Source organism: Lepisosteus platostomus, chromosome 3, assembly GCF_059453375.1.
Source record: "Lepisosteus platostomus isolate fLepPlt1 chromosome 3, fLepPlt1.hap1, whole genome shotgun sequence".
NCBI lineage: Eukaryota > Metazoa > Chordata > Actinopteri > Semionotiformes > Lepisosteidae > Lepisosteus > Lepisosteus platostomus.
Genome location: NC_142613.1, coordinates 63,023,869 through 63,087,604, shown reverse-complemented (window position 1 = coordinate 63,087,604; position 63,736 = coordinate 63,023,869). Strand labels below are relative to the sequence as shown.

At 39.5% G+C, this 63,736-nt stretch overlaps 4 protein-coding genes and 1 long non-coding RNA gene across 7 annotated transcripts in view; 2 read left to right on the top strand and 3 right to left on the bottom strand.

The window, feature by feature from the left end:
* Positions 1-1,712, bottom strand: part of tdh (L-threonine dehydrogenase) — a 10,004-nt gene extending 8,292 nt beyond the window's left edge. The window contains exon 1 of the mRNA XM_088626367.1: positions 1,554-1,712. The gene's annotated coding sequence lies outside the window, so the exon portion shown is untranslated. The remainder of the gene's footprint in view (positions 1-1,553) is intronic.
* Positions 1,713-5,231: 3,519 nt separating this feature from the next.
* On the top strand, positions 5,232-12,950 carry LOC148675242 (uncharacterized). Its single transcript, XR_015935479.1, has 3 exons — positions 5,232-5,451; positions 11,947-12,010; positions 12,832-12,950. It is a non-coding gene; the product is annotated as an uncharacterized LOC148675242 (long non-coding RNA).
* Positions 5,584-31,070, bottom strand: mtmr9 (myotubularin related protein 9). The gene is made up of 11 exons (XM_088626366.1): positions 30,915-31,070; positions 27,188-27,438; positions 24,875-24,983; positions 23,433-23,558; positions 23,010-23,183; positions 21,543-21,760; positions 20,768-20,929; positions 19,644-19,785; positions 19,061-19,281; positions 16,155-16,306; positions 5,584-9,967 (listed from the first exon to the last, which is right to left on the bottom strand). Exons 2-11 carry the CDS (start codon positions 27,367-27,369, stop codon positions 9,804-9,806), a joined length of 1,650 nt encoding a protein of 549 aa, XP_088482492.1. The 5' UTR covers positions 27,370-27,438; positions 30,915-31,070; the 3' UTR covers positions 5,584-9,803.
* Positions 31,071-34,041: 2,971 nt separating this feature from the next.
* clu (clusterin) lies at positions 34,042-47,869 on the bottom strand. 2 transcript variants are annotated; one of them, XM_088626363.1, is made up of 9 exons: positions 47,713-47,868; positions 42,451-42,580; positions 40,835-40,983; positions 39,706-39,876; positions 38,697-39,111; positions 38,228-38,368; positions 37,236-37,459; positions 35,774-35,949; positions 34,042-34,571 (listed from the first exon to the last, which is right to left on the bottom strand). In XM_088626363.1, the coding sequence occupies exons 2-9, from the start codon at positions 42,536-42,538 to the stop codon at positions 34,559-34,561; spliced, it is 1,377 nt and encodes a 458-aa protein (XP_088482489.1). In that variant the 5' UTR covers positions 42,539-42,580; positions 47,713-47,868; the 3' UTR covers positions 34,042-34,558. The 2 variants fall into 2 exon arrangements, with proteins under 2 accessions (XP_088482489.1, XP_088482491.1); XM_088626365.1 differs by lacking the exon at positions 34,042-34,571 and having other exon boundaries at positions 35,770-35,949; positions 47,713-47,869.
* A 7,526-nt stretch (positions 47,870-55,395) lies between these two features.
* scara3 (scavenger receptor class A, member 3) overlaps positions 55,396-63,736 on the top strand; it is a 21,676-nt gene continuing 13,335 nt past the window's right edge. The window contains exon 1 of one of the 2 annotated variants that reach the window (XM_088626361.1): positions 55,396-55,874. In XM_088626361.1, coding sequence (XP_088482487.1) covers positions 55,868-55,874 — 7 coding nt within the window. In that variant the 5' untranslated portion in view covers positions 55,396-55,867. Of the gene's footprint in view, positions 55,875-56,022; positions 56,364-63,736 lie in introns of those variants that run through there. The other variant, XM_088626362.1, reaches the window with a different exon arrangement.

The window sequence follows — 63,736 nt, the reverse complement described above, 5'->3', positions numbered from 1 at the left end:
CTTTAGATGAAGGATTTGCATCATCCATTCATGGTCACTGTTGTGGCGAAAGTACAAACTGGTCTTTTTTTTATCAATTCCCCTTTTGCGTAAGGCTAGAAAAAGAACACGTCCTAATTTAGCGGCAATTTTTTGGGCTAAAAGAAAACCTTGCAGTCATTTGAAATTCTCTACAAGACCGTAAACAGGTACTAACAGGATTTAAAGACTTAGTCTTCAATTTTAATTAAATCGATAACCAATTTTAATTAAAAACTTGATTTTGGAAGAATCGTAGCTTTCTGAAACATCACAATTCAAGATTTTCTTGAACATTTCTTAATACAACAACATCATGTACTTTTCATGCGACACGGAGACAGGGCTCTAGAAACGGGAGCTGTTCAGTCTCCCTGTATAGTGACGGACTGTTTACCCGAATCCGGTTTTTTTCCCTCCTGTCGGATCGGCAGATCCAACAAATGACGAGACAGTTTGTCTCCACAAAGACCAGCGCGTCATATCGCACTTGCGGGTTTTAAGCAGTGAATTTGAGTGCTCCATTATCCTCGAGCAAGGCGCTCGTATTTCTCATTTCCTGAATGCTTGAGAGAAGGATTGAGCTAGCAGGTGCGGTAATCGGGATCTCTAGGCACAGAGGGATCCAACATTGTGTGATACCGTCTTTACCAGTCCTAAGTTTCTGGAATTGATAGCAACTCAACTAATGCAAACCTACAGTACATCAGCCTGCGGAAGAATAAGCTATTTCACAATTTACAGCCCCAAAACTACATAACTGCACATATCCAGTCACACGTTAAATGCGTTTATAACGCCCCTTTCCTTTCCGACTTCCACCTCTTAAACTGCTAACGTTTCACCAAATGCGCCGACTGTGTGCACGTTGATAAAACTTCAGTTTTAAGTTTTGTTTTTAAGACAGAGCGCAACATTTATTGATAGTGATATTTGCTACGGATTTGCTCAGATTTTAAAAATAGTACCGTCAGAAGGGATGAGCCAATATTCTCTGAACCTCTTATCTGACAGATTATTCTGTTTCGGCAGAAGGTATATGTGAAAGCGGAAAGCATTCGTTTTCTCTAACCGGAGGCCCAATCAGAGGCAGTTAAAATGTTGCCATGTACAATTTACGAGAATGTACTGCAGCCGATTTCCTCGAAAAGCTTCATTTAATTTTTTAAGGCGCATACCCACATACTGTAGATCCTTCGTTTCGTTAGCCGAATGGCACATATCAGAAAAGAATAAGGACGACTACTGTATATCAAAGAGTATAATGATAATCCACAATGGTGGAGAGCCCTACCCAAACCCCACATATATACTGTATATATTCTGTATGAAGTTCGGAATTTCACTGCACCACTCTCGTTTTCTTACGTTATGGATAGATCACAAATTTTACATTTTAAATCTTTCAAAAAGCCTTGATCTAGTATAAGAATCCCGATTCTTATACTAGAATTCAATTAACGAGAAACCACAATTAAACCCATTACCAAAACTGCCATTGAGACAAAACTGACAGACTGTGAAATGAAACCTACCAGAATAATGAAGTATTTCGACTGAAATTGAGGTGAATTAATTAAATCCTGTTCCCTTCCGACTGCAAGCGGTCCCGATGCGGCTTTCTCCGTTGAACCACACACGTGCTAATCTCAGCCTGCTCTTGCATCAGTCTCTCTCCGGTTGTCTTAATATATCTAAAACCAGCTGATTTCAACAGGTCTGCGTCCTGATTGGGCGGCACGCCGGAGGTGTGGCCCCCCGCCTTTTCCTTTCCCCCCTGTGATATGAGAAGACAACACGTGGCCGCTCTGTTGCTTTTGCGTAGTCTTTTCTGTCGGGGGTTTGGAAGGGCAGGCTGTAATTTTAGGTTATGTCCTACCATAATTATGTTACTATGTTTAGCATTATATCTAGGGTTGTTTTACTTAAATAATATAATGGAAACAGAATGCACTGCGATTATTACCGCCTTTAAAACCAATCAATTTATGTTTTTACTGTAAAAAGCGCCTTTCATTTCCAGAGCATCCTCAAGGCGCTTTAACTGAGCGCTGTAATTCAGCAATTTGTAATAATGGCGATGGAATCAAAGGAATACGGGAATATGACATACGATTTAATTTAAACGACTTATTTTAAGTCGGTAAAATTGAACGGTAACAGCGTTGCTACCTCACTTTTCCTTGGTTCAGTTCGAGACCTGGGTACCTTCCGTGTGCAGTTTCCATGGTTCCCCGGTTCAAGTTCACGCTGGTTATCTTAACTCAAGTCTACATTCTTCCTGCGCGCCCACAGATGGACTGACCGCCTGTCCGTAGTGTGGTCTCTCCTTGTACTTCGGGTTTGGGCTTCCCGTCAGCCGTGGTCTTGGCCGGAAATGGCAGGCTTTTTGAAAACCGATGCAGTCCAGTTTTTAGTCCCCATAGGATTCCGATGCAGCAGACAGTAGCATAAATTTCAGTCCTTTGTTCTCTAGATACTGTAGAAACCCTGACCTTAAACACTAGACAAGTGTGGGACTGTACTTTTCTAATGCTTTAACTGCATTCGGTATCACAGGGTTTAGAAATGTCGGTTAAAGACACAGCAGACAACGTATTCTGTAATGTACCAGAGATTCAAATGGAAAAAACTCTGAAAAATAAGACAACACGTTGAGTGTTTATACAAAATTTTGATAAGACTGCGAAAGACAAAAGGTCACACTAAAACAAACATTTTGAAAAAGTCACCAAAAAGAGATCAGTCCAGTCATTTTTTCGTTAGTCTTTTTTTTTGTTTGTTTGCATACTTGCTACACTGTTATGACGCATTACTGTTGCTTTTTTTCCCCCCCAAAATCAACGTTTCTTGAAATACAACTGACGTTCTTTTTCGGCAAACAAAGCATTTACCTCATTTACCCCATCAGCTTCATAAAGCCAGTCCTGTAACCTTATCTGTAGATGGTTCTGTACTTGAGCTTCAGTCTAAATTGAAGACCTTGGGTAGATACTCGATTCTGGCTTAACATTCGACCCACATGTACAGCTTATTGTCAAAACATCTTTTCACCTCAGAAGTATCACTAGACTACACCCTATGTCATCACTAACTGTGGCTGAAAAGCTTTTGTGTTCTCTCGAATTGACTACTGTAATGCTCTACTTGCTGGGGTATCTAAATCTACTCTGAACAAACTGCAGTATGTCCAAAATTCAGCAGCTAGAATCCTGACCAGGTCTAGTGCAAGTGATCACATTACTTCTATCCTGGAGTCCTTGCACTGGCTTCCTGTCAAATTCCGTGTGGACTTTAAAATCCTCATGCTCACCTATAAGGCTCTGCATGGCTTGGCACCTCAGTACCTGTCTGAACTATAATCACCCTACTCCCCACCTCGCAACCTTCGCTCTTGTAATTCTGGTCTCCTAACTGTCCCCCAAACCCGTCTACATTGTATGGGTGACAGGGCCTTCTCCTGTTATGCCCCCAAGCTCTGAAACTCGCTGCCCAAGGATATCAGAGAGCCACCTTCCCTTAACTCCTTCAAATCCAGACTCTAAACCTTCTTCTTTAGAAGAGCCTTTACTTAACTGGTTCCATTCTTTACCCCTCTGCTTCTACTTTTCTTAGCACCACCATCATCGGGTCTCCTCTGTATATTGTAATTGTGTTTTATCTTGTGTATTCTTTTTATTTGCTATCATTCTGTAAAGCGCTTTGAGAAGCCACCTTTAAATATCACCCTGCAACTCACAACTGGCAACCCACTGAAGCTAAGCAGGTGTGAGCCTGGTCAGTACCTGGATGGGAGACCTCCTGGGAAAAACTAAGGTTGCTGCTGGAAGAGGTGTTAGTGGGGCCAGCAGGGGGCGCTCACCCTGCAGTCCATGTGGGTCCTAATGCCCCAGTATAGTGATGGGGACACTATACTGTAAACAGGCGCCGTCCTTCGGATGAGACGTAAAACCGAGGTCCTGACTCTCTGTGGTCATTAAAAATCCCAGGGCGCTTCTCGAAAAGAGTAGGGGTGTAACCCCGGTGTCCTGGCCAAATTTCCAATTGGCCCTTACTAATCATGGCCTCCTAATAATCCCCCTCTATGAATTGGCTACATTACTCTGCTCTCCTCCCCACTGATAGCTGATGTGTGGTGAGTGTTCTGGCGCACTATGGCTGCCGTCGCATCATCCAGGTGGATGCTGCACATTGGTGGTGGTGGTGGAGGGGAGTCCCCATTACCTGTAAAGCGCTTTGAGTGGAGTGTCCAGAAAAGCGCTATATAAGTGTAAGCAATTATTATTATTATAAAATTTATTTTATATTACTATTTAATGTTCTCTGCTGATATTATCAGCATGTTCATCTTTTAACTTAAAAGATGAACATGAACTTAAAAAAACCTAAAAGATTTATAATTTAAAATATTTTTTCTTCTGTAATTAACATTTCAACTCCATATCTCAATGGTATAATTCTTGAGATGATGGAAAGTGTAATGCAGTAGTTTTCCAACTTTTTATTTTTAACAATTGTGACAAGTCAATGTTTCAAATATGTTAAAGAATTGGCAACAAGTTTCCAAGACAAATCCTCAGTGCTTTTGTACACACATACATATACTAATGATCACTTCATCTCAGATGCCTTAAATGCAATTTGTACAGTTGTGAAATGTGAAGACAAGCCTCCACAGAACTGAGTGCTCATTGGTTGTTTTTACACATCCCACATCAGTTCAGCAAAGCAGAAAACAATCTTATCTCCCACTGCCAACAAGAGACCAATGATCTAAATTTACACTTCAGCCACACCAAGCACAAGGATCAAGAATAACTTGTGCATTTTCTCCTTAAATCAACACATGAGACTGTTAATCTTAATAACAGTTAATAACTGTTAACTAATCTGTTTCTGCAAACAATTTATGCTAATCATTATGCATTTAATAGAACTGCCTTAACCATTTCATTTTAATCTACTGGTACCGATTCAGTTCTTACTTTGAGTCTGATAAATGCATGTAATGGATACTGCCCAAGTCTTTTATTTAAATTGCCATTTAAATCAATTCAGAACATACTTTCACTCTTGACAAGCCAGAGAACAGCCACTTAAACAGCAGGGCATTTACCTGAGTGATTATGAAGTAAGGTACAGCATCCTTCCCACGATTTATACCCGTGACTCTCCAGTTCACAGTTCCATCAACTGCTCAACCACATGGATGTAGATGTAACAGGGAATGTTATAGTTCAGAAAATACAAAACCTCAAGCAACTGCATCAAGGAGTTGTGCCTTTAACCCACATGGTCAGATGGACAGCTGCCTAGTCATTTGGATGCTGAATCCATCTATGATTAACAAAAGGCTTGCTGCAGTGGCACTGGCACTGAAGATGGGGAGTCTGGAAAGGAATGGTCTCAAGGCATTTACACCACAGAATGAAGGTAATTGTTCGCAGGAACTGAAGTTTGTCCTCCTTTTTCAACTATCATTTTTGTGCTCAACAAAGAAGTAAGGTTCTGTTAAAGACATACGGGGGGCAAAAAGTAGGTCTTTGGGGGAAAAAAATGCAACTGTTATGCTTTATACATGTTCCTTTATTGTACAGTACATTCCACACATTTTAGACATCACAAAACACAATGCATTAAATGTAATTACACCAACATTCAAATAATGTAAAGAAAACTTTACTTCCTAACAATATTCAGTAAGACTTAATTCTGTACATGAATGAATCCGAAAATGTGATCAAAATGAGCACCACTGGCTTGCCTGCTTTTATCCTGATTCAACCAAACCGGTGATAATCTAGTGCTAATTTTCCTTTGACACACATGGAGAACGGAATGACATGCTGCAAACATTCAGAGACTTAATGCCTACCTCTTACTTCGGACTCAATTGACAACAAAGGTTTCATTTTGTGTGCAATTCTGAATTTAGATCTTTCCAGTTTGTAGTGTTCTGATGTGCCTTTAAACAAAACTGTCTATAATGCATTGAAAAGCCACAGTTACAAAATTTCCTGTATTTGCATAAAGTCCCAGAATAACTATACCAAAAACAGACTGGAAAAGTAAATACCTCTGCAGCTCAGCTCTTAGAGACCACGGATAACTCAGCGTGACAGTTTTTCTTACAAGTATGAATATTAAGTTCTTAATATTCAACGGGCCTGTTCTCAGGATGGATAATTCTTAAGGTCTGAAGATATGCGGTCTTTCTCTGGACTGCAAACCACTGTTACTGAAACATAGTTCTAAAAGTGCAGGAGGAGGAACATACAGTGGTTGACTGACAATTTTCTATGAGAAAAAGTTTTTAAAAAGTGAGCAATTTTTAACATCAAGTTTTTTTTAAAAAAATGGTTAGACAAACATACATGGTTGACCTTTGCAGCCATAAGCGGACAAGTGACTTTTTTCAAATCTTGCAATTTCAAAACCCGAACCCGCTACTACATCATTAGGCTAAACGGTTGATGAACAAATGTCCCTTAAAAGAAACGTAGAAACCATGAGTGTGGATGGTGTCAAACACCAATTAAAGCAAACTATTACTTAAAGCAATTTAATCCTCATCTAAATTTTACTAAAAATAAATTCCACTATAAGTAAATTTAAAAAAATCCAATGACACATTTTCAGATTTTTTTTGAAAGCATAAACAATTTACAGGTAAATCAAAATTCAATACAGTAGTTTTCTTTAATCCCAATGATGTTACAAAATGGTTGGTCCAGGTTTCTACACCATTAAGCTCATGAATGGACCAGATATGCCTCGAATGGGAGTTTCCCACATCTAGCAGGTTCCATGGGTGGATAACCAAGAAATCACCAGTTTCTAAAGACCTGGATCAACCTATGAACTACTGACATTTTGTGAAGCCATTCATTTATTTTGTAACCACTGCATCCAATTCAGGATCACAGGGAACCAGAGCACAGGGCAGGGTATATCCTAAACAAGACACCAGTCCATCGCGGGGCAGACAAAAAAAAAAAAAAAAAAAAAAGACAAGCACACACTCACACCCGGGCAATATTTCCAGAAGCCAATGAACCGACCAGTATGTCCCTGGACTCAGGGAGGAAACCGGATCACCCAGGCAAACCCAGGGAGAACGCAAACTCCACACAGAAAGCACACCAGGTCCAGAATTGAACCCAGAGCTCCTGCACTGCGAGGCAGCAACTCTAACTATTGTGCCACAATTCCACCCCCGTTTTGTGTAGTTATTTAGAAATCTAAATCAGTCAGTCCTCAAGAACCACACTTCTCTTAATTGAGCACGTGACCCGCTTAATGGATCAGTAACTTAGTTCCCTTAGTTTACATAAATCAGTGGAGTGTCCATTACTATATACATAACAGGTTGTGAGACAAGACTGCACCCTGGACAGGATTCCAATCCAGCTCAGGGCACACATACACACAAGAATATAGGGGCAAATTTTGAGACCTAAATTAACAACCAGCATACCTTTGGGCTGTGGGAAGAAACTGGGGCATCTGGAGAACACCCATGTGCAAACGGTAAGAACATGCAAATTCTAAACAGAAGGCTAACCAGCCTGGCACTGAACTCAGGACCACACAGCTGTGAGGCAGTAGTGTTAAGAACCACACCACCTTTTGACCATTTACTTCAAAACATTAACCTTAAATCTGTCAGTGGAAAATTCCACAAAGCAACAACGGAATTCCTGAAATTCACACTGCTGGTCAAACATCTTAGGCATAAGTAAGAGTTACAAAATACAGTTTGTATGTTATGAACATCAACAATTTACTCAAAACATTCACTGCAGCTCTTATTTTACTACAATAATGACTTTGGCGGCTATAATACAGCCTAGTGCCAAGCAATGTCATTTTGCAATACTTAATTCACCCTGGTCAGAATCTTTAGGAACTTCTTGTAGTTCATTAACTACATTTTCTCTTTTCTATACATTAAGCTTAAAGTAATCTTTTCGTACTGTGAAACACTGAGGGATCCATCTGAACTAAGTAACTAACAAAATGTCTAAATGTTCAGCAGAAGATCACAATAACATTGTGCATCTGCAAAAAAGACAGAAAATTACAAAATGCCTAAGACTCTTGCACAACAGTGCAATTCTGGTAAACGTACAGTAACGTCTCGAAAATTAAGAAAAAGGAGACTACCTCATGAAATAAAAATAACATTTATCTATAAGAATTTCAGCTATTGTGGTCACTTAAAATGTAAACAATTCACTTAATGAAAAAAATAATTGAGTTGTTGGTGATATTAAAATGCAATGATCTTTTAAAATTCATGATCTCCATCCAGAATAGCTGAGCAATCAATCCCAAAAGGAAAGTACCAATCTATCCCAATGAGAAAGAAGTTTCTACAAGTTCCAAAATGTGGCAGGTACTAAAAAGACACAGCCACTCCCTTTTTGCAAAATTGAACCTCAGAAATGAATTTGCTTTCAAAATGAGCAAATTGTTAAAGAAATTTGATTTGAGGAAATGAGTGAATTAACCACTCAAATCATGAACTGAAAACTGCAAGAATTCTGTGAGGCAATGCACATGGGTGGCATTAATTTGGCAATTGCAATTCCAAATATTAGGAGAACATTGTGTAATAAGTAGAATATTACAATGCTTACTTACTATACACCTGAATGTTTCAGCAAGTACAGGCTAGTCAAAATGTGAATCATTGATTCTTATTAAAAAGTTTGCAAAACGGAGGCGACTGCTTATGACCAAAATAGGCAGTTCGGTCTAACTTGACAGAAACGGGCTCAAAGAATGAGAAGCAGTGCCTTAAAAAAAAAGAAAAAAGATCCAGTTCTCCTCAAAATTGATTAAAATTATGTTAATCACATTCAACATTTAAGTCCTAGTTTCCCAGCAATATAGAAATTAAATTGACAATTTAACCAATTATCCTTTTTATGTAAAGGGTATTTTAGTTTTTATCCGTAATTAACAGGCAAAACTGAACCTTTGCTGCCAGAATTCAAGTAAATAAATTCTAGACTTGCAAGCCAGAACGGCAACTCTCAATCTCAGGCAGCTCCAGCCCCGTCTCTCACTGTAGTGTTTGTGGGAAAGGTGGGATTCTTAGTGTGACCACATATGGAGAGGCTCCTATATGAAAATGTCCAGGAGTGTGCAAATTTATTAGGACATCTCAAGATTTACATTTTTAAGCACTGCACAAAAAATCTTCAGTTACTTCAGCAATGAATAACTCATGCTCTCGGAATTTGACTTTCTGCCCTATGATTTCCATCTCAGAAGGAACGTCTGACTCGGTGTAGGACTTCTGCTGATTCATGATGACCTCAAGAATAACGCAGGCCCCACCTTACCTACAAAGTCTTCTTCATTTGTGAAGAAATGCCACATTTGTGACAGTTCTTTCACCACCCACTGATTCCAATTCTGAGTTTATTTTATTTAAGAAATGAAAAAGAGAATGTGGTTGTTGTAACATTTTATATAGATCTAGATTCTTAGGCATATAAACGACAGCTACCGATCTACACCAAGGTGGGTTATTTTAATAGATTTGCACACTACATTAAGCATGGGTGTGTTCAACAGCTTGAGGTGTCGCTTAGCAAGGGTATTTTTGCGCTCTGCACACATCTAGAGGAAGGCAGGTGCAAAGGCATGCCTGAGTGCACTCACGTGTGCTGCGCGTATTTTGTGTGTTTGAGAGTGTATGTGCAATACCTACGAGAGAAGGGGACGCCTGTATATTAAAGGAAATCCTTGGGAGGGAGTCTTTTGACATTCCGCTAGGGTGTCTCTAGCAACCCATCTTCCGTCTCCAGCTCGGCCAGCTGTCTGCGCAGGGCATTGACCTTGCTTTGCAGCTCCTTGTTGTATTCGATAATGTGCACCATCTCTTCGTATGCTTCATCCAGGCACTTGGAGGCTCGGTTCCAGCGCAGGAACACTCCTGTAGAAAAATAGAGCTACTCTATAATTCATTACATTCAAAAAAGCTTTTAAAAAACAGCAGGTGTTTAACCTTTAGCCAGATGTCACTGAGCTTGAACAATCTTCCCTAACTCCAGATCACTGGGACAGTATGGTGAGCTTTCAAAGCTACATGTTCTCCCCGTGGAACACAAGTGCTGTAGCCATCAGTCAAGTCTTATTTATTTCATCATAATTGCAAAAAACATTAAAATAATTACCGATGTTTTCAAGTTGAAAATAAAGAATACAAATTGAAAATAGCATAGCAGGCAGCAACATAACAGCCTCATTCAATACTGAATGAATTGCCTGACTTTCCCTGTCATTAGTTAATGTTTTTGAAACTGTTTGCAGGAGTTATTTGTATTACATATAAAAAGAACCTATTTCTACCTCCTATGCCCAGAAACTGGCTCTAGTTTCCTCCACTGGACCCAGCTTTGCGTAAGGCTAACACACTGAGTTCACTTGCTGAATACCCAAGTCAACCCATGGCTGACCCAGGAAGTACTTGCACACAACTACAAATGACGACCTGGGTTGTAATGCACTCTGGATAACTAGTAGGAAAGGGTGGATTTCCCAGAAGGCGATGTCCACACAACTTACAGTTTACTGCAGGTGTCAACATATGGCATAACGCCCTGCGTTCTGATGTGCAAGGACATATTGTGTGAGGTCATGCATGTTGGTATGTAGGCATGAAGTTATGCTGATGAAAGAACCTGGTGCACATTCCCATCCCTCTATAGAAACTAAAGCACGTGAATGTGTCCTGTGGATAATTCCCGACTGAAGAGACTGTCCAACCAAACTGGTTTTGCAATACTTTCCACAAGCAGCGTAAGGCGAGATGAGCTATCACACAACTAGGCAACTACATGAAATCACCAGATATAGATGTCTCATACACTGTAGCATAGGATTAACATGATAGGTTATTTTAAACATTTGACAAACTTATGCTTATCACGCGCTATTGATAATCAGCAGGGGTTAATTCTGGTCACAGTAATGGCAATACACCCTTAAGACTTTATCTATTGCAACTCTTAATTTTAAAGATTAACAAAATAAGTGCAAAATGTATTAATAAATTGAGCCCATTAAGATGGACAAGAAAGCCTTTAACAACATGTTTTTATTTTATAACCATCTCGCTATTGATCCACAGAGCCTTATGAATGCCTTTTCATTTCTCTTAAGGAACAGTCTCCATGGCGACCAGAAACACTAGCATGCTATAGCTTCGAACTCTACTGAACCAGCAAAATTTCTTTTAAGTCCTGGCAACACTGCATGTCAATATTTCACTGCAATTATCGGACAAGAAGGGAGACTATTATAGAAATGCATTAACGCTTGAAACTGCAGACAATGTGCCTTTCCTTTCCATAATTGCTTGTGAGCCTCTCTTCTGCAAATATGTAACCACTTTTATTCATCATCAGTTTAACATTTATCATCTTAGGACAAACATATCAGAATCCACAACTTAAAAAAAACATAGCCTTTTAAAACACAGCAATGTATGCTCCTAACTTCAATTATAAACATGAAGAGGCCACTGGATATTTCTCTCAATCACCTGGTATTGCCGATATTTCATCTGAAACGCCCATAATCACTGATGTCAGTGGCTAAATGCCTGGGATGTGCTTTTCTGGCTTACTGTCAACTACTGGCTCAGATATTCATGATGGGGGTTAAAGGGGGCATTGCTGACATATACCGTATTCGCTCCAAACACAGTATATTCCCCAGGGCGTGCATCACTGTGCGGTCATGTGTAATCTCTAACCTTACTGCAAATCAGCAGTTTCGTAAACTAAAGATTGTTAGCCTTTTGAACTAGGTAAATGCATTTTCTACAATCAATGAATTTCCTGTCTAACATAATGACCACATTTTCTGTATTTTTATCATTTTTGCTTCCATCTTTTTCTTCTACAGTAGGTTCCCTTCACTACCCATTCCAATCTTCCCATTTAATACATCAAGAAACACTGAAAAGCAACACGTAAGTATTAGAAGCAACAGCATTTGTTGCGATTTTATTGCTTCTTGGTATATGAACTGGAAAAAAATAGACACTTGATTTTCTAAAAGAGAAAAAAAATCTAAATATTAAAGATCTCAATAAGCTATCTGTAACAGTGAGCCAATGAAACAGGATTTATTTACACCGGCTCACAGCTTGCTTGTGTCAGATACAGATGGTTTGACACTTCATGCAAAGTACCTTTCTGCGAGGCAAACTGCAGCATTGCTGTCCTCAAGAGTTAAGTCACACAAATGTGAAGAATCTATATACTGACTAGGCTTGCTTGCCAAATACAATTATGAGGAATGAGCACAAAATATATATTTTCAGATATTTTTGCAGGGTGAACACTGCTAGACAGAATTTGGGATATGTCCTATTAAAAGACGAAGACAGCTTAACTGCTGATGTTGGTGGTGATGTCACCATGGAAGTCTAAGGATTCTGGTATCAGTGCATTAATTCAAAACACAAGGCAAAAGCAGGACAGCAACTGCAATTTGATCAACTGCAAATTTCATCTTCAAACTCAAAATGGAAACTGCTGTTAGGTTGCAGTGCATGTTTGTGAATCCTGTGATGCAAAACTCTTAGACAATGGACTACCCAGCAGTGGGGAAATAACATAATTCCTGTGGCAATGTTTTCAACAAACAGATTAACACACATATGGCACAAACCTTAAAGAACTCTATAGCTTGGTTCCTACAATGAATTGTCAATTTGTCTGGTGGAGTAGTGGGGTGGATTTTGCAGGCCTTTGGGTGCACTGTTGATGACAATACACCCATCCACAGGGCATGTGCAGTCACCCAGTGGTTTGATGAGCCTGACGCTGATGTTATCCATATGAGGAAGCCAATCGAACACAAATCGGATGTCCTGAAAAGATGCCCGAGATGGATCTCCATCTACCAGGGGTTAGTGAACTGACTTTCTCGCGGAAGAATGGTGCCACATCCCTCCTGCAGAATTGCAGAGGCTGAAAGAGCATTTGGCTACGTGGGGCCATTATGCATTTTAGCACAAAGTCTATTAAATGGCTTTATATTGGTGCTTCCATGTATTTCTCCACTGCCTGTAAACTTTTAAGTCATTTGGAAATGACTGCATATGGAGGTTTGTGCCAGTATGACAGATTGAAAGACTGATTGATTGAAAGCTACAGCAGAGGGAAATCACTCTAAGAGCCACTTTTTTGCTTTTGCAGTATAACAGGGTAGAGCCGGCAAGCTAATTCTTATTGTATGAGCTGCACTGATACAGGAGGGGGTGCCAAGAGTGCAGCCCTTGAGCAAATCAACAAACTAAAGAAATCTGAAGTGCCAAGTTCAACAGCAGGGTAGGTTTGCCAGTTCAAACAAGTTTTTATCAGGCAGGGGTGGCTGGAGTGATGCCATCATTACATTAGGTGCTGGCATGTTTGGAAGTCTTAACTACCACTATGTGATAGTTAAAAAAAAAGACACCTTACACATCAATAGTCACGCATAAGAAAGGCTATATTCAGCTAAACAATCCAATGCGTTTTTCATAGAATAATCAAGTGATGACCACTCTGACTGCTGTAGTTTCTTGTAAAACCAGACTGCTTTCAATTCAAAGTAGCATTCCTATGAATTACTTATCTTATAACATGTAAAAACAGGTGGATCTCTGTTTATGCATATATAATGAAATAAGTATTAAATATCAATGTTAAAAGGGAGTGGAGAAAAAAAGATGAATCCATTAAGAAAATGGTTACCTAATGTTTGTTCTACACTACTCTCTTGATTGTCTTAACATCTTTCATTCCATCTTAAACTTAGAATGCTTATCAAACTCAGACATTCATTGTCCATATTATGTAATAAAACTAGTAGTGGAAAAATTGACAGAACATGTTACAGACGGAAAACAAAATCACTGAAAATTTAATAAGACCCAAATATCCTGATGAATTAAAGCTAAACAGATTTTACCACAATGTGTGTGGCCTCCGTAAGTCCTCTGTGATGTACTGCACTAAACTAGTGTGCTAAGTAATATTTCAAAAGGAACAAGACACCTAAAAAGGTACCTTCACCTGAACTTAAGGATACTCTACCCTATCTCAGGTTTCAAAAATACTGTACACTAGAATTACCATGTTAAATCCAGGTACTCATTTGGATTTAACAGAATAATGCAGCTAATTTTGCAGTCAACAAGCATAAACTAAAAATCAATCATTTCTTTCAAAGCTACAAGCATTGACAATGGTTGAAATCCTTGTTTCTTTGTAAGCTTATCGTAGTCTTAAAGAAGTACAGCAAAACCAGCTGAGTCATGGTGTGCCTGACACATGACAGGGAGCATTCCACAAGAACGCAGCTCTTGAATCAAACAGCTTCCCTGTAACCATTAGTCAAAGGGCTGGACAGAAATATTTCATGGTTCTGACCGGCTAAACCCGAACAGAGCCTCTCCAGAATGTGTACCCAGAGAAGCCTGACCAAAACAGGTTGGGTCAAGTATCATCATGCTGAGCTCAGACCCATCAGCTCAGGGTGCGGAGTAAGAGAACAGGACAGGCATGACTGGAGACCATTAAGGACAAATCACTCAATTCTCAAACCACGTTAAAAAAAAAAGTTTTATAGTATTTTAGGATTGTAGAAGACTTGTTCTTTCTATAGCAGACTTCACTTATTGCACAAAGACAATATAGTTTGTGTAAAAAAAAACAAATCCAACTCTTTTCTCTTGAGGGCACAAGGCCCGACCCAAATCAAATCCTCAGCCCACCCACTGGTGACAAATCAAGTAACTAGTTGTTGATTTGGGGCTGGTTTGTTAGAGGCCTCTTCCTTCTTTTCAAAGGCAATGCGTTTGTAATTTCTGACTGGCAGGTGGGTTTAAGTTTAAAAATATACAGCTCACCCTGTGGGCCATGTGGGTCCTAATGCCCCAGTATAGTGATGGGGACACTATACTGTAAACAGACGCCGTCCTTCGGATTAGCCGTAAAACCGAGGTCCTGACTCTCTGTGATCATTAAAAATTCCAGGGCGTTTCTCAAAAAGAGTAGGGGTGTAACCCCGGCGTCCTGGCCAAATTTCCCATTGGCCCTTACCAGTCATGGCCTTCTAATAATCCCCATCTATGAATTGGCTTCATTACTCTGTTCTCCTCCCCACTGATAGCAGGTGTGTGGTGAGTGTACTGGTGTACTATGGCTGCCGTCGCATCATCTAGGTGGATGCTGCACATTGGTGGTGGTGGGGAGTCCCCATTACCTGTAAAGCGCTTTGAGTGGAGTGTCCAAAAAAGCGTTAAAAAGTGTAAGCAATTATCATTATTAATTATAATTATTAAACATAAGGACATCCCTCACAGTTAAAAAGGTCAGCCATGGCAAAGGGGAAGCAAGAACAAGGCCCTGTGGGATGCATCACCAAGTCAATTGATACATTGGGTGGCATAGTTGTAGCAACAGTGCACACTCTTGGAAAAGAAAACTAGATATGTAATTTTTCCCTCCTGCACTGGTCTCTAACTATTGTACAAATCGGTAGAGTGGTAGTTTTTGGTATGCACATTTTTGTTCAGCTATACAGTGCTGCCCTCTGCTGGAACAAGCAAACAACGAACAAAAGGAAATTGCTTTCCTGTAAGGGAAAGAAAGCTTTGTAACTGCTGCAGCCATGTCTTAAAAGGTACATTTTATACCCGTGTATATCCAAGGTATCAACAAGCACAGGAGCTGCTAGATACAGAGCCCACCTGTATTAAACTGAACACCAGCACTGAACACACAGTGCAACTCTTCATGCTTCCCACAAGTCAGTGGTACCACAGCTGAAATATTATATACTGAAATATATACTTCTGCGAGAACCGCACCAGGTCCTGGCCCTGTATGATAGGGAACCATCAATTTCACATAACATATTTTATTATGGCATGGGGCAGCCTTTATGTTATTTTTCTCATTTGCAAATCATAATTTCTGTTTGACTGTTTTTTTAAAATGGCTTTGAATTCTGTTTTTATTTTAGTCTCCTTTACAGTGCTCATGGCAAGTACCACTGCGCATACCGAGGACACTGAGGAGCCCAGAGAAGGCAGGCAGGCAGTGAAGTGACAGGGCTCTTACCCTCCCAGAGCAGCAGGCTCTGTGGAGCGACAGAGGGCCAGATGACCAGGCTGTTGGCTTCGTACAGAGGATTGAGGAAGTGCTCCATCTCCTGGGGACGGTTCACCCAGGACCACAGCGACACCGTCTTCTGGGGCAGCTTCAGTTTCAGCCTGCGCACAGAACACAGCAGTCAGAGCACAGCCTAGCTCTACAGTCACCAAGGAAACATGGAGCTAATCTGTAACGGAGGAGATTTCAAGCAGCTGAAATTTCACCCCAGAGTGCTGAAATTCCATCCACGATCTTCATTACCTGAGCGCAAAAATAAGCATTTTTAACAGGGCAAAGCCAGGGGTGTTTCAGCCACTGAGGATTTAAAAAGCCTTGAAAAACCTCTGGGACTTTATAACCACAGTACCAGGAAAGGCAATTGCTTGTGGACAGGACAGCATGCTGCAATCAAATGAGACGTAAAACCGAGGTCCTGACTCTCTGTGGTCATTAAAAATCCCAGGGCGTTTCCCACAAAGAGTACGGGTGTAACCCCGGCATCCTGGCAAAATTTCCCATTGGCCCTTATCAATCATGGACTCCTAATAATCCCCATCTATGAATTGGCTTCATTACTCTGCTCTCCTCCCCACTGATAGCTGATGTGTGGTGAGCGTCCTGGCGCACTATGGCTGCCGTCGCATCATCCAGGTGGATGCTGCACATTGGTGGTGGTGGAGGGGAGTCCCCATTATCTGTAAAGCACTTTGAGTGGAGTGTCCAGAAAAGCGCTATATAAAAGTGTAAGCAATTATTAATTATAACCCTTTAAGAGCACACTTAAACAGACTGTGAGTGTGAGATAAGAATTCCATGACTGAAACAAGATGCAAGGTTTTCCCGAGACAAGCTGATCTCAGTGACACCATAAGACCCTTTCAATACAGAACGTTCAAACCACTCCACTGGAGCACTGACCCGCCCAGCCGGCAGAACTGATCCCACCACTATTCACAACATGTGAAGTAGTACTGTATATGAACTGACTGACCTGGAAAGCACTATCAGCGAGTTCAGGCTGGAAGGGCTTGCAGGAGCATGCTGTAACACTCCAGCTAACCACATAACTGAGTGAATGGCAACTGTAGAGGTTTACTGAAAATAGGCATCAGCATGCCAACTGAATGAAGATTCCTATTTTGGAGACCAGCCCCGTCTTACTATGATTCACATTATTTCGTGCAGCGTGTTACTGTGCACGATGCCCGAGGCAATTCTTTCTAATTACAGGTTTTTGTCCAGCCTGATTATTGATTTTGCCTTCTCAGCATTGAGACTGCTAAATTATCAAATTTTACACAAATACAGTGGATACAAAAAGTCTACACACCCTTATTGAAATTGCAGGTTTTTGTGATGTAAAGCCAGAAATCAAGACAAATAATTTCAGACATTCCCCCCCCCCCCTTTTAATGTGACCTTGCAAACAACAAAATTCAAGAGAAAAACAAATAGATAATTATTAGGAAAAATAATTGAAATTAAAAAACCTGCAACACCCTGATTGCATAAGTGTGTACACAATGCCCCCCCAACTAATACTTTGTGGAAGCACCTTTTGCATTTGTTACAACAGTAAGTCTTTGTGAATAAGTCTCTATCAACTTTGCAATTTTATCCCACTCTTCCTTGCAAAGAAGTTCAAGCTCCTTCAAATTGCCTGGGGATCTCCGAGTCTTGGCTCTGACTGGGCCATTCCAAGCTGAAGAAGAAGAGAAATGTCACCTTCCAACATAATGACCCAAAGCACACATCCACATCAACCAAGGAATGGCTTCAGAAAAGGAAGATCAAAGTCTTGGAATGGCCCAGTCAGAGCCCAGACTCAGAGGGCTGTGCACAGGAGATCCCCAGGCAATTTGAAGGAGCTTGAACTTCTTTGCAAGGAAGAGTGGGATAAAATTGCAAAGTCCAGGTGTGCAAAGTTGATAGAGACTTATTCACAAAGACTTATGCTGCAATAAATGCAAAAGGTGCTTCCACAAAGTATTAGTTGGGGGGGCATTGTGTACATACTTATGCAACCAGGGTGTTGCAGGTTTTTTAATTTCAATTATTTTTCCTAATAATTATCTATTTGTTTTTCTCTTGAATTTTGTTGGTTGCAAGGTCACATTCTTGATGGAAAAATGTCTGACATGGTTTATCTCAATTTCTGTCTTTACATCACAAAAACCTGCAATTTCAATAAGGGTGTGTAGACTTTCTATATCCACTGTACATACAAAGAGAATTAAGCACGACTATTACCATTTGTTTATGTGAGTATAGACAAGAGAAAACAAAAAAACACCAGAAATGTCTCATGTGGTGTTAATAAGACTATGGAATGTTTTTTTTCCCCAACATTCGAAACGTTTTGTAGTCAGAAGATACAGGTGATAAAGATAAACAATATTTGCGATCGAAAGAGTAGGCTAGACTCAATCTTCATTCAATATATTATTAGGCATAATTTCTGTGTCTGTTTTATCTGGCAGAAAACTGTTATTCTATGTCCTACAACAGCATCTTTCAACACTGGTCCCGAAACACTACTGTATCCGTTTGTTTAATTCTAACCTGCTCTTAGTCAGCAGGGCAGCTCAGTTTCCCTCCTTACCTCTCACTGAAAAGCTTTTAATAGGGTAATACATTTATGATGAACAGACACTGGTGGGGAATAACATTGTATTAAAAACTTTCAAGAGCAAAAAATAAAAATGAAACACTTTAAAGAGAAAATTGAAATCAATTTTCCTGCAATGCATAACTTAAAAGGAGTAACAACCAGAGGAGACAATGATGCCCCAGGACCAGGGATGAGAGCCACTAACACAAACACGCCCTGTGAACTGCAGAAGTGCGAGGCAGAGGCGCTGGGTAGGACTGACCTCTCATGGGCGTTGTTGCCCAGGAAGGTACCAAACTGGGAGGCATAGGCGTGCTCGAAGAGCAGGACCAGGAAATGCTCGTTGAACTGAAAGGAGCAGGGGAACTGGCGCAGGATCTGCCACACACAGTCGAGGAAGAGCAGGAAGATGGGAGCCTCCCAGCGTAGCTTGCTGTTGGAGTAGGCCGACTGGGCACAGCGCTGCTGGAATGGGTGACCAGCCTTGGGGCAAAGAAAACAATTTTCTGGAAGTCACCATGAAATCTTCAGCTGCACATGACCTGTGTGTGACTGAATGAAACAGTGTTATTTTTATTTCGCCCGATTTCAAAATGAAAGCTGCAACTATGAAGAACAGTTTTGCGGTGGAGCAATAAAAGTTTGAGAGGTCAACCTGACAGGGATGCGTTTTATATTGACACACTAGAACACAGAACACAGATCTGCTACCGCGGTGGAAAAAATGCCTCCTCTCCTAAACGGAGAGTGTTTTGGAATCCCTTCTGATGAAGAGATTCATTGCTGTAATATAGCTCTTGTCTTGGAAACGGTGCATTTGTTTCAGTTCGGTTTTATGATCTGACCTGCAGCCACTCCCTCTCGACGAGAGACCCGAAGCCCCGGATGGTCCTGCAGCCAGGGTCAAGGATGATCTGAGCAAGAGAGGTCACCTGCAGCGTGGAGTCCGTCCCTTCTGTGCCGTGGACCAGCACTGAGGCCCCTTCCCTGAGAGACACAACCACATCCCCTTACAAGTGCACTGCCACGGTCTTTTCATGCCCAGATCTCCCAGCCAGTGGAGACACCCTTAAGCACGTCTACATCACCCTGTCAAAAATATTCAATTTCTCCAAAAAGGGGCCGACAGCAAGAGAGAGAGAGAGATCTGTGATCCCAGGTGAGACTACCCAGCTCTTTTATAGTATGCGAGACAGATGTCCGGAGGAAGCACAAACCACACTGTGCAAAAGGATTCCAGTCACAAAAAAGCCCTGTGAGGGGTGAAGGTGGGGAATCGGTGAGCCCAGAGGAGGTTGAGCAATAATGATGGTGAAATTGAGAAAAGCGGAAAATTGAGAGTAAGGACAAGTATTAACTGAAGCCTTCAAATAAGAATTTAAGTAAGCCGTTTTTGTTACTAGTCAATGACAGCTAAATTAATGGAACGGGTCAGTCTGGTTGAGTGCCGCTACAAAACTTAAAAGCAATCATTCCTGAATGCTAAGAAAATAAAATCTTTGTCTGTGATTATACAGGGCTGGCTATGAAGTGGTTAGAGCTGAAACAGTTTAGTTTAACTTCTGTTTTCCAGTTTTATCACATAAACCTTGCGTTTACCAATTATAAGATAGAAGCAAATACATACGGTATCCACCAGGGCAGGTCAAGCTAGCATTAGGAGACAAGTTTATAAGGAATTAAAAGCTCAAAAAAACAATGCATTTTCACATTAGACATACTGTACGAGCTTGTCTGTCCTATACAGAAGAGCCACAGGTTTCGTTCTGCTCTGATGTTGCCACCCAGTCTAATACTTGACACTCTCCAGCTGAACATGGTCGATTACATCCCCCCGGGCTGTTGCCCTCCGAGTTCACGAAGGCATCTATTCTACTCGGAGATCTATTCACTTTTGTGGTCACCCGGGACCTGACTGACAACGCGTGTAGGCGACGGCGAACAGAGAGGTCGCCGCCGAGAGTCTTGCCTGTCAATGCACTGCGCGGCAAGGCAGGCCGTGGTGAGGATCTCCTTGACGTGCGTCAGCCAGCTGGAAGCCTCCAGCTTGCTGAGCCAGCGGTCCATGTTGTGGGACTGATCATTGCAAGCTTCCACCAGCTTGATCAGGCTCTCCTGCAGAATATTAGACCTGAAAGGGTGAAAAGAAAACGGAGAACCACAAAGATGTATTCACCAAATATTAAGCCAACGATTATTAGAGGCCATTATCCAAAGCGACTTAAGTCTGTACACATTTACCAAGCTGGGCATCTCGTGTGGAGAAAGAGCAGTGCCCCTCCCAGCATACAAAACCACAACCTTCTGTTAAATTGGCAAGAAAGTGTCAACCACACCTGGAGACAGGCCAGTTTTTTACACTGGAAAACAACACTTGCATGTAGTGACATTATATAGGGCATTTACTTTTTCATGGCATCCTACAATGTTTATTGACCAGAACCACACAAGTACATTTACAGTATGTGCTAAGAAATTGTACACTGGAATGTATTCAAAAACATTCTATTCTACTCTTAACTTCTCAGAGGTTACAAATAGGTTTGTAGCTACTAGGTATGTGCAGGAAGACTGTATCCTTGACATCTCAACAGTCATGCACAGAAATGCAAACACCAGTTAAAGAGGAAAAAAAACAACAAATCGCAATACTATAGAAAGGTCTCTGTTGCTCAAGAACAAGTGGGGAACAAATCATTTTCATTTTCCATTTTTCCCCCCCATCCAGAAGTCTGAGGATTTACCTCTCAATAGCCTTATGGATTCTCCTCCACTGTGGGTAATGTGCCTCCTGCTCAAATCCGCCCCCCCTGGCTTTGGCCTGCTGTGCCACGTTGATGGTGCGGGTGTCGATGATGTAGCCACGCTTGCCAGCACGCAGAGTGGCATTGATCAGCTTCTCGTCCTCCTTGCAGCGCCGCCCGTTGGTGCCCGTCAGGGGCTGCCCAGCCCGCATCATCACCTGAGAGAAACAGGACACTTTGAACCTGGTCTCTGTGGGGCAACTGCACTGAACTGAAAGCAGCAGACTAACTGGGGTGATCCTATGGGTAAGATGCAGACCCCCACAGACCCATTTCTTATTTACTATTTCTAATTAAGGTTTTAGAACGTGTGGTTGCACATCAATCACGGGCTTTCATGGCAGCAAATGATTTATCAGATCGCACGAATACGTGGTCTTCGGCTTCACTGCCATGCAGATGATATTCAGATCTACGTTAAGACCTCTTCCTCCTCCGATTCATTGCCTCCATCACTTCTCATTGAAGACAAAAGTGACAAAACAGAAATATTATCGGTGGGCATGACAGCTGGAAAAGCTGGAGAGCTTCACAGTAATGGTGGTCGGCTTCTCCATTCAGGTGTCAGGCCTATTCCGGAATTTGGGAGTCATATTTCGATCCTTTCCCGTCTTCTGAACTCCATGTGAAAAAACTTGATCAAGATTTTTTTTATCCCCCCCACCTCTTAGAAATATTGCTTATATTAGCGAATTTCTGTCAATGTCCAATAGTGAGTGCCTGATTCATGCACATAAAATGAAGGGCTTTCTGTAACTTTTTGCTCTACGGACTCCCTAAAACTCTCTTTAGGGAAACTGCAATACGTCCACATCTCTGCAGCTAGGCTTCTAACTCACATTAGACCTTGATGGCATATCATCCCTACTCTCAAATCTCTTCATTTTCCTTAAAGTCATGTATTCAATATAAAGTGATTTATGAGAGTCTGAACAATTTGGCTCTTTCATATATCTCAGACCTCCTTGATGTATACTCTCCTTCCCAAAGGTTTCATTCAGTTGAGGCTGGTCCATTGCTCATTTTACATCGGATTAAATGGTGGACTAACTTCTGCCATTGCTACATTTTCATGGAACGCCCTTCTTGCGTCTCCTCGCGAGGCAGATTCCTTGACATGTTTTTAAAACACATCTTTGTACTTGGGCCTATGTCCGATTGTGTTAGGGTTTGTCTTGTATGTCCTTGTTCTATTTAAATTATCCTATTTTTATTATGCAAAGGAACAAGTAATAGGTTTATTCCATGCTGAAAAAAAGAAGAAAGAAAACAACATTTCTGCCATGGAGCCTTCTTCAGGTGTGAGCACAGGTGTGAGTACATAACTTATTATGTACAGTATATACACACTGGACGAGACAAGTCTATCTTCAATACTTGAACAAACACAAAGACAGCAGTCCTCACCATGCCATTCTTCTTATGGTAATAACTGAGCACAGGGAAGCGCCCTGCATGCCTGAAGGTGGCAACTTTTCGCAGTGTCTCGTCATCGATAGACTTGGGCACAGTGACCAGGGGAGGGTAGGAGGGACAGACCGTGAAGTCCTTGTTCACTGTACTCAGCCGCCACTCTTCTGTCTGAGGGAATAACAATAAAAAAAAAAAAATCAGCCTTAACCACCTTTCGCCCAGCTCTTATTGAGAGCAGGACAGGAGAATCCCCCAATAAACTTCTCCACTATAATACTGTCACTTTATTAGTCCACCAAACATCGAATAGTTGGAGAGGAGTTTAAAAATTCAAAAAGTAAAACTTAAACATTTTGGTTGATTAAATAGACTGTCCTGCTGATTTGTTTTTTAAATTGATAAAGGACAGAAACCTACCAAAGATTCGATCTGCTTAAAGGCTTGCTCAGGACTGAAAGTGTTCCACCCATCCTCAATCACTTCAAACATGGGCCGGTAGAAGAAAGGGTACATCAGCGAGACCGAATCCAGAGTGGACAGAGTCTGGGTAAATCACAAATAAACCCATCTGTAAGCAGACGCATGCAGAAACAATGGCTACTAACACATCGATTCCGTATCACTCCTGTTTTCACAAAATGAAGCCCCCAGCAGCTTCTCTTAAAGAAAAGGAAAAAGGAAATTGCAAAGATGAAAATAAATGTAAGAGGGTAACAATTTTGATGTTCCTACATTTAAAACTGAGAACAGGAGGCACTTTTTCATTCAAAGGGCTGAGAGTGTGCAGAACAAGCTACCCTTCCATGCTGTTGAAGCCCATACCCTGGCTTGGAGAAGGATGAGATTCTCATATCAAACTAATAGCAATGTGCTAGATAGGTTGCAAATGAGAGGAGGACATCTTGCCCATCTTGAGTTCTCATTTTCTTATTATTTGTATTGATATTTTAGCCAGAATCTGCCAATATTACACCTAAAATCCTCACTATCAAATAAGCATTTAAATATTAAAATATTAAAACCAAGGCAACCAGCACCTACATTTGCAAGCTACATTTTTACCTTTTGGCAGACGACACATCACACAAGTCTATCTCATGTACACTACATGGTCTATAATTCTGATAACACCCCCACAATCACTACTCCCCTTTAATTGGGGGAAAGTGGGCTCCTGGGTTTCCCCAAGGTCTGTCAGTCCTGCCCTTTTCCTCCAGGGTATCAGTGCCCGGAGCAGTAAGATTACAGCAAACTCTAGTGATGCTGTTTTAGGGCAATATACTGTTCTGCACACATTCCTCCCTGCACCTGTTCGATCCCACTCCAGCCTGACACCTCCTGTCCCAGTGATTGTGGCATGCACACAACCACCCAATAGGGCATACCACCTCACTCTTTAAAACAGAGATGCAGTTAAAAGTTCAAACCAGACCGTAATGAAGCATTCTGATCAAAGCAATTTCAATGCATGTAATGGAAACCATTTAGAACACATTGGTCGTATTCTGAAATTTGAACAAAATGTACCAGACACTTCATTTATCATTATAGATGCTTTGATCAGCTTAACACAAAAACTAAAAAATAAAGAATGTGAAGGTCAGGTTATGAGAACAGATTTGATGAATACATTTGTTATTAAAACATCAGAGGATACAGGAAATCCACAGGAAGGAATACGAGAATTAGGACTGCAATACACACTAATACCCATTAATACAAGATGTGAAATTTAAAAACATTTTCAAGCTCCCAGTGGATCATCTGGTATCCTGGTTAAGCAAAATAAAAGGGTTTTCACTGGTTGCTATGAAAATCCTTAATATTTAAAAAACAAAAATATAAATATTTTGCCTTACTTCAATAGAACTGGCGATGTTTAAGCACTCCTCCATACCAGGGATATCGAGCTGTATAATCCGCAAGTCTTTACATTTTACAATGATTGTGCCTAATGAACCCACAAACCTGCAACATTAAAAATAACTGCATATTAATACCCAACTTACATTAAAAATAATGTGAACCAGGTTAGTTATGTCAATGCAGGGAAGAGATTATGAAGGTGAAAAACAAAACTTGAATTCTGTCTCAGTATCAAAACCTTAGCAAAGCTGTGTACAACAATTTCCCCACTTTAACAATCTACAGTATATAGGGTTTAGAACCACTTTAGACAGGATGCAAACTGGACTCCTGCTATACAGAAGTTTCACCCATTTTTAGTTTCCCAAATTATCACACTTTAGAAAATGCACAAAAACTACAGAACTATTTGAGAAAAAACCTTCGGAAATGCAGAATTATTTAACAGCCTGATTAGAATTACCGAGTATTGATAAGCTCCGTTCATTTTAATTTCTTGTGACCTAATGCATCAATTACAACTACAGTATAAGGGTATATGCAGACAAAGCCTTGTGCAGCTTTCTGAAAATCAATCTCTTCAGCTGCGATACCTCACAAAACAATGAGCATTCATTGTCCAAATACTAAGGTCCTCAAATTGACAGCTTTGGTAAGTCAGGTCTTCTCTGTTTTTACTAAATTCTAAAAAACTGAACAATCCTATATAAACAATACACAAATAAAAGTATTAATCAGTGTTCAGGGTGTACAGGCATGCTGCACTGACAGCAAGAGAAATGTAAAGGACTAGTGAAAATCACAGATGGTGAAACTTGCACAACTGACATCCCTCCTCACAGCAACAAACCAACAGACTGCACACGCGAAAGGAAGAATGTAGGTGGACTCCATTGACCCATCCACTTTAGAGTGACTCATCTTTTAACACGTCACAGGCAACACAGTCCTGGAGCTGTGGTTCAGCACGGACTGGACAAGAGGTACCATCACCACCACATGCTAGTAAGCGCTTGAGAGACAGCAGGAGCCACTGTGCCCCTCTACCCATCATTCCCACTCTACCCATGACAGCACTGGGCTAACTGTGCAATCAGCTAAGTGACCACACGTCCCAGGTCATCTAGTGACAGATTGGACTCGAATTTCCCCTACACTCAACTCGAGGGAGTGCCTTTAATACTCAAGTCATGCTTTAAGCCAAATCTATTCAGAAGATGATTAATTCAGACATGTCGGCTAGGTTAAAAAGCATCAACTGAATAGTAGGCTTGTAGCCCGAGGTGGACTGATGTGTTGATTGATGTGCGACTCCATCAAGATAGTGAAAATCCCAAATAACTACTGGTAAAGAAACACGTTGCACATGGGCTAACATAAAGCATACAGTATAGTTCTGGACAGCTGAAACATAGACCCAGATTGTTCAATACACATCTGGTGAAAGTAGTGCGAGGGTGCACCTCTGCTCTGCCTGTGCAGGGATTCGATCACAGTTGCCCAGGGACCTGGAGCATACACAGAACCACTCCCTAGACAGGGAGGAACCCCACGACACCAAAAGACAGGGTCTTCTTTCACAGAAGAATTCAATACTAACCAGGTTTCGAGGAGATAACACCACTTCTGTAACATGAACAGGACCACCGAGTCCTGTTACATTAGCAAAGGCTATCGAACAAACTATGTAACGAGTATGTGGACATGAAAGATTGAAATCTTTCTATGTTCGACGCGCAGGCATGTGCTGCGTATTTCCACCAACACCTCTCTTGTATTCACATTTCTGCAGGCCAAAATACACACATTTGAACTAAGAATTGCTCAAAATGCACTCTTTTGACTTTAAATGAATAAAAATACACAGATACTAGGTGTTCTCATAAAAACATGAACATCCCTTGCAGAAGGGAACAGCAAAAGATAAACTTTTACAAGAAAACAAGTTTCCCAATAATCCAGCTACTGCCATGCAAGCTTGAGAACTGTTGTTATATGGCAAGTGATAGGAGGACATAACTATAGGATGATTAATTTTTGTATAATGGGTATTTTTAAAAAATCCCTTTTCTTAACTCGCATTCCGGATTCTTTTCTGCGATTTTAGTTTTAGCACTGCTAAATTCTCTTCTCCATAACCAGAAGTCACTGATATCACTGACGCCCTTGCAGCCAAAACCTTTGTGTGACCAGTCGCAGGCCTGACTGGGTTTGCCTGAAGGGAGGATATCTGGGACCTGGGCTGTTTAGGCCAGCGCCCCAGCGACGGAGGAACAGACTCGGCGAGCGCCGCAGGCCGAACTAACCGCTTTTCAATGGAGTCGATGTTGGAGTGCAGCAGCCACAGCTCCTCGGTGTTGTCCTGCCGGGAGGAGAGGATGAGGTGGTGCCCAGTGAGACAGAGCGTGCCCTCCACCTTGGGCATGAAGGGACGGTGCAGGACCACATTGTCCACCCGGGGGGTCTTGATGAGCTCCACAAACTCCATTGTCCAGGGGTGGAAGACGGCGCTCAAAAATGTATGCAAGGTTCTGCTTGCATGAAGGCTTTGACAAGACTGTTCAAACAACATGGAAAAAAAAAATGTAAGGCACAGTGACAAGACAGAATGGACAGACACCTTTATACGTTTTGGGGCAGTGCAGTGGCTCTGTGGCTAAAGGATCTGCACCTGTGGCTGGGAGGTTGCCGGTTCATATCCCATCGCCTACTCCGTTGGGCCCCTGAGCAAGGCCCTTAACCCCAACTGCTCCAGGGGTGCCGTATAAATGGCTGACCCTCAGCTCTGATCCCAAGCTTCTCTCCCCCTATCTGTGTCTCATGGAGAGCAAGCTGGGGTATGCGAAAGGACAAATTCCTAATAAAAGAAATTGTATGTGGCCAATAAAGTGATCTTATAAGTTTATGTTGACATTTTTTCTCTTGAAATGTAAAGAGATGCAGGCGGCAGAGTGGTTAGCAATGCTGTCTCGCAGCAGTAAGGCCCTGGGTCCTATTTCTTTAGTGTTATCTACTGTCCGTTCTGCCCACATTCCCACGGGTTTCCTCCCACAGTCCAAAGAAATACTGGTAGGTAGTTTCCTTCTGGGAAAGACTGGCCCTGGTTTGCGTGTGTGCGTGCATGCTTGTGTCTGTGTGTGCCCTGTGATGGACAGGTGTCCCGACCAGGGAGCATCCTTCTTTGCACCTGCTGCTCCCTGGGATAGGCTCCAGCTCGCCCGTGACCCTGTATTGGACAAAGCTGTGAGAAAATGAACAGACAGATGCAAAGATGTGCGATGAGGACGAAGAGTTAGTAAGAGAGACTGGAGTCAAAAAACATACATGATTTCTGACACAGAAAAAAGAACTGAAAAACAGGATCTTAAAACACTCAGGACCGTCCTACCCATTGCAACATACAGGGAGCGACAACACTCCTTGCAGCCATAATTAAACTAAGTCTCATACTGTACTATGATGTCAGACAATTTAGAGTCACTTACTGTCTCACTGCTGCAACAGAACTGAAAAGCAGAAGATGGCTGACCACCGAAAAACCTTCATCTCACTTCCCAAGTTATAGAAGTGGCATTTCAAGTTCAGCAAAGGATCACCAGCATACAATTCACCACTAAACATATCAGGAACACCTGCATAGAATCTTAGCTTCAGTTATTTAATGCTAAAAAAAGCGGACTGAAAAGTAAAGACAGTTATCATTGCTTTAAATCTTGCTAGTTTTAGACATTCATGAACATCTCTCTTTTTGCATACAAAATCAGTTTCTTATTATCCTTTTTCCCCCCCAAATGGGCAAAATGGAAATCAGCCTAGAAACACTTAGACAGGACTTGACAATCTTTTTTAACTTATGTTTAAATTTTCCATCTCGAAGGATCCCACAGGACTTCAGATACAGGAGACACAGGTCACCCACCGCTGCAGAGCTTCGCTCATGAAGGTGACAAGGGACAAGCATTCGACACGAGCAGCCCCAGCGGAGAAGTGAGAAACAGCTTTAGCAACCAAACTGAGGGGAAATGAGGCAGGCCTGACTGTACAAAGAGTAGAACTCAGCCAGAAGCTGAGGTTAACACCACTGGTGCTACAGAGTGTAAATGACCAAGCAGCCAAAACATTGGTTTACAATCTCTTCCAAAGGAAAACACCTCTGACAGCAAGACGTGGTCTGGTCTCATACGGGTATTGGTTTTAAGAAATCAGCCCACGCATTTCCTTTTATAACTACACTCTCCATATCTAAAGATGACTTAAGCTTTTTTTTCTAATACAGTAGCATGAGTTTTGTTAAACACCTCTAGATTGCAGAGTTTAAAGCTTGTTATACATGTACCTTATCTACAAATAAAATTATATTTTATTGTAAAATTACAGTACTTCTATCACACCCCTGTATCTCTCTGCTTTCAGCTAGTCTCACCATATACTGTACACAAACACCACAGTAACGTGGCCTTGAAAAACTGGGGTGATGGAATTATTGGATTCCCACAGCAAAAGATGGTAGCGTGGTTTCTTTCAAGAAATGTTTTGAGGTCCTTGGTTTAATGATCAGAACGGCTTCCGTTAGTTTGCAATTATAATACTCAGAACACGAACAATAGCATCATGACTTTCTTCAAGTTAAATATTTTGAACAGGAGAGATTTCATTTATTTAACTGCCCATACAGAAATTCCCTTCTCTTCCAATTAATCGAGTACAAAACATTCATGTTTACAGATAAAGTCTAAGTTGTTAGTGCCGTGAGAGAAACGTCTGGACGAGATCCTAGGCTCAATCAGCTACTACAAACCATACGAGCATTTTGTTTGTAGGCATTTAAAGGTGTTTTTTAGATTTAAGGATTTTGATTTTTTGTTGTAATAAGAAACGTTTGGGAGAAAAAAAGCATTGATTTAGAGCAAATTAGTAATTCTGGGTAAAGCTAACTTTTATAAATGAAAATGGTCCAATAATACTTTCTCTTTTAGTCTTTTATTTTAGTATTGGAGTTGAAACATTTATTTTAAATTTTGTGAAAATGTGAAAAATGCAAAAGCAAGTTAACATTTGTTATATGTAAAACATAATTTGGCTATATAATTTACTTATTATCTCTGGCAGTTCGTTTTTTTCTGATTGTGTCTTTTTTCTCTTGTATTGGTTTATGCTCCTCTAGTTGTATTTGTATTTGTGAATTCTTTATACATTTAATTAAAAAAACCATACAAGCAGGATAGGCCGATCAGAACAGGCTCTTTTCGCTTGTAACCCTTCTTGGGCTCTAATGCTGAACATTCAAGTTCGTCCCAGATCGTACAGCCTCAGACATACAGGTGTATGGAATCGTGAATCGTTATTTAATTAAAATTAAAACTAATTGAGCGCTCGATAAAACGAATTGGGTTTCAATAAATCGAGAAAGGGTGTCATTCACAACAGGTATAACGCTTGGCGAGCTGAATGAATCAGATGTAATAAAACCCTGTAGCTGAATACTGACTTCAGTGTAATATCTCATATAGCACATAGACTTTTGCTGCGCGACCCATGACAATTTTCAGTCCATTTCAATCTGAATACTCAATAAAGACGTGACATACACGGGGAGAAACGTGTATATATATCTAACTAGATTTTTTTAAATTTAAAATAGCATCCCTTGAAGCACATTTTCCAATAAACTTCAGTGTCGCCAATATATAAATCAATGTTTATTCATTCCGTTTATGTAAGGCACCTTATCCTTGAATGACCGACTCTTAATTATTACGACAGGCCCACCCTAGATATGTTTGAATTCTTAACAATACCAGCACAGAATTAACTCTGAGTACATCCTACAACCTATCGTAGTTTTAGGCTTCCGAGATTGAATGTTTCCCCTAGTCATGCACAGGAAAACAACGCACCGAACGCATTGTAAAACAAGAAATAACCATGATGTCGATTCTTCTACAAGAAAACAAAATTAAATAACCTCTTAAGGCCGAAAGCCATAATACATAGCACGAACACCACTGCTGTCCCACTCCTGCTAAATATTACCTGTTACTCCTCGTTTGTCTTGCTCCCTTCTAGTACGAAAATGCCGCATCCAAATTTCCAGAAACCCTTAAACACACTGGTGTAAACAGGACCCTGTCCGTCTCTAACAGCAGCACACAGCTGGTGGAGCGGATATTATCTAGCTCGGCTCCGCCTATCCTTCCGTTTGCGCTGTCAGATGCAATGAAGTTCCGGTGGTTTTCTTTCATTGAATGTAATGGAAAAACTGCGTTTTGTTTCAAAATAAATATTTGCTTTGAAATAAAAAATTAAACAGGATTTCTCAGTGTTTCTTGAAGAATATCCCTCTGTAATCCGCATATTTCATTTATGCCACGGCCTATGTTTTCACCTGACCCAACAAGGTAATTTTGTCAAAGCGCGAACAAGCAAAATAATAATAATAATAATAATAATAATAATAATAATAATAATAATAATAATAATAATAAACTTTATTTTATATAGCGCCTTTAAAGGTGGCTTCTCAAAGCGCTTTACAGGATGACAATAACAATAAATAAGAAGACTACAACAATAAATAAGAAAATTTCACAAGACAGGACACAATTATAATTACAACAATACAACAATAACAATAGAGGAGACCGTGGAAGATGGTATTAAGAAGAGCAGAGGGGTGAAGAATGGAACCAGTTAAGTAAAGGCTTTTCTGAAAAGGAAGGTTTTGAGTCTGGATTTGAAGGAGTTTAGAGAAGGTGACTCTCTAATATCCTTGGGCAAGGAGTTCCAGAGCTTGGGGGCATAGCAGGAGAAGGCCCTGTCGCCCATACAATGTAGACGGGCTTGGGGGACAGTAAGGAGGGCAGAATTTGAAGAGCGGAGGTTGCGAGGTGGGGAGTAGGGCGATAAAAGTTCAGACAGGTATTGAGGTGCCAAGCCATGTAAAGCCTTGTAGGTGAGCATGAGGATTTAAAAGTCTACGCGGAATTTGACCGGAAGCCAGTGCAAGGACTCCAGGATAGGAGTAATGTGAACACTTGCACTAGATCTGGTCAGGATTCTGGCTGCTGAATTTTGGACATACTGCAGCTTGTTCAGAGTAGATTTAGATACCCCAGGGAAATAAACAAAAAGCAAGCAATGTACCTTTACAAACGCAAACGTCTTAAAATTAATAGAGGTCTGAGGGAATAGCATTTTCAGTGTTTCTCGGAATTTCTTTCATTTATTTAGTATGATAATATTTTTTAACCAAAGATATTCTGGTTTAATCACCATAAATACTAAAGTGTCTAGGTAAGTTTTAACGAACCTATTTGTAACAGGTACTGTACACAGCATATTGGGAGTAATCACATCTTCAAAAGGATTTTCATAAAGTTCTTCAAAATAAATATGTGTTTTGATTGAGAATTGGTTTCCATACCAATTCAGTTCTTAAACTAAATCAGCTAGTTACTGGTTTATAAAGACCAATTTAACAAGTTTCTCCAAGCTCTTCAGGTGCTACTGTTTTAAACTAATCGAGAATACTTGCAGGCCCACCATCACTGTAGAACAAGGATTGTATATTCCCATATTCACCTAAATCATTACAATAAAGGATACAGGTATCCCTGTTAATTTCTGTGCCATGTTTTTTTTAGGCAAAGTACTGTAACAGGGCAGTAGGTCTGGTAAAATTGAGAATTTTGTCTGAACCACATTCATCTGAAGGCTGTGGGGAATGAGCTGCTGCCTCAGGCACCTGACCTCTTGTGAGAAGATTGGTCAGGTAAGAGCTTATAAACCAGAAAGCAGTGGATCTATTATCTGGAGTGCAGAGTTTAGTATTTCTGTGGAAAAAGGTCACCAGAAGGAAGGGAGAAGGAACTTGGGAGTTTGAAGAATTTCGGAAGTGCTTTTTGTGAGAAGTCCCATCGAGAGACTGTAATTCTTTCAGATGAAGTTTAAAAGTTATTTTTGAAGCAGGTAAGTAGCTTAGCTGCCTGATTGTGACAGAGAGGGACTTGACGTTGAGTCAGTGGCTCATAAAGTAACTAGGCTTTTTTTTATTGTGTTTTCCTCACACTTTAAGTAAAAGAGCAATTGATTTGTACCATGTGGCTACAGTTCTTCTGGTTTTCCTGGGCCTGCCTATTTTAAAGATTTCCCCATTACGACACACCCAATCCTGGGTGTCTCACTACCTTTTAAATTCCCTTGACAGGACGCAAAAGTCCATTACCCTTTTTTTAATAATAAAACACCAATGACTTCCTGCTGGCAGGTTTTGGCTAGGAGGAGATAGGATGTTGAGAACACCTACCATAACCCAACCAGACTGCTTTCTGTAGAGTTGTGCATATGCCTCAATGAACCCAAGTCTTTACTGATTAAGGATTCATACAGAACACTGCGAATGTTGCACTGATACACAGGCCAGTCGCTGAGGAAGTCCAAGTGTGATCTGGGTAGGAGTGTCTAGTTACAGTACTACAGAGGCTCCACTTCTAGTGATGGGTTGTAACTTGACTGCTTGGTGCTGCAATTATCAGTTCCAGAGACCTCTCTTCCTACTCCTGTGGGGTCATCCGGATGTGGCCACACTCTATCATTACAATGCATGTCCTCATGCTGCTCATTTACAGTAATAACAGCTTTCTTGCATGATGATACTGTGACAGTTTCCCCCACTCCATAGATTTGACTCCCATTAACTTTTGTGAGAAGGAAAGGTACCACATGTGTACAGTATCTAGGTTTCAGTGACTAGTGAGTAGGGACATGTCTATTGTCCAGGTTCTACAGGACCGAATCCACAAAGAACACACATGCAACCTGGTGCAAAGCATGTGTCTCAGCTGTACAGCTGGAATTGCTTCCAAAGGTGGTCACACACCCTGTTCACCAGGGGGTTTCACAGTAGAACTGTTGATAACCGTTAATCAGCATAAAGGCTTTAACTGTGGTGTCTGTTTCATACTGTATGATATTTCCAGCAATGGCTATTTAGTAAATTTTGTAGTGTCTATCTTTAAATCCTGAATTTAGTTATTGGAATTCTTTAAATTGATTTTAACCAACATTGTAGGAAACTTAGATCATACCTTTGTAGTATGAAAACACTTTTCCCGGTAATTGCAATTATACTGCAAAAAAAAAGACTGGATAAAACTCCTGGTTTAGGATACTGTTTGTTTTATTCACAAGTCTAGTATTCAGGTTTACAGATATCTCAGCCTGTACACACTGTATACAAACTATTCATTGCTTCCTTGATTCATGAAAAAAATTCTGAAATGACAAGTTGCTGCATAAGATTTACCTCGTTAGTGGGGCAGACCATTTTTACCACTTAGTAGTAAAGCTCACTCCAGAGTACAAAACACTGCAGCACTGTATATAGCAAACCAACAGCCCATTACCTAGGAAAATATTATTTTACATATCATTCAAAATCCTGCTTTGAATTATCTACTTTAACTTTATGACATCTCTTTATGTTTAGGATTTATATCTGCAAAAAACAAAACTGTGTAGATATGAGAATCAGTGAACAATACTGGGTGTTTAAGTCTTAATGGTACAATAGGATTTGCTATGCTAAATGAAAACAATGCTGACAAAAAAAGGACTATGTTAGTGCAGGAGATGCTTCTATGGCTTTTAGTGCAGTCTTCGGAAAAGCCCCAGGAGATTTATTTAACAACTCTGTAAAAGAGAACAAATCACACAATTTTTAATAAAATATTAGTGTAAATATATCATTAACATTATTAAAGTATAACAAAGATCTGTATGTTGAGTAGAAGAGTGCTCAATGAAGCACAGCCTATTTTGATATGTAATGCTTTCTCTTCTGTTTTCAGCTGGTTTTGTCCTTCGTACTCTCCTTCTTTAGAAGACATTGATAGAACAGGGTTAGTTTTCTTGTGCTCTTCAATTAATAATAATAATAAATAATTGCTTACACTTATATAGCACTTTTCTGGACACTCAAAGAGCTTTATAGGTAATGGGGTCTCCCCTCCACCACCATTTTTAACGACCACAGAGAGTCAGGACCTCGGTTTTACATCTCATCCAAAGGACAGCACCTGTTTACAATATAGTGTCCCCGTCACTATACTGGGGCATTAGGACCCACATGGACTGCAGGGTGAGCACCCCCTGCTGGCCCCACTAACATCTCTTCTAGCAGCAGCCTTAGTTTTTCCCTAGGAGGTCTCCTATCCAGGTACTGACCAGGCTCACACCTGGGTAGCTTTAGTGGGTTGCCAGTTGTGAGTTGCAGGGTGATATGCTGCTGGCGGCATAATTTTTCAATTAGCCTGGTCTTTGAAAAATTTTGATTCATGTATTTTTTTAGAAATAGAAAAAGATCTCTCGTAGTAGCCATAACAGACTGCAGGGTTTTTATGGTCATATTTATACCCTTGGTATGTTGTAATGCTACTGTGGTTTCTTGGATACTTTGCAGTACCTGAGAATTTCTTCAGCATCTGATTCTGCTGGCAAGCATCTTTTAACACACATAGAGATATCATTTTAAAACTATGTAGGATTTCACACTTTTTCATACAAGCTTGTTAAACCATTCTAGAATAAAAGTGCTTCACAGCTTACTAAAGCTTGTCACCGTGTTACCTAACACAGAGAGAAGATTGAGATATACTGTACTTGTCGTTTTAAACCCCCTAAGCTTTTCCAGAATAAGACATTAGAGATAAAAATCCAAATTTCATCCACTGTTACTTCAGGGAGCAACAAGTAAGAAAATTTGATCCCATTCAAAGTCATAGCACTATTACAAAACGTCTGAGTTTTCCACTTAAGCAAAGAGACAGATGGCATGTTTGGTATGGAGATACAGTAAAGTGATAGCAAGGTGTAGGTTAGATGTGACTGCTTACATGGTATTCTGTTTGTAGCGATCCAGAGCCTCCTGTGCCACCACCTCTGAGAATTTTGGGTCATTCCATGGAATGTCTCCGGGGACAGTGAAGGTCATTGGTGGGCTGTCAAACAGCTGGACAGAGACATTGGTGTCTTCAGGCTTTTCAGGATCCTCACTTGTTCTTGAAATTACCTTGAAAAGATCAGAATCCCTAGGTTATGAAGTGTTAACAATGGAACACCAGAAAAAAAGTACAAAAGTACTAAGATAGGCAGAATAAGCTCCCCCTTTAACCTTTTACCTCTCCTTTAATCATTGAACTTTCTATCTTTTCACAAGAATTGTCCATTTTTTATTATTACCTGCCCAATTATGAGAATCGCCAATTGTTTCAATTTCACGGTGATGACCCATGTAGTTACATGGGGGAGAATGAGGAAAAATAGAAAGGCATTTCTGAGTTTTTAATCTTTTTAAGTTGTGTCCCCGATGGAGGTCACTGTAAGCCTGTAATAAGAGCCTCATGGGTCACTGTGTGAGACATATTGGGATGAACACGCTCAGTGTTTTGTGTGTGGTAATTTGTTTGGTGTGAGTGAAGTTTTATTTAATATCTGACCCAGGGAAAAGTGTGGTGTGGCCAGTTGAGGAGCGAATGCAGGCTCGCGCCGTGTCAGTTATTCTTTTTCTTCTTCTTTGTTGGTCTGCTAGTTTTTTTTTATCAATAAAGTTTGATAATCAGCCAGTGAAAGCTCTGTTTCCTTTCACATGAATGCCTAAAACCCTAAACTAAACACAGGATTTTACAACTGTATCACTGAGACCTGAGAGAACAATGGTTGAAATATCTCATCGCTACTCTGTGTTTTCAGCAGTGAATCACGAACCGGAGTGATCAAGTGGAAACTATGTGGAAATGCATTTAAAAACTGAAAACAGAAGGCACTTTTTTACCCAATGGATCGTGGAATTAAGGAGCCAGCTGCCCAGCTACATTTCTAAAGCAGATCCACAGGTCTCTTTCAAGAAATGACTGGATAAGATCCCTGGATCAATTAACTACTAACAACCCAATGGGCTACATGGGCTGAATGGCCTCCTCTTGTTTGTAATGTTTCTTATGATCTTATGTTTCTCACATTATACTGTATGGTAGGCTAAAGTAACCTTAATCTGAATTGTCAATCAAATGCAAGTCTGGTTTCTTGCTAATTCTTTGTGCTCTGCTTCCGACTTGCCCTGTTATAAATTAAACATTTAACTTTTGAAAATAATGCTGGGAAGTCCTGGGCAAGGTCAGCTAGTGACATTGCTCAGGCTCATGTCATCCACTTGTTTTGTTTTTTTAATTACAAATTTAATTTGTCACTGTTGTTCAGTAGGGAGTGAATAAGATGGAACCAGGAGCATTGGGCAGTATTATAAGGATTGTTGTGTCTCAGAGAGAATGCAGGGAGATTCACTAGGACACAGCTCACTGTTTTGATCTGGAACATCCCATCCTTCTGGGTCTGGTTGGCCAGTGCGGACACCCATCCAAACTGCCTGTTGACCATGTCCAGCAGGCTGGAGGTGTTGAACATTTCCTCCTCAAATTTCCTCAGCAGTCGGTTGTACTCCTGGGTGAATTTCTCGGCCATGGCCAGGGCTCTCTCCAGTTCCTCTTTCAGGGGCCCGTCCAAAGGCTTCTTGCCAGAGCAGTCTGAAAGAAGAAACAGGACGCTACTGCTTACAGCTGGGGTCTCAGGACAGCAAGTGAAGCTATACCAGTCTCTAGACTGTCTCATGACCTCTGCCCCTGACTCAATCTTTCCTCTTCCTATCCTATAAAAACAGGTGGGAGCTCTGTTTTTTCTCTCTTTTGCCTCATGTCCATCTAATGGATGCTCTAATTCTTCTCTCTCAGTATCTCCCTGCAGTGACTAGAGCCCACCTCTGTAAATAACACTGCAGCAGACCTGTGTGTGAGCCTGAATTCACTTTCTCCAGCCTGTCTTTTCCATACCCCATGCACTTAGTAACACCGGAGCTCGTCATAGTATTATTCCTCAGTCCGCCATTCATTTTAACTTGTTTCTCACCTCTCTGTATATGGCATAAAGTTAACTGAATAACAATGTATCTGTTAATAAATGTATGATTACCATACAGCTACACATGTGGGGTTTCTGAACCTAACAGACTGCCTAACTGGGAACAAAACATAGAGGGAAACTGTACCTTACCTCATCAACCACATACAGTACAGTAGAGTATGTTCATTAATTACTCATTATGTCTGCCTGCCCCCCCCTTTGATCACCAGAACACTCCTGTCACTCATTTCAGTCCATGCTCTGGCCAGGAAGGGGGTGTCCATATATGAAGAAATTTCTTTTTCCCAAAAAGGGTTTTGTACTGGTCTTGAAAATTCTCTTCAAGACCAACCCAAGCGTATTTCTTTAGCTTGCAAGTATAAAATGTTCCATACCAATATGCTGGATCTCTTTGCATTTTTCACATTCCTCTCGTAGTTTCAGGCAGCCTGCAGAATTGCGCCGGATCTCTCTGCACGTCATTTGGTCTCTTCCGTAAGGTCGTGTCCTAATAACATCTTCATTAATGCTCCCATCTAAATATTTCAACAGAGGAAAAACTCAAAGTGGTTACACTCCTCCTGAAATATATTTTGAGGGACATGGGTGTTTAAACATGTAGCGTTGTTCTTCATCTGACAGAAATCTATTTTGTCAATCAATACTTCAATTTGTTTTTATCTTGTGTGTTACAGTGAGAAATAAAAAATATAGAAGGAATATATGTAGAAAAAACCTCTATCGATATAATTTTTATCTCACATCTGGCTATACTCTCAATGTGAAATGGGCAATTCTGACTTCCAAAATTATTTTCACAACCTTAATCTCCAGTAATTTCCCAATGGCCGAAGAGATATGTACCATTTGAAGGAGAGGGGGATGTTCCAACGTTGTCTTCCATATGTGGATCAAAAGAGTCAAAAATGTTCCGGGCCATGTCAAACATTGGCTGGAACATGTTGTGAAAGCTGGGAAAACCACTGCTGTAGTAGGGGGACCTGTAGACACGTGACCTCTGTTGATTCTGGCTGTCTCCATAGGCGAAGGGTGAGTAAAACAAGGGCCTCATGAACGGGTGGTGAAAGGAGTGCATGTGGTCGAACACCTTCATGCTGTCCAGGAAGATGCTGTCCACGCCATCGGCCACCTCAGTGTAGCGCCCCTCCAGGTCCTCAAACCGCTTGCTCTGCTCCTTGTCCTCTTCCAGGAGAGAGTCAATATTTTCCCCATTAATCCATATGGATATTGGCGAGGTCCTGTTTAGAATTTCTTCCAGCTAAGGGAAAAAAAACACATGTTGTGAGTCCACAGATATGATAAATAGGCTGAGTAAATGACATTGACCAGAGTTAGTCTGATTTGGCTGGCCGCTGTATCTGCTAAAAGTAGAATATGTTTGAACAGCCAATTAGCCTTTGTGGGTACATGATGAAAAGGTTCAGTAAGTGTAGACTTTACTACATAAGTTATTAAAACTAGTTCTCTTCAATAAGGAAACACCTGAAGAAGGCTCCAAAGCCAAAACGTTGTGTTTCTTTTCTTCTCTTTTCACCATGGAATAAACCTTTACTTGTTCCTTTGCAGCCTACACATGCTGACGCAGCTACATACTTGGCACTACAATATTATTGTGGTTTATTTTGTCTCTCCAGCTCCTGTTATCATTATCTCACCATCTGCACTACGTGGTTGACTTTGAAGTGACTGTCTAAACTTACTAATAAATTAACACATTCATATATTATTCCTTATACATTTAAGGTATATTCAGAAACATTTAAATAAGGCTATGTCAAAAAATATTTTCAAAACAACCTGAAATTTAACAATTATGCATTTGAAATCTGTATTAAATGAGTACACAGCTGACCTGTCTTCCCACCATGCCTGACCCACTGCTGCAAGTCCGGGAGTAGTATTTTATGCAGGTGTTTTTCAAGCAAGGTTTGCACTCCTCCCACAAGGCCTGCATGGACTCATTGCAGAGCGTCTGTTCATCGTTCAGTTTAGACTCAACTTCCTTGGCTGTGTTCAAAGCATCCTGGACAGAAAAACAGAGCAGATAAAGTATTGCTTTTGAAGTGTGGTTTTGTGGTGCACAGAGACAAAACAAAAAAAAAAGAGACTTGACACAGCATGCATTTTGCCCTTATTCTCCTGTAAACAGATTTGTGTAACATACTTCTTAATTCACTCAAATCTCATCAATACTTCTTCAAGTATTTAGAACGTAATGCATTGGTAGACATTTTATTTGCACTTTATTTCTGAATGGACAGAAATTGTAGAGTAAACCTCAAAACCATGATTATATATTCTACATGTTAAGCTCTCCATGTATAAAAGATCAGATATAGACTATACCTGTGTCTATCACCTCCATACTTAATAACCATCTTGTAATTATCCACCTAGGAATGAAGTTTGATCTGTGATCTTAACAGTTAATTTTATTTCCTGTACAAATGTCTATTATGGCTGAACTGATAGACAAGAAAATGCTTGAAATGTAATTATCAAATTACATTCTAACGTGTGCAGTACATGTACGGTGTTCAACATTTCCGCAGGTCTTTCCTCCCGGCGGCTGTCAGGGTGTATAACGCTGCCCTAGGCTAGGACTGTTAGCCCTTCATTTGCTCCTCTATGGACAGCATGTTTGCTCCATTGTAATTTTTGGACAATCAGTCTGTATAAACCTATGCACATTTTGCACATATTTTATTGTTTTTACAGTGACAATGATCATCACATTTTGCACACACCTATGTATTTATTTTTTATTTATTTATTTGTATTTATTTAGTTGTCTTTTGTTTTATAACTATTCTGATGTCTGTTTTTTCTTGTCTTGGGTTGGACTGCTGTAACACATCAATTTCCCTACGGGACTAATAAAGTATTATCTATCTACAGTAGGTAGTAGCCCTTGAGGATGAAAAATATAGTATGTTGTAATTTCTTCTTTAATAAAAGCTATTCATGAGGCCTATTTCTACCTCTTTCTGTTTCTTGGTTTCCTCTAAGCTCTTCAGAAACTTATTGTGGTCTTCTCCAGACTTCTCCATCAGAGTCTTCATCTCCTTGACCCCATTGATGGCATTTTCAATCTGCTGGTCCAAATACTTCTCTCCCAGAAGTGACATTTCTACAAAGCAAAATGAATTCACTGGAGCCACGAATCAGCACAAGGGAACATTACAAAAAGCACCTGCCAGCTGGAGGTATGGTTCATATGTTCATAAGAAAATGGGATACATTGAAAATAAAAATAAAAAAAAAATAAAAATTTAGTATAACTAAACTAACAGTTCTGACTCAGAGTTCCTGAGACAGATTCAGAACACCCGCTGAATGGGGCAAAGTATTCTTGCTAATAGCGGACATAGTGTAGAGGCCAAAGATTGATAGCCAATGGTTTTGCAAACTGAATACAAAATGCAACAGATAAATACTGTATATTATAATGACACATAAAAAACCAAACTCTCATAGACAGCAATTTGTGAAGAAAATATTGCAGATGGCAAACTTTGTAGAAATGTTACAATTGGTTTTCATTAGTCATTCATATCTGTCACACTTTATAGGTTCTCTAGACGTATTTAAAATAAAATACATTTGCTATGATTTTTTAAAATTGAATCATAAAGGGAGAATGAAAAACACTATACCTTTATTTCATCCAGTACTGTATGTCTTGGAATTATGGATGTATACATTAGTGGAATTATGATTGATTAGATGTTAGAATTGTATGATTTTTCAAAATTGTATGAAAGCTTGCTTGTCCTCTATAAAAGAGTGGAATTTCCGAACACAAAGTAATCCTAATATGTTTGAACGTGTGTGTGGAATCACCCCAAAAATATATTATATTAGCCTCATCATTTATATTATATGCCAGCAGCCATATCACCCTGCAACTCACAACTGGCAACCCACTGAAGCTAAGCAGGTGTGAGCCTGGTCAGTACCTGGATGGGAGACCTCCTGGGACAAACTAAGGTTGCTGCTGGAAGAGGTGTTAGTGGGGCCAGCAGGGGGCGCTCACCCTGCGGTCCATGTGGGTCCTAATGCCCCAGTATAGTGACGGGGACACTATACTGTAAACAGGCGCCGTCCTTCGGATGAGACGTAAAACCGAGGTCCTGACTCTCTGTGGTCATTAAAAATCCCAGGGCGCTTCTCGAAAAGAGTAGGGGTGTAACCCCGGTGTCCTGGCCAAATTTCCCCCCTGGCCTTTACCCCATCATGGCCTCCTAATAATCCCCCTCTATGAATTGGCTACATTACTCTGCTCTCCTCCCCACTGATAGCTGATGTGTGGTGAGCGTTCTGGCGCACTATGGCTGCCGTCGCATCATCCAGGTGGATGCTGCACATTGGTGGTGGTGGGGGGGATCCCCATTACCTGTAAAGCGCTTTGAGTGGAGTGTCCAGAAAAGCGCTATATAAGTGTAAGCAATTATTATTATTATTATTATTATTATTATTATATTAATCCCATTATCACAAATACAAATTATTTGATTGTAAAACAGTTTTGAACTGTTTACTCTTTATGAACATGACACCTTAAGGTCATATTAAGGCTCCAGTCCTCTGCACTTACGTGAAAGCTCGTCTTTTGAAGGAGGCAGCAGGCCCTCAGCAGACCAATACAGCAGGCACATGACCAGGAATGACCAGGACAGCGTCATCCTGCGATCTTTGAAAGGACCTGTGCAGTTCAGTGAATGCTCCTGTAAGAATATATGGGAGAAAGAAAGACACGAGTGACTCATTTTGTAGTGAAATTCATAGAAGTGGATTGATTGTCTTTTGGCTCAGAGAAACTTTGCAGTTTACCTTGCAAAGTAATCAACACATTCTCAATTTGCTGACACATTTCTGTGCCTATATACAGTACCATTTAAATCAAATTAGTTAGATAAACAGTGGGGATGGGGTTCTTCATTTGTTTTGCTCAAAGATTGGTATCAGACTAATTTCACTATCAGGTGTTTTCTAGAATTTCTATAGTTTTTTATCCATCCGTCGTTCATCATAAAACCACTTACCCTTGTTGAGGGTTGTGGCAAATCCTATCCACCTGCACTGGACCACAGAAAAATAAACAAGTAGACTAGCAATTTACATCTAGCCCGCATGTCTTTGGGAAACCCATGCCAATGCAATGAACACATGAATACTCCACCCAGACAGATGCCCAAGACTGGAATCAATCACAGGACACTGGAACTGTAAGACAGCAATGCTAACAGCCATGCCAGCATACCACTCACATTATCTTTTTATTGAATGTTAGTTCATGTTTTAGTTTGATTAATTGTACAGCACACCCTAATTTATGACACTAAAAATAAACAATTGCTAGACTTGGCCTTTTTAACAATGGTGACGTCTTGTCTGCCTCAGGACTGGGCAGACACATCCTCACAAACTGGCATCTGTTCAAAAGCCGAAAGCACAGATGCACCTCTCCAGAGCGCGCTTGCAATGTGTTTGTGATGTGAGAGTTTTCTCCCCTGTCTAGGGTTCCATCAGTGGGTCCCCAACATGTCAATGACCTCCATCGGCTAACAACAGAACCAGAAGAAACAGTGCTTCTGTCAGAAAACATCATTGTAATAACTGCTTGAAGTTTATGGAACTTTCTATCCCAAAGGACCCCAAAGCTCTTTAGACAGAGTGGCCCACTTCATCCACCACTGAAGTGCAGCACTATGCAGAATCCTAGCAGTTCAGGTAGAGATGTGAGAAATAACTGTAGCAATTGAATTCAGGAAGATACCCTAGGGTGGTCAGACTGCAGAAGAACAAGGCAGAATTGAGCCAGGTCTCCAAGAGCTCCAGTCAGTCAGGTTAATGTTTCATCTGAAGGATGACACTGTTTACAATCACAAACAACATGTCCTGTCTTTGTGCTGGGATATTGATGTAGACATTCTGGTCCTGAGAAGAGAGTCCTAGCAACTGGCCCTGTTTGAAACAACCACCTGTCTTTCCTAGAGATCGATCCAGTATCCCAGTACTGACCAGACTCAACATCGCAACATTCGCTTCTGAGATCTGACAAGACAGTCTGCCAGTCTACAAGTCTAAGGATCACTGAATGATATACATTTCATTATTCATACACAATTAGCCAATAAACCAAAGAGATTGTACAGTCATATCACCCTGCAGCTCTCAACTGGAAACGCACTGAAGCTAAGCAGGGTTGAGCCTGGTCAGTACCTGGATGGGAGACATCCTGGGAAACTATGGTTGCTGCTGGAAGTGGTTTTAATGGGACCAGCAGGGGGTGCCCACCCTGCAGTCTGTGTGGGTCCTTATGTGGTTTAATGGTGGGGACACTTTACTATACTGTTGTCCCCATGTATGATTGGCTTGAACTTGCCATGTGATGGACTGGTGCCCCAACCAGGGTGTACCCTGCCTTGTGCTCGTTGCTTGCCGGGTAGACCCTGGCTTCCTGCGACATCATATGGTATAAAGCGGTTTGGCAAAGGACATGACATGACCAAAGAGATTGCAGAAAGAACACACTGCTTGATATCAACCTTAACAGCTTTATGTCAAACAGAAAAAGCTAGCACCATTCAGCATCTCAATTAACATAGCCAGAAAAAAATAGCAGCACCAAATAGGAATGTTTATTAAGAGGTTATCTCCATTGTGTGGTGTGAGCCAGGTGTGAGCCTGGTCAGTACCTGGATGGGAGACCTCCTGGGAAAAACTAAGGTTGCTGCTGGAAGAGGTGTTAGTGGGGCCAGCGGGGGGCACTCACCCTGCGGTCCATGTGGGTCCTAATGCCCCAGTATAGTGACGGGGACACTATACTGTAAACAGGCGCCGTCCTTCGGATGAGACGTAAAACCGAGGTCCTGACTCTCTGTGGTCATTAAAAATCCCAGGGCGCTTCTCGAAAAGAGTAGGGGTGTAACCCCGGTGTCCTGGCCAAATTTCCAATTGGCCCTTACTAATCATGGCCTCCTAATAATCCCCCTCTATGAATTGGCTACATTACTCTGCTCTCCTCCCCACTGATAGCTGATGTGTGGTGAGCGTTCTGGCGCACTATGGCTGCCGTCGCATCATCCAGGTGGATGCTGCACATTGGTGGTGGTGGAGGGGAGTCCCCATTACCTGTAAAGCGCTTTGAGTGGAGTGTCCAGAAAAGCGCTATATAAGTGTAAGCAATTATTATTATTATTATTATTATTATTGTCTTCTACGGTACCATAAACTGCTAACTCAGAGAAATAATTTCCTCTCAGAGTGTGCTATCAGAAATGCCTTTGTAATTGTAGCTAATTTTACCATGCAGTGGTCTGATAAGGAGGCAGTATAATCATAATGTCTTAGAAGTTGAAGCCAGTGGTGATGACTTTGGGCTTTTCTAGACACGTAATATGATGACATTCTTCCACTGGAATGTAATGTTGTTATACTGTCCCAGACCAAAACGTACAGCATCACAGAGGCTAAATACTAAATTATTTAAAAAATAATGTAAATTATTTTAAAAAATATGAGAAAGATTGTAAGAGAGTTTAATTTAACTTGTAATAGATGCATGCATCTTATTTCTGTGCTATATACTGTAGCACATTGCTCTAAAGTGTTAATTTTAAAAACAAACCCACAATTTAATGAAAACATGACCCATGGAAAAGAAGCTATCACTTTTAGGAGCTTACTAATTTGCTTTTATTGGCTCTAGTGTGCAATTTTAGGGCAGCTGCTTTTCTGTTTAAATCCCAGGGTTTCAATTTCCAGGGATAAAATTGTTTGACTAATTTAATTTCCTTTTATTGTTTTTATTCCTTGAATCATAATTCAAGAAAGGTTCAATTTAAGGTATATTTTAGGCCAGCGGTTTCAAAATGATCTACTCATTAAAAAGCTACTTGTTAGTAGAAAAAGAAGTTTAAATGTGGATTTTACAGTTCTTATCTTATTGCGGTGTAGGATTTAACTGCCACCCACACCCTCTCATTTGTTTCGAAGCTGATGCTCAACATAATCCTACTTTCTGTGCTGCAGTAATAGCTAACCTGACATCAAGTCAGAGATTACAGACTGCTGTTACGGTAAATGAGACAGAACGAGACAGGACTTTTATTTGATGATAAAGAATGCAAGCTTAATCTCCTGCTTAACATTTAGCGTTTACAGTTTTGCAATCCCCTTGCTAAAAAATCCAAAACTGATTTACGCCGGATATGAACATATCACTATGTCATTAAATTCTGTTTGTGCACACAACTGAATGCCTGGTGGCAATAATATGTGCGGTTTGTGTCTGTTGTTATGAGCTGCTGATGCAAGCCTGGTGCTTTAACTGTTAATAGAGGCGCTCAGAAATCAAGAAGTTTCTGCCAAACGAAGGCAGTGAGCTTTGTTATATAACGAGCTATGTTTGCTGAATTCATTATATAAAAACAAGCCCAGCTGGTGGCTCACAAACCACACGAGTCTTTAAACACTAAAGCATGACTCTGTTTGTGATTTCCTGTTAGGATACCCAGCTTATATCATTGAAATAGTTGCTGCAAATAAAATTATTATAACCACAAAAAGTTCCATTACTGAAAAGTAGGATAATCCTTTAAATGAAAGGAACACATTGGGACTGTTGTGAAAAGAATTAAGGCTATCAACAGAAGTGCCAGACCAGATAATGCTTTGAATTCTTAAGTCTTTTGTTTGTGTTAAATAGTCTAGAAATACTGTGGCTGCAGCAACGAAAATACAGTACATGCATGATTAATTTAAAATTGAAGAGTGGCGCTGTGTTAACAAATTGAAAACAATTAAATATCAGCATGAGTTTCATTTCAAATTAATTTTATTTTCATTTCATATTATGAAAACAGACAGACATTCTTTATTCCTCCCAGTTAATTAATGGTTTCTCCAAGTTTTCATCACAGATGCATGGGTGTCAATTAAAAACTAAACAAATCGCCTTTTTGTAGTGTTGTTTTCATTGTGAGAATCTTAAACTAACATGGCAAAAATGGTCAGTTTCAAATATGTTCAGGTGCCGGAAGAGTGGTCTGTCCACTGCAGTCTCAAAATGAAATGTATATATCTGTACATGCAGAACAATTAACAACAAATTAACTTTAACTTCATAGCTGGGCTGGGAATACAAACCCCAGAAAAAAAAACAACAACAACAACAACAATTTAAATGGTTCAATATTCTTATGGCTTTGATGCAGAGCAAAGCAAGAGATTAGTCCAGTGAAACAAGGACCATTGATTACTTTAATCGTCATGAGATTTCGTTTTTAAATTCTTCATGTGCAGGGGCTTACACTTCCACATTTGAAGAGTACTGGAGTGCAAATTATTATTAAACAAATTCGAAAGAAATCTTTCTGTATTCCAGTGTTCAGCCAAGCCCTGCACTTGTGAAATATGAATCAACACATTCAGTAGAACAAAATGTGTGAAGAATGATTCAGCTTACATTATACACATTTTCTAATGAATTGCGGGCAATTAAACTATTTTGCAGTAATGCAGATGCAGCAGACGCAAGCACTGTGGTGAACTAGCAAAATCAACACCTATACAGTATGTTATATATATATAACCTACAAAGAAAAACAGTGCTCAATTTTTAAAAACATAATCAAATACATTGTTTTCCTCAAGATAGAATTCGAAAGACAATGGTACTTTTTAATACAAATAAATTGTATTAAGAGTTAAAAGACACAGCAATACTCATCAATAGAATCATCTTATAGAGAAATATACAGTATTCATTGAGATGACAACCTGGAGAATATCAGTGTTCAAAAATGAATTTCCTACAAGATAAACAGTATTATTGCAGATGCAGTTTACTCACCTCCCTATTGGTCTGTCTCCTCAGTGGATGCAGCTGAGAATGACTGTGTTATTGTAGGTATTTATACCTTGCAGTGATGTTGACAGTATGATTCACTCGCAGAGAATGCCCTGTGGTTTCAGACTTTTCTAGAAGTTGTGTAATTTTCTAATATGGCTTACAGCAGAGCCCGCATTTGACCAGCAGTCGGCAATGTTGCTCTACCAACCAGTAAAATCCTGCAGTTTATGTTTCCAGGATCACACATAAAAAAATAAGGAATTAAAATTTTCATGGATTTTGCAGCATCCTCCAAACATTCAATAAATACAGCAGATGAAAATAATGCACGGTCACAAGAAACAATAAATACCACTGGGATTGGATAATTTAACATATAGCCAGTGAACTCAGCTTTATTTTGGAGAAATGGTATAAATAATAAAGGCAAAGGCAGTCTGAGACTAAACTTCCCAATGCTTATGTACGTACATAACAAAATAGCAGCTGTAACGCCTGAACAGACCAGATAAAATCAATGTTTTGTGCAGTTATTTAAACTTTTACAATATCTTCATACTTCAGGGTCTTTGTGTTGCCACGTCTGAAAAGGACAGTAAGATCCAGATGGCTTCTGTTTCTGTTTTATTGTTTTTCCTCTGACACAAGGTCATTGTGTAATGTTTTTAATTCAGAAATGACTCAATGCGGAGCGAAATAAGGCCAATGAGCAAGCATTTTCATCACATAAAAATAGCTGGTTTCTCCCTTTAGAGTCTGGGCTGCATCTTTTGCTGCTTTTGTGTGCATATCACCCTCGCCTGTGCAGGATGCCAAAAATACTGTAAAGATCAGGGGTGTGTCTCAGGAAGCCCAGAAGGTTACCTCCACTCCGCAGCTAATCCTTTGTTCATTTCAATCATATTCTTTGACAAACATACCATTAAAACTGATTAACAAATGCTGCTAAACACTTGTGTTTTTGTTATTGTTGACGGGGGGCATGTGACATCTGCGCCGTATCGTGCAAGCAGGGCTGTCGTCTTCCCTGCAGACACGTACTGTAGCCAATGCAGTGAGAACGGGCTGCAGACAGCTGCTGCCTCAGAGCTTGGCAGAGCCTCACTCCGCAGTGTGGAAGTACTTGTCCGACAAGGTCAGAGAGAGAGAGACAGAGAGTACAGTATCTTCCTCGAAATTGCTAGCAGGCTGACAATGGCCGGTCACCAAAATCTGTTATTTAAACAGTACAGTTAGCAGGCTAAATTGTGATCAGACAATGACAGCCCCAAAGAAAGTGTCTTGGTGTCGGACAAATACAGTGAACAGATACAGTATGACAGAAGTAATGTCTTTTCAAAATTTAAAGTCATTTTCCCTTAGCTACCTTTCTATCACTGTCTTATTTTCCCGAACTCATAAATTCTATACTTTGAATCCCTTCAGCTGGGCATTTATTCAAGGCTGTAATTGAAGACCAAATTCCACTCGTGCATGTGTGAAAACAAGCCTGCACAACCTTCTCACAAGGCATCATTAGAAATATCTTGCATGTGCAGTTAAGTAATTAATGGTGTTATAGTATTATTGTTCTCAGAGGAATATGTTTGAATTATGCATAGCCATTAACACCATTTATATATTTGCTTGGTTTTTTCTTTACTGTAGCCCCCCTAAAATGCCTTAAGCACTATTTTTTATTTAAACTTTCTGTTTAAACCCTCATTAAAATTCACCACCTGCATGCTGTGGGCTACGGCACCACCAGAGAAGACAGCTTTTTGCTGCAAGAAGTTTCACAGTTGGTACCCAAGCCCACAGGTCGACTCGGAAGGCCTTTATTAACAGATACTAGAAGTCAAACGCTGGGTCTAAGAATTCATAACTGTTTTACATGTTCCTCCGGTTTGTGTTTTTAAAAGAATACATTTTAGTATAGGTTCCCTAATAATATTCTCTATTTTGTATTGATTATCTCCTTTATAACAGGATTTTCTATTTTGTCTTCAGCAACGGCTATTAAATCTTGAGGTTGTGCCTTTTTCTGCTTATGATATAAGATAAAACTTCTCAAAATGTCATTGTAGGTCCATTAAAATAAAAAAAAATAGACATACAGAATGAAATGTGTGTTAAAAATAAAATAGAACATTTACTTCTATAATACAGTTTCTTTAGCAATTAAGAGATAACCTGGACTCTGGTTTCCCCAACACTTGTATTCAGCTTGATTTATGTTTAATCAGAAAATATGTAATGACATTCTTTGCCCTGATTTATTTACTGAGGTGGAATAATTGTTCTTCTGCTGTTCAACTCACTGAGCAAATTTGAGAATGAATCTGCTGGCAAGGTATTCACCAACTTTGAGTTATTCTGACAGGAGAGAGGTTTGATCAAGGCTCAAGTTCCTTCACCTTTTACAACCACAACACATTTTCACCTGTTTTCTCTCAGAAGAAACGAGTGCAAATGATTTGTAAATGGTCAAATACATCAATCTAGATTAGATGCTAATTCAAGATGCCGTGCCTGACTGGCAACACTTAATCGGTTAAACCAATAAAGCTCTTTGAACTTAATGCTCAGCCTGATAGTGTGGTTTGCCCATTGCTTCTGTTCATTGTTGACATTGAGTGCATGCAATCAAACTTCTTTCATTTTTGGTGTGCATACTGTTCGTATATTATTTGAGATTCGTACTCTTTCATAATAAATTAATATAAATTAAAATATCCTTACTATAACTAAAGAATAATAGTTGTATTTAAACATACAAGTGCCATAGGTACTACAGAAGTAAATACTTGTTGTTACAAAAGAAGAAGCAGTGTGTCATTACATCCATGAGAGGGAGTAATTCCTTCTGCATTACAGAGGAGAGCAGCAAAATTATTGCAAAAACAAGAAACTCTCCCTGCAATCATGAGATACATGCTACTCAAATTGCTCACTCACTACCAGCCTATAACCAGCCTCACTACTGGGGTGGAACAGAGATAAATACAACTAAAATGTGAGATGAGGTGTGTACAAATTTCTATGTAAGTAAAAGTCAGTAATGGTTTATTCCATGCTGAAAGGAAAAGAAACTTCACAAGTGTAGAAGGCTCCACAGCAGAAACGTTATGTCTCTTTTCGTTTCCTTTCAGCATGGAATAAAGCTTTACCTGTTCCTTTGTAGCCTACGCATGCTGACGTGGTTACCTACAGTACTTAAAATCGGTAATTATTATTATTTACAACCGCAGGCTGAGATTGGGTTTGTCCATCGTTCTCCCTCCCAATCTGCGGGCAAAATCGCCCATTTAATTGAACTATGCTTACTTTTCAAAATTTGCAGGTTGCCATCATATGGCAAATATTGGCACCCCCTGAGTTCACAGACCTGTAGGAGGTGCTGTCTTTCTGATGAGATGTTAACCTCAAACCTGACACTGGTATGGCTGTCTCTATTCTATCTAATTGCATCTCTGACATAAAAATTTGGATGACTCAAAACTTCCTTCATCTTAACTGTGACAAGACTGAAGTCATGCTTATTGGTACCCCCCATTAACTTCGTAAAGCCAGTCCTGTAACCCTATCTGTAGATGGCTCTGTACTTGAGCTTCAATCAAAATTGAAAAACCTTGGGGTTATATTCGATTATGTACAGCATACTGTCAAAACATCTTTTTTTCACCTTAGAAATATCGCAAGACTACGCCCTATGCTATCATTAACTGTGGCTGAAAAGCTGATCAACATATTTGTATTCTCTCGAATTGACTACTGCAATGCTCAACTCACTGGGGTATCTAAATCTACTCTGAACAAACTTCACAGCCAGAATCCTGACCAGGTCTAGTGCAAGTGTTCACATTACTCCTATCCTGGAGTCCTTGCACTGGCGTCCGGTCAAATTCCGCGTAGACTTTAAAACCCTCATGCTCACCTATAAGGCTTTACATGGCTTGGCACCTCAATTCCTGTCTGAACTTTTATCGCCCTACTCCCCACCTCGCAACCTCCGCTCTTCAAATTCTGCCTTCCTTACTGTCCCCCAAGCCAGTCTACATTGTTTGGGCGACAGGGCCTTCTCCTGCTATGCCCCCAAGCTCTGGAACTCTTTGCCCAAGGATATCAGAGAGTCTCCTTCCCTTAACTCCTTCAAATCCAGACTCAAAACCTTCTTCTTCAGAAAAGCCTTTACTTAACTGGTTCCATTCTTCACCTCTCTGCTCTTCTTTGTACCACCTTCCACGGTCTCCTCTATTGTTATTGTTGTATTGTTGTAATTGTAATTGTGTCCTATCTTGTGAAATCTTCTTATTTATTGTTGTAGTCTTCTTATTTATTGTTATTGTCATCCTGTAAAGCGCTTTGAGAAGCCACCTTTAAAGGTGCTATATAAAATAAAGTTTATTATTATTATTATTATTATTATTATTATTATTATTATTATTATTATTATTATAACCTTTATGATCAGTTAGTTTGAGTGGTGAAATCATTTCTCACTTCTCTGTAAACGGGCTGCAGGCATATAATGGCTACTGTACATTGCACAGGTGGGCGTTCCTTTCAGTGGTGGAAGAAATTTGGTGCCCTACTACAGTATACTGTATATATATAAAACAAAATAATAATTTTTTACACCTACTGTATATAGCGCTTTTCTGGACACCCCACTCAAAACTCTTTACAGGTAATGGGGACTCCCCTCCACCACCACCAATGTGCAGCCCCACCTGGATGATGAGATGGCAGCCACAGTACGCCAGTACACTCACCACACACCAGCTATCAGTGGGGAGGAGAAGTGAGTGATGAAGCAAGTTCAGAGATGGGGATTATTAGGGGGTCATGACTGATAAATGCCATGGGGAAATTTGCCCAGGACACCGGGGTTATACCCCTACTCTTTTTGAGAAACACAATGGGATTTTGAATGACCACAGACTTCGTTCTGACTATACAGTACAAATACTGTATATGTTATTATATCTATATAATCTTGTGGTTCAATATCCTGTGCCTGAATTGTAAGCATAGCACTGTGCTCACATGTTGTGGTCTTCTCTGTCTCCTCACCACGTGTACAGCTACTGTAAGTGGCTGATTTTCCCTAAAGGGTGAGACGAGATCATATCTGTTGTCCCATTCTGCTCCATTCAAGTTTTGAGTCAGTCATCGTCTCAATGTTTCAAAAGGAAAGAACAGTCTCCAAAAAAAGAAGAGCGAAACCTCGTCTGTTGTCAGATTCTGTAATAAGGTGGAATGTGTCTAATGTTTGGCCACGGACATGAAGGATGTGCTGCTGAATTTTGTGAGATGGAAAACAAGCCAATAAGTAAAAACAAAACATTTTTACATTCTTGCACCCGTTTTCACTTAAGACCCTTCAGAAGTCGAAATTGCTTTAGGATTTCTGACACATATGCTTTTAATATGAGAGTCCAATCTATCTAGAATAAGACATTGTTTTTTAGTGATGACATAGCCTTGGATTACTTAAACCCTATAATGACATGCAAAAGGCTCTGTGGCACAGAGGAAGGTGGTCAGTAGTAAGAAACTTTAAAACTCAATAATATTGACTGTGTGTCAGGAAAAAAACTATTTGTATTGTAGGAATCAGTTGGAGATCACTCAAATATTAAACAAACATTGAATGCTGTATAGTAAGATCTGATCAATAATAATAAGGTCGTATGAACCTTTGTTCCCCTGTGCTGGGACATCAACCAAAACAACCTCTAGAATTCTCCAAAGTCATCTGTCCTAGTTAAAGTATGGCTGTTGGTTGGATATATAAGGTACTTGTATTTTTCTTCTACTCTGTGTCCCATTCTGTTAGTGTTGTTCTCATTTATGAAACACTTGAGTTGACATTTTTTGAATATCACAAACAATGAGTATTTAAGACTAGGGTCATATTCCATTCAGTTAACAATCAAGAATACTTTAATACTCTCAGTAGCAGTATTCTGTGAAATGCCAGTAAGTACAGTTATAGTATTTTCTCTGAGTGTAGGATTTCCTCTACAGGATTTCTCTGTGTAAGATTTGCCCTGTGTCCAAGATTTTCATGTGGGAAGGACAAGCTGTACTGACACCTGTTTTGCCACAAAGGAATCTGACAGATAGGCTGAACAAACATACTGTTGTCTTGCATATATGGAAGTCTCTAGAAAGGATCACAGGTTAACCCTAAATATATTGATCCTAAAATATGTGCTTCTCCAACACCATGTTTGGTACATAGAGGAGGTGTTTTAATAACGAAGATGCCTCCCGGAGATCAGGCTGACAGAGTTATCCTCTACCTATGTGATCTGCTTATCATTGTTCACAAGCATCCTTTTATACTTTAAATAAACCTCTTCCAATTCTTCACTGGACTACACTGTGACTTTTTGCTTCTCTACACAGGTGATAACAAATGCAAACTTTTGTCATTTCATTTTTGTATTGGTCCTAATCCAAAATGTTCACAAGTGTGGGAAGCTGGCAGGCTACTGGATATACAGAATTAGCAGCTTGATCATCCTACTTTGATGAGAAAGTTGATAAAATCTCTGAGTTTGGGCACCAACCCATCACAGGCAATAGCTGTATATATTTGTTTTTGCAAAGTAGCAAGCTAATAGTGAATGATATCACAGAAGAATAAACAGAGTAGAGAGTAGAGAAGTTTATTGCCATGTGTACGTGTGCATTGGAATTCTTAATCACACTGAACTCTCGGGACATCCGCAGTACAACAGACAATACCATACAATGTAAACAAATAGGAGAATTACATTAGTAAAGTATTTAGTTTCATAGCTGAGGCCTATCCTGGCAAACAAGGGGTGCAAGGCAGGATACACCCAGGGTGGGACGCCAGTCCATTGCAGGGCACACATAGACGCAGACTCAAACATTCACACACTCACAAACACAGGGCCAATTTTCCCAGAAGCCAATTAACCTACTAGTATGTGTTTGGACTGTGAGAGGAAACAGGCCCACTCAGAGAAAACCCACTGAGAGAGCAACCACTGTGTCAGTTTGCCGCTTCACGGAAATCACGCCACCCTTTCATGCCTTCTTTAATAATTACCTGATGCTCTTAAAGTTTTTGTTTTTAGTTTTTTTCGGTCTGAAGGGCAGATTCTGGTCTTTGGGGAAAATATAATATCTTAAGGGCACAAACACAATTGAACACAGTGATATCTTTGCAAATCTGGGGCAAAGAGATATTCAGTCAGGATGAAAACAAAAATCTACATCTTTAAAGGCAACCCCCACTCCGGCTTCCCTCCTCAGTGAACACGGAAAGTTTCAAAGTAAACAAAAAAGTAGGCAAAAACTTTCATATACACATAGGAAAACTAAAATTGACTTTCTTGACATCAAACCAGGAGGCCTGGCCAGGATTTGCACAGAAGATGTTTTATTTCTCTGATGGCAGATTAATAACAATTTATAATCTCTGTGTGAAAGATAAGGAAACCAAACCAGAAAACAATTAACAACACAGTCATGAAAGGACTGCAAACCTGTGAAAATACTTATTAAAATTGTGGGAGAGTGCTAGCAAGGGTAACGAGATGTTTTTTGCACATCTGAACATTTGTTAGCAATTAGCCGAATCCAAACTGCTGACTTGCTGCTACACGTGCTCTCTGTGTCGTGGTTCTCTCAGCTGTTGATGGTTACTGTCCAAGGTATTATTTTCCTCCTATGATGTATGAAAGCAGGAGCATGCGGGAGTCAAACAGCCAGTAAAGCACAACCAACACATGTAGCCTGGTTAGAGCTTTCTACGTTTTTATAGAGGAAGTTTATGTGGGCTGTAGATCAAGTGGAGGGTTTGTGGTAAAAAAGAGCATGTGAGCTTCAGAGGAGACACTTTTTCTCTGGGTGTTTGGAAAGAGAGGCAGATACTGTACAACACAAAAGAAATGATTTTGTTTTTGTACTGTTTCCTTAAAGTAACTGATTGTTTTGACACTCCTTCTAGCTATTAATGGATTGTATCTGTGTTACAATTATTACCAGAAGCTGGGTGATCTATTTTTACCTTTTTCTACAGAGGTTTTTATTGCACTAAAGCTGGCTTATTAAAGAAGGAGAACATTTACACAGCCAAACCTAAAAAGAAGTCTTTTTCACATTTTGGTTAAACTCCAGTTGCAGTACAGCTATGAAAGGTAAGTCTCTTGCCTTTTTTCTCTATATTGCCTGCTGTATTTGTTTTCTGAGTGTGAGCCATTCTTCCGCTACAGGAGATGAATATACCTCATTTCACAGCTTGCGCACAAACATGCAGACAGCTCCATTTAAAACCGAAACTCTCAGAGTCCAGGAAAAACTTCAGGTTCGTTGTTCTTGGATTCAAGAAATACTTTTCCTGCTTTTCTTTGAAAGCCATGTATTTCATGACTTTACATTTTTACCAGACAGACATTCGCTTTGGTTTCCTTTAAGGATCTCATGAGGCTCACAGTCAAAATTTAAATTCAAACGCATTTCAGTTAATCAGCAACACATGAAGTGAAACCCTGCGATTCAAAGTGGTCGAAAATGTGACAGTTCCTTTTGGAGTGATTAAAAATCAATAGAGAAATGTCTTCAGATACATTGTTCATGTAAAAGAAGAGGGCACAAGATCCAAAGACATTCAAAGTGAGTGTCTGCAGGTAGGAGAAATGTTTTCTGTCTTTTTTTGCATTCTGTACTGATTGCTATGATGTAAATATATTTCTCTAAGATGAAAACATTCTGAGTTTTTAGTCATCATTATTTCTGGTTACATCACTGCAAAGAAGAAATCTGGAAAAAAGCAGTCTCCATGTACATCCAGTTAGCAGGTGTGAGGATATTACCTAATGCAACAGCAAAAAAGTTAGTTTTAATGGAAAAAGTATTTAATGATTTTGTCAGTACCACTTTTGTTTTTCAAATTAACCTTCATCTGAAAAGGAAACAAAAGTTATTTTTTACCTGCAGTAACAATATAATTACAGACATGTGATTAGTGCCTCTGTTTCTATATTTTACACTAATTTCTTAAATTATATAGGTTAGAAACTGAAAAGAATTCAAATTTAAGGGCTACTTGTTTTTTAAAGAAAAATGGTAAAGGCAAATTCATGTTTTAAATAAGCACAATAGAATTATTTTATATTCCATATACATTTTTCACAGAAGTTGTAGTTTCACATCGCAAATCCTGTGTATTAACTGTGTTGTACAGTACTTACAGAGTAATTATACTTCAATAAGAGTGAAGTTCTGAGATTCATTATGTGGTCACAAAAAAAATAAACCTACTAGTGGTGTAACTGAACAATTATCTCCAAACAAACCAGTGTCAATTAGAGATAAAAATAATTACACAGATAAACCAACATTACTCGAGTTACAGTTCTTAGAAATAGTAAACAGATAACATATGGTGAGGTATCATAACATTGCTCTGTCAGTTAAATAGCTGCAGTGTAATGTTGCTACCAGCCTATATTAATGACTACTCATCTTAAGTATATACTGGATTAGTTTATGTTATGCTTTATCAACAAGCAAGATAGGTAACTTCAAATTCTATAACTCTGATAACTTCTACATTTTTAACAAACTCATATACTCTCTGTATGAAGTATCATCATAGTATTGAAAAGAATAGTGAAAGCAAGTTGAGGTTTATCATAGTTGAATAGTATATGGATGTTTTTGGAAAGGAAAACAAAGTGGTTATTATGCAAAATAATTGTTCATATTTAATATAATACAGTTTAAATAGATTACACTACAATTATTCAAGAGCTGAATTTAACAAGAAATAACATTATCCACGCTGTAGTTGAGCCACCTGACCACATTCCAAGAAAAATCTCTGTGGCTTAGTTAAACTTTTTAAATAACTGTCCTTACAGTTCTTAATTTTGAACAAAAGCACACATTCCATTGTAACTGTATGTAAACAGATGTCACTTTGATCTGAAGAACCTACTTCTATATATATTTCTATATATAAAGCTGCTCAGGTTTCCCTGTTTCTCCCACTGTGTAGTGCATGTGATCTGTATGTTTTGTTGTTAAGTGCTATAATCCATTGTGAATCAAGTCAATATTAAATAAAAACTTACAAAGGGAAAATCAAATAAGGAATAATCTTCACAGCCATGGTTCATATAAAGTTGGACTTTCAGTTCTGATGTCTTGGACTTTCAAGCCAATCTTTTTGCATTATAATACTATCTAATAATACTAATCTCGTGATGCTACTATCTGAAAATACGAATAGTAAGTTTAATGCTATTTAAATGTATGCCACCTTTTTTTTACCCCCAGAATAAAACAGTATTACACTTTTGAAGACTAGGCTCAAGCTTTTGAGTGGAAATTGTGTGCCACGCTTGTGTCTCTCAAAGGACTCAGAGAGGTCAGTTCCAAACATTAAACAGACCATGAGGTTGCTGACTCATGATGGAATTTTCTTGCTGGTTTCACGTTCTGTATTATTCAGGGTTTAAAATAATAACCTTGCAAAGCAGTTTCCAGACGTGCCATATAGCCTTTGAGACAAAGAATAGGGTCAAGTTGGGAAGACAATACAGGAATTTCTACTTTTTTTGCACTGTGTATTCTCATTTCACTTCTTATAATTAAAACTGTAGCTAAATGGAGAAAACAAGCTGACAGGGGCAGCAGCCCTAGAATTTCAGTGACTGCCTATGTTTCTTATGGTAATACTCCTGATCATCTAATGAGACCCATTAGGAGAAAAAGAAACATTTATCTTTTGGGAGTCTGGAACAAGTTATCCAGCTATGCTGTCAAAGCTGATACCACAGGTAATTTCAAGACAAAGATGGATCCTCAGATCTTCACATCAATGAGCCCACTAGCAACCAAATGGGCTAAATGGCTCAACGGTCTTCTCTCATTTGTAATCATTCTTATGTTCTTAAGCAAATTGGAGAGTAAAGCAGAGCTGCTCAAAAGGTCATGCTTCCTATCCACTCCATTGCAGTGCTTTATTGCAAATAGCACCTCAATTGTTATTTTAATCGTAATCAAAGAACCAGCTGAGGACCTGTCACAGTTCAGTGCTAAAAGTGAATTGGAAGGGCTATTGTTTAAGAAGTCCCGAGTTAATCAGTGTATTTTCTGAGAGATGTGTCCATTACACCTCTACATCTGAGTGTCAGAGCAAACTGCAGCTCTTACTGACTTGGGTTGTGATAGATAAAGTATTATAAGGAGCTTTGCAAATGAGAAGAGGTTCCCATCCAGCTCATTTGGATGCTAGCTGCTGATTGATTGGATGCAATGCAGCCTTTTTTTCAAGATTCAGCTTGAGGAGATTTCCCATTCAGTTAGCAGCTTCCCCCATACTTTCCATTTGTTATGTTTATGTTGATTTTGAAGAAGCTTGTAGGGTTAACTTTGTTATTGTTATTGTCTTTGAGGAGTTTGAAAACTTGAATCAATGGGAATCTTCCCTATTCAAGAGTAGAAGGATTATGTTCCTTCATACTGTCACATGTTCAGAAATATACCAATTGCTCTTCTTCAGACTGACACAAGACTGACATTATCCTTTCTGCAGTATAGTGACTATAAGTGTACACAGTATCCACAATTAGTGCATTGTGCATTTCTAACACAATATCCCCTGATTTAGATTATCTGGTTTAGGCTGCTTCAAGTTGTCTATAATTATAATAATCTTAGTTTCAAGTGTTGCTTAACTTTATAACACAGCAAATACTTATACCAGCATATGAGATCATACTATACTTAGATGGAAACCCAGGTTATACAGAATGTGGTGATGGCGGACCAGGAGTTGGCACAGTTCCCTCGTGACTTGAATTTGTAAGCCAACACCATATGGTGGTGACAGGAGACACCTATAGAACGAGCTGTCCTTTCAATGAGACATAACCAAAGTCCTGACTACAGAATCACTGAAACGTATTGCTAGTGAGACCATAACTTTCAGTGCTCCTCATGACAGTAAATATTTCATGGAGCTTACTGCTCACTTACAAATGAAACAAGGAAACAAGTTACATTTATTCAGAATATTCCATTTTGAAGAGTCAAATGGAGCATTTTCATCTTAATTCTATTTTAGAATTCCTAAAAGAAGCACTTTTTCCCAGAGGGGTGAGTCGCAAATCAGTGAGGAAAGATACCAAATGAAAAATGAGAGGGGTGAGGGCGATAGTCAGAATTATCTGATTTTGAGTGACATCAGTTATTTACAGCTTCTTCAATGAAAGGGCATTTTGTCTGACAACTTGAAACGATTCGATGTAGACACTGGCAGTGCTAACCTCTCAACCTTTCTTAATGAGTATATGTATGAAAGATGAATTACACAGCTGTGTACTTGTACAGCCCTGCTAAGGTGATGAGAATGGCATCTGTAATTTACCTTAGGAGGTTCTTGTATGGATGCAATTACAATCATCGGGCTAGTTTAAAGCAGAGCCAAAACCTCACTGGAAAAATAACTGCAAGCTTTAAAGTGCTTATATGGACGTCTGAGCAGAGCTCTGACCTTGTTTTCATAGGTGTTAAGGTCCTGTAAAACAGATGGAAAATGAGACACATGAACTGTTTTCCTGCAAGTCTTCAGAGGTGTACAGGTTGTTTCATAATGAAACAAAATGAAACATCTTGGCTTTATTCCTGCTCCACCCACAATTTCTGTTTTTAGATGTTTTTTGACCTCTTGCAGCGTGACGTTTATAGAAGTAGAAGATGATTCTTTCATCTTGTTCTTTCAGTAATTATTGTTTATGTATGAATTAATTCAATAAGTAGCAAGAGCAATGTAGAAAAGCTGGTTAAGTTTGTTAAAATAAATTATTTTTAAAGCAAACTAAAGAGGAGGTTCTCTATAATACACATCAAAACAAAATGAGTGAACACATAGTTTTGTAATGAATCACCGTGTGTCTAAATGTTGCATTAACTACAACTGTTGCCATCTGTACTTCATCACAACAGAGCAGCCAGAAGGCCACCAACTGAAATATTTGCTTTATTACCTACTTTTCTATTCTATATGCTAACTGACTCTTGCAGTGATAACATAAAACATCAAGCTTCTTCAGGCTAAATTTACTAAACTGTCTTTTCCCTTTATAATTACACTGTGTGGCTTTGCAATTGTCCACATTATTACTGTGCACTTACAAAGGAAACAAGTTACATTTATTCAGAACAGAACTTTGTTTCATTTATAATAATGCAGAACATTTATTCAGAACAGAAAGCATTGTGCTTTCCCTGTACGCTTTCAGCTGATAAAAGTTTAGAATATACGTTTGCTGGACAAATGCTCAGCACAAATCAGAATTCTAAGCTACACCAAACAAACAACAGTTTAAGATGCACTGTACTTAATCACACAGAAAGAATGGATGTGCCATAACTATATAAATATAAAAAAGGAAAGCAAAATGTACAACCTTTTCATTAGAGCTAAAAATATCTGACATGTTTCTGGCTGAGCCGCCATAGATCAAGAAATCATTTGGGCATTTTAAACAAGGAAGGAAGGCATACTGTGAGAGGCATGCACACTGTGCTTTCACCCTGAGGCCTGATGACCAGCATGGTGCTTTATTTAATAATGAACCTGCATGAACTTGCCTAATGCTTTGTGGCTGTTCTCTGCTTTCACAAAATTAGAAAACCAGCAAAACGATATAACCTTCTAATGTGGAATGCAATTACAATCATTACCTTGTAGATCCTGTTCCATAATTCCTTTTCACAACGCTGAAGATCATTTATATGTGGTCCAATGTGAAACTGGATAAATGTATGTAAAGGCTAGCATAGTTAGGATAGAAAGAAGGATAGTTAGAAGATCACAAAAAGTAGGTCCTGTTAGCCATAATAGCCACTAATAATAGGACATTTAATTTTAAAGGTTATGTTTACAAACATAGCATGACTACAGTGTATCATGATTCACATGATTTTCATGTCAAGGAATCTCAGATTTGGAAACTAAATATACAACTGTGCCAAAACAATGACATTTCTAATATATGTTCTGCAAGCATATAAGGTGAAAATGTATTTTAAAATATCTTGATGTTCCTTGTAAACCAATGTAATGCTTTCGTAAAACAGAATTTTTCACCTGTGTTATTAGTTTATTGCCAATCTGAAATGTTTAACAAGGAAGTAATAATCTATATTTTTAAGGATTAACAATGAATATTTTAACACATTCTTTATGTGACTTTTTACTGTAGAGTTTATAAACATGTGGACAAACTATTAAATATGAACAGGTTATGAAGTGCAATATATGAAGAAAAATACAAGAAAATATAGTCATATTAATTGCTTAAAGTTTCACAATACAAATATATTTTACCTATAGAAAAAACCTGAAACTATGTATGTCAGGCAGTCCAGAGCTAATGAAAAACTGTAGACATCTCACAATTTGTCCAAATCATTAATCATTAATTATTAAGGACTTGTGTTAACCAGTTTTCTCAGGGTGTGATGATAGTATGCTAACTCTTTTCAAGGGCATTTTGCTTGTGGAGAGCTGAACTGGAATTAAAATGACATAATTAACAAATTGTAAATAATCAACTACAATTAAACAGAATAAAACGAATATTTCTTAGTATAAAAACAATTTATGGATTATAAGGGTTTGTGCACTACTCCTTTAAAGAAAACAAAAGGCATTGAAACTAATGACAGAAGAGAACATAGAAAAAAAATGTAATGTCTGGCAGCAAATATGATTTAACACAATATAATAAGAATTCCACCAGTGAAGTCATTTAATTTGCAATAGACGTTAAGTCATATGTGAATTGACTTGTGACTGTTGAAGAATGTTGTAATCTAAGGTGTTACTAATTTATTCTCCTGCCAAAACCTAAAATTAGCAACAGATCTAGAAAGCATCAAGAGTTTTAAAAGGTCAAAACTTTCATCCTGAAAACATTTTTGAATGGATGTTCTTTGTTTTGTCACTTTTAACATTGTGAAAAACAGTACTGCTCAAACCCCTAAAATGTTTTAGATGTCCAGTTCAAGCAAGGTTTTATTTTCCAAGACTGCTGTGGATTATTAATCATTTCCAATTTAAATTCAATCTCTATTTTGAGCTACAGTATTGCATAAAAAAGTTTTATTTTCATTTTATATACAGTAAATACTTTCCACACATATTAGACTTATCACAGTGTGAATCTCATGGATGCTCTGTGATGATAATGATAACTTAATTTATTTCAGCTTTAGGGAACTGCTGTCCCACCACAAAGTAGATCGGGTATAGAAGTGAAAGATTATTTCCAATTGTTGAATAAAGTGGGAGATTTAGATAGGTCAGATTGTGTAAAGTAGCATAGAGGGGAATTTAGCCTTTGACACTGAGATTAACACCTCTACTCTTACAAAATGTGTCAAGAGATTTTTGATGACCAGATAGTCAGAATGTTGTTTTAAAGTGTAATCTGAAGGACAATACCAGCTCCAGTGCAGCGTCCCCACTCACCATGCTGGGGCATTGGTCTTCCGGAATTCTGGACAAGAGGTCAGACTATCAAAGCCATAAGAATTGTAAAAACCATTTACCCAACCCATTTTTCTAGGTTTTTATTTATAAGTACTTTTTACGAATGTCTGAGCATTTCCCCTTGCAGGTTGTGTTTTACAATGTGTCGATAAAAGTAAAGTAAGTTCTGACTTAATGTGCCTTGATTTCAGGCTGTTGGGCCAAACATTGGAATGTGTGTGTAGACTTTCTGGTGGCGCTGTATATACACAATAACTGCAGAAGAGCTTGAGCTAAGACATAGATGAAAGGGATGTAATGGTAGTTACAGTACTGCTTTCTCCTGTGTTAGATGACAGTGTTACTGCATATGTTCAAGTTGAATATAAGTGTCCTAAAATGCAAGTTGAAGTGAAATAGTTAGAGTCAAATAACTAAATAAGGTACTTCCTAGATTTAGACAGTTCTAAATGGGATTCAATGTAAGCCACTCTCCAGAGCATAGAAGTGTTA

Coding starts and splice junctions, on each gene's coding strand:
- mtmr9 (XM_088626366.1), bottom strand. CDS start 27,369: ATGGAGTTTGTGGAGCTCATCAAGACCCCCCGGGTGGACAATGTGGTC. Junction 21,761..23,009: donor ACCATAAGAAGAATGGCATG/GTGAGGACTGCT, acceptor TGTTTCTCTCAG/GTGATGATGCGGGCTGGGCA. Junction 19,786..20,767: donor GCCGCGCAGTGCATTGACAG/GCAAGACTCTCG, acceptor TGTGTCTCTCAG/GGAAGGGGCCTCAGTGCTGG.
- clu (XM_088626363.1), bottom strand. CDS start 42,538: ATGACGCTGTCCTGGTCATTCCTGGTCATGTGCCTGCTGTATTGGTCT. Junction 38,369..38,696: donor ATCCCCCTCTCCTTCAAATG/GTACATATCTCT, acceptor TGAAATATTTAG/ATGGGAGCATTAATGAAGAT. Junction 35,950..37,235: donor GGATGTTCCAGATCAAAACA/GTGAGCTGTGTC, acceptor GATCTTTTCAAG/GTAATTTCAAGAACAAGTGA.